General features: G+C 46.0%; 1 long non-coding RNA gene across 1 annotated transcript; it reads left to right on the forward strand.

The window, feature by feature from the left end:
- The first annotated feature begins 2491 nt into the window (after window positions 1-2491).
- On the forward strand, window positions 2492-46336 carry LOC134485183 (uncharacterized). The gene is made up of 5 exons (XR_015647574.1): window positions 2492-2671; window positions 3198-3388; window positions 3555-3641; window positions 28879-29096; window positions 46213-46336. It is a non-coding gene; the product is annotated as an uncharacterized LOC134485183 (long non-coding RNA).
- Window positions 46337-72089: the final 25753 nt, after the last annotated feature.

Below are 72089 nucleotides of genomic sequence, written 5' to 3' on the forward strand. Positions count from 1 at the left end.
TTCATAGCAGGAAGAATCCACCTTGTTTCTCTCTAAAGACTCTGCAAACATAGTCGTGAGAGACTCAGGAAATCTGCTTCCACAGGCCAACAAACCCTATGGGGAGCTCCTGTATTTGTGATAGTATTTCTTAGTCAAACTGAGGCAAGCACTCTCATTCTCATGGTAGACAGTGAAGCACGACATCTGAGCAGTCTTTTTTTTTTTTTTTTTTTTTTTTTTTTTGGTTCTTTTTTTTTCGGAGCTGGGGCCTTGCGTTTCCTAGGCAAGCGCTCTACCACTGAGCTAAATCTCCAGCCCCCATCTGAGCAGTCTTAACCTCGCATTTTCAAATGACCACTTGGCTCTGTCTAGACACAAGGAAAGAATTATGACCTTTGGCCAACTTTGCTGTGAAGACAATAAGGCACAGTTGAGGTATCCAGTAGCTTTCAGTTTTGGGAGATGAGATCATCATTGGAGAGTGGTTTAGCTATGTCATTGGCATGGCTAGAGTTCAGCAGTCATTAGAGCAGGGATTCTCAACCTGTGTGTCATGACTCCTAGGGTGGGGGGAGGTGTCAAACAATGCTTTCACACGGGTCACATGTTAGATGTCCTGCATATCAGATATTTACATTACAATTCATTGTAGTAGCAAAATTGCAGTTATGAAGTAGCAACAATATATTTTTATGGTCGGGGAATCACAACATGAGAAACTGCAGTGAAGGGCCGCAGCATTAGGAAGGTTGAGAATCACTGCTGTAAAGGCTGCTAAGTCCAGGGCACCAGGCTGGGAGCCTTTGGTAGGTGTGGGTGGAGATAGGCCTGCATCTGTCCCGTATTTAAGGACTAATGAGGAAGGAATGTCACATGTGTTTATAAGAGTCACTTAACCTTTCTGAGCCTCAAACGCCTCCCTTGTAAAACATGGAGGATTTGTTTCTTCAGACCATAACTGTATAGGGCCGTTAGGAAAAACACTTCGGTACAGTTTGCAGATTCCAGAGTTCCATGCAAATCTTCACCATGCCCTATTAACTTATAGCAAACCCCACCCAAGAGGCCTAAGATGTGTAACGTAGGCCCTGTGTATGTTTTACGGTCATATGAAAAGATAAATCTTGATATTTGTTTTAAGGGTCAATAATATAGCATTTGTCAGCCACATAATCATTATTTACATACAATTGCAGATTACTTTATGAGGCTAATGACTCTTGGGTAATTGCTTTGTCATAGCAAGATAGCCACACACTTATAGCCAACCATGTGAATTATAGCTTTTTAATCTCACAATTATAGAGCCGTGTGTGGCTACCAAAGAGCCCGAGAGATAATTGCTAATTGCCAAACAGCACACTGGGACTTTTATTTATCTCTTACTGTGACAGTTTAACGGCAGGATGCAAAGCAGGGCGTGCTGTTTGGGCAAGGTCTGCGTGTGTCCAAGGTGCAGTGTCTCCCAAGATCTTTCAGCATTGTGTTTGTTGCTCAGGGTGCTGCTACAATTGGATGCTTCCCCCCTGGAGGTGCAAAGATGAAAACGGAAAGACTGCCTTCTACCCTCCAAGTGACAACCTGAGATGCTGGATAGAACAGGCCCTAGGTTTCCTCTTGAATGAGTGCCTGCTTCATCTAGGGTTGTCAGCAAGGGGTCAACATGGAGGTCACACCCTAATGAAGAGCTTTCGGATCAATAGAGAGAGAAAGAAGGATCATTGGTTAACCATCACACCAATAAGTATTGATTCAACTGCTTGTTAAGAGGAGGTCAGCACTGGGCCCTCTGAGTTTGGATCCTGGCTCTACCATTTGTGGGCGGGACCACCTGGACCTGGTTAACTCTCCTCTCTGACCTTTATTTCCTCACATGCAAAGTGGACGTAAGAACAATAAAACCCTTCTTGGGCCATGGTGAATGAGACAGTACAGATGACATACTGAGAGTAGTGCCTGGCACTGTGGCCTTGGCATCCATCGGGGTAACATGGGGCAGTGCCTTCCATGAGTCCTGATGTCTGTTTCAGGGAACACCCTGGCCTTCCGCGATGTGGGTCAGGGCTGGGATGTGACAGTGGGAACTCCTTCCCCCACACTGTTGAGCGCCCCAGCCCCGTTCTTCACCCCCACCCCGGTTGGAGAACTAGTCACTTCTTTCACTTGATAAGGCTGGACATCTCCACAGTCAGATGGTTTTCCCAGCACAGTTTTTGTTTCAAGGCTCCTAAGTGCTACTTAGCTCACAGCGTCTTTGTGTGAAGGTGTTCTCTTCTCCCCACCTGGCTCTCACAGGACGTCGTTCCACATTCAGACTCACAGCCTCCTTTCCACAGACAGCCTCTTACCTTTCCCTTAGGCTCTGCGATTTCCAGCCTGCCACAGTCATTTTGTTCCATTTCACAGTCGTGACCTGCCCATCCTCCACACCACCTGTCTCTTCCACCCGGTTGTTTACCAAGAACTGGGGCAGATTTACATGAATTACCCCTTGCTATGGTTGTGACTTGGGAAGGAAGCATTCCGTCAAAGGGCTTCCACACTGAGAACTCCAGCCGGTGGAGCTTTAGGATCACGAGGACGCTAACATCAACGGATTCCATTGACAGATTCATGATTTAACGGTGGCATTATTGAGAGGTGGTAGACGCTCAGAGGTGGGGTGTGGTTGGAGGAAGTAGTCACTGAGGTATGTCTTTGAAGGGGACATTCTCTCTCTGTATCTATCCTCTGAGGGCTGAGTGGCTCTGCTTCACTGTGAACGTCCTGCCATGATGTTCTACCTGGACAGGTGCTATGGGCCATGTGGCCGTGTGATCATGGATTGCACCTCTGAAAACATGAGCTGAAGTAAACTGTTTAAGCCTCATATCAGGCATTTTTGTCCCACTGGCAAAAGTGAAGAACACTTAGCTCAGTGCTCAGAACTCGCTCTTCACAGCTCCTTCTAGGGGCTTCAAAGTCCCAGCCTAGGCTGGAGGTTTCTTTGAAGAAGCCAAAATGTCTGCATTCATTCACCCACAGCCTTCTATCTTGATTTGCTCATGGCGGGAGAGCAGGTGTAGCTGGCTGAGACTTTAGGGATCTGGGACTGTGAATGGAATAGACTTAGGAGAAACATGTCAGTATACTTCACATGATTTTGTGAGGATTCACGAATTCCCTGCCCCCCCCCGCCCCACTTCAGAAATAGTTCTGGTGTTTTTGAAGTACAGAGGCACACAAAGAATGGAAGCACGGGAATCAGGAGTTCAAGGTCACCTTCAGCTACATAGGGAGTTGGGAGCTCAAGAGCAGCCTGTGCTACGTGAGAGCATCACTGAAGAAGAAAGAAAAAAAGATTGATTGATATTGATTTCTCCTAACGCTGGTCCTGAAGGATTTTGAGCAGCACAAAAGAGACATGGTGAGTCATAGGAGAGGAAGAATTCTCTTTTGGTGGGATGGTGAAGGAGATGATTCAAAGCAAGGGCATTTCCTAGGTGGCCGCCATTATGACCTGTGTAGAGTGTGCTCGGGCTGTTTCAATGGCCATCAATATAAACTCTCCCCTTAATTCTGTCCATTCACAGGTCTACAGCCCATAACTGGGAGCACGAAGCTTTGGGCAAATGGACCTCGTACATTCTACAGGTTTGTCGTTTTATCATGAATACAAGGTAAGTGGCTGCATTCCATTCGTCTTTCTAATGACATCAAAGCCAAGTGCTGGGAAAACACACCATCAAAGCAAATAAGGCCAGAGGGTGTCAGTTCACAACCTGAAAATGGGAGGAATGAGCGATCGTCCTTTCTTTTCTCTTCTAGTTAGGATCTTGAACTCTCTTTTACTAGAAAACCAGTCCTTTCTGAGCCTCTTAATCTCCGCTAATTCAGAAGTTCAGTGTGTTGGTCCTGACCCTGCTATGCTGGCCTCTTGGTCAGTGCATCTGATAAAAGGGAAAGGTATGGGGCCACAGACCTGCATCCCTGACTTCCTGGGTCTTCTTTCCTGGACTTGTACTTCACACAGCTTCAGAGCAGTTGCTAGAATTCATAGCCCTGGGCTCCACCTCTCTGAAGTGGTCTGGGTGACAGCTGCTTTGTAGGGAGATGGATTTGAGTGTCTGTATGAAGGGGAGAAGTGGGCAGGAAGGTCTTACTTTTCCTGAATGGTCCTCCTTTCTTTTCTGCCGTTCTTCCTTGCCTCCCTTCCTTCCCCCTCTCTTCCTTCCTGTTCCCCCTTCCTACCTTTCTTCTTTCCCTCCTCCCTCTTTGGGGAGGTAGACACATGGGAAGAAACTGGATTCCTTTCAAGTCAGGACTTACAGAAGAGTCAGAGGTTTTTCCAAATCTCATAGAACATTTTTTTTACTATGTGGGCTAAGGACCTCTAGCCAGAAGCATCTGCCAGGTTACGGCAGGTTGTAGGATACCCGCCTGGAAGCTCTCAGCTGTCCTTTGCCTCCAAACAGCAGATTGTGAATAAGCCCTGGAGATGAGCATTTTCACAAATGCCATGGTTGCCAGGCACTGTTAGGTGCCACCCAAACAGGCACAGTCCCTCCTTCTAATCCAGTCCTAAATTTGTTTCCCCTCTGGACAAAGCCCAGACACAAATTCTGATTGACCTCAAAGGATCCAGAAGCCTCAGAACATGAAAAGACAGGGCCAGGCCTAACCATGTGAAAGGCCATCTAGTGGGGCTAGGGCCTAGCCCCAGGTATGATTATTTAAAAGTATACAATTCTGAGAATTAAAAAAGAATATTCTAGAACATTTCTGTCAGCCCAAAAGAAACCTTTCTAATTTGCTGGATACTTTGTATCCTCTCTCTTTCCAGTTCATGGTAAACAGAAGTGAAACCCCTCCTGTCTCTATGGACTCGTTCATTTTCTATATTCCATGTAAATGAAATTCCATGATGTGTAGTCTTGGGTTTCTGGCTGCTTCCACAGAGAATATCGTTTCCATAGTTCATTCTCATTCTGGCTGGTTGGCACATTGTGCCTGTCTGTTGCCAAGTGACCATTCATTGTGGATTATTGATACCTTCTCCATTTTGATTATCTCCTCATCAGTTGATGAGCAGTCTGGGTTGTTCTTACTCTTTGACTGACTAGGAATAAGTGATCTAAGGAATGTCTGTGCAAATCCTTAGTGAGGATGTTCTGGTGTGTGTATGTGTGTGTGTGTGTGTGTGTGTGTGTGTGTATACACACACATCTGTCTCTGTCTGTCTGTCTCTCTCTCTGTGTGTGTTTCTGTGTACATATCTCTGTGTATCTCTCTCTCTCTCCCCCCCGTGTGTGTGTTTGTGTGTGTGTGTGTGTGTGTGTGTGTGTGTTTGTGTGTGTGTCCAGACTGTCTTTAGAGCATGCAGTTCCAAGGACATCCCTGGGTTGGCTGCTTCTGGGCTCTTGTTCTGTCTTCTAGTTCACAGATCAGCATTTTAAAGATGGGCCAGTAATAGCAGGGCCTCTCTACTGCTGAATGCCAACCAGTGCATAGGCTGATCTGCCTTTAATTTCATCCCTTAGACATGACTTCAGGTGAAAAATATGAGCCTGAGGAATGGCCTTGGGGACAGAACGTGGTGGCCTTCATTTCCAGGCTGCCCCTGAGTGGAATGTCATAATCATGTGCTATAATTAATACACGGTGCTCCCCAGCCTGGGCTGAGATTCACGTGTGGGTCTCAGGGGAAACATGCATCTCAGCAGAGCACCAGTTCATGGGCTGTAGCTCATGTTATCCACAGTGTTCTCAGAGTGCCTGTGCATGAGCCTGGAACCCTGAGGCTAGGGCTGAGAAGGGTCTGATTCAGCCACTTCTATGCCTGACAGGTCTATTCCTGGGGACACAGTGCACAGGGGAAGGATACCACAGATATAAGTTCCCAACTCTGAATTCATGTTTGGAATATGTACTTGGATGGTCTGGAGGTATTTGAGAACCCAGGGCCTAGAATCAGGAATAAATATAGAATTCGCCTCCATTGCTTTGTAAAGATTGACTCACCGATTCATAGTTCTTGCTGTAGCCCAGGCTTGTCTTGAGCCTATGATTCTCTGGCTTTTGGCTCTTGGATACAGGGGTAAGCCACACCACCATGCCCACTCCAAGACCTCCACAGTTTTACTATGTTACTGTGAGTGAATGCTTCCACCTCTTTTAGCCTTCTAGCCTTGTCTGTGAGATGCAGGACAAAGCAATTCTGCTTCATCTGGTTGCCCAGGAGGTTGACTAAATCAACATAAAGTGACTCTGCCAATTTTCAGCAAAGCCTAGGAGTTCTCGTTGTCTACTCTGTCACCCTCTTCTTCTAATGACACACACTGTCCTGCCCTTCCTGGACTTCACTGAAGCCCCACCTCTTCGATTTTGTCTTGAGCCACCCTGACCTCTGCCCACAGGAACTGAGGTGTATCTCCAAGTGATTCGCATCCCTTACCACATTGTGGCAGGCCTCTTCTCCCTTCTACACCTCACCCAACATCTATTGGTCCCCATCCACTGGCAGGAGCTCCTCCCCAGCCTCCTGTTGGAGAGGTCAGTGTCCATGGCCCATCAGACCTCATTATGACTCTTCTTATGTCACAGTTGTTGAAGGGACTCACAGGTGACCTTTAGAAGTAGACATGGCTCCTTCACTGCCTTTCTCTATGGGACTCATGATGGCTACTCTTTCTGCCTTTCCATTGCCTGTAGAAGTCTCTGCAGCTGTCTGAACACACTCATGCTCCACACATCTGTGCAGTGATCCCAGGACCCAGAAACCCTGCTTGACCTAAAGGTTATGCTGTTCCCCACCTTCCAGCCTAGCCCCCCTTGCTCGTTTAGTACCAGACTCTTTGGTCTCCCTGTTACCAAAGCTTTACTCTGACCTCCAAGGTAAGTTTCAGGATGTCTAAGGGGTCATGGCCTACATCCAGGCCCCCAGCTCAGCCTGTACATGCCAGTACCTATTTGTTGAGGTCCAATCTATGATTTCAGGACCAAGCCTGTGTCTCTTGGAGCTGTTCAGTTGAGAAGAATAAACTGCAGCTTAATTAAAAAAAAAATCGATACCATTTTCAAGCACTTTCTTACCTGGGAGGGAGGGGCGGGATGGGAAAGAGGAGGCAGGATAGCTTTGACTGATGGTGATGAGGTGGCTTGGCCACAAGGTAGGAAGATGATATAGGAACAAAAGGAACAGTAGTCACCCAAATTAGAATGATCAGTCTGACTTTGCATCAGGTCAACATTAGGTCAGTGGACTGAGTTAACGCTCAAGCCCAAACAGGCCAACACGCTGCCCTTGGGAATCAACTCAAGTCTGTAGTTCAAGGGGTAGGGCACCAACTCCAGGGCTGCTGGACCGTGGCCTATGCCCTGTTTTCTGATGATCCTTACACATCCGTTTGCGTGTCTGGGCCCAGAATGAAGCACCCAGGTGCGACGGCTTCCTTCAGATTCCATGGTGTTTTGTTTGAGGGGAGAATGAATCCAGGGCTTCTTATGGGCTCTCCTTGCTCTGTCAGCCACAAAATAAATTAGACGGGTCAAACGTTGTAGATTTAATCTCACTGTGAACTGAAAACATAGTAGCACTCCTTGCCATCCGAGAATCTGCGAGCGCCTGGTGACCCCCCGATGAACCGGAGGGGCCGGGGCAGCAGCAGGTGCAGCTGGAGCGTACTCAATGTGACATTCACCTCGATCCTTTGTGCCCTCCTGAGAACTGCTGCGGAGTGCTTGGAACTGAATACTCCAGGGCTTTCCCTCCGGCTCACAATTACCTGTATACGGTAGAAGAAAAAAGGAAAACTTGAGAGAAGTTGAAGGAGGGAAAGGGAAGAGGAAGAAAAGGAGGGCTTGGAGTCCTCAGTGGAACCGAGAAGGCTGCGACAGTTCCTGTTGGCACCGGAACCAATGGGAGAGAAGGGAATGAGACGCAACAGATGAAGAAAGTTGGGGATTTTCTGCTTCCTGTTGCTTTCCAGGCAACATGAAAAACTGGGTGCTTGGCCAGATGACTGGTTTGGAAGGCAGGGAGGAGAGAGAGGAGCTACAGATGTAAAGAGTTATGGAGTGGCCTTGGCTGTGTGTATCGAGGCCTAGTGATTCTGGTGGATTTGGACATCTGTCATTGAAAACTGTTCCAGACAGGCTTAGCTATGATGATTCGGTATTCCCAGCAGGGACCACTAGCACCCAGAGGCTCTTGTTATTGGTCAGACCAAGGCTTGGGACTGGAAAGCATCTTTCTCTCATGGCGGATAGCCAGTCTGTAAAATGTCCTTTGGAAGATGCCATAACTCAGGCTTCCTGGGCACAGTGTCAGATGGGGCTGGAAAAGTCACTGAACCGTTAAGAGCACAGGCCTGAGCTGGCCAATAACTGGCTTTAATCTGATCACAGGACATCCCAGAACTTCAGGGTCTGAGGCTCCTGAGAAAGAAGAATCTAAATACCTTGAGACGCAGACTTCATGGAAAGCCAGGGAATTCCAATGCTTCTGGAGCCATCATTTAGAAGTCAGTAGAGTTAATGGCTTACACCTAAGGTGATGTTCATGTCTGAAACATGGCCATCAGTGAGAGACCTGTTGGGCAGTGGGAGAGGAATCAGGATGCAGGGTTCTCCTGATCAGCACCTCCAAGCAGATGGTACCCTAGGAAGTCAGGATCCAGGCTCAACCTTAACTTGGGCAACACGTCATATTTTGACAGGATTTCCCTTTAAGGATAAAGAAAAGATCTTCTCATATTCGGCACAGACCAGGCTCCACAGTTACCTGTCCAGAGGGAAGAAGAGGATGGGGGGTAGTGTCTAGGACAAGAGGAGATGCTCTCCGTGGCAGTGGGGAGAAGGCCAAGGGTTCATTTACCAAGAGGGTCAGGCTTGGGAGACCCTAGGGCTGCTTGAACATGCTCTGTCCTCAGTAGGCTTCATAGGCAGTAATGGTGACAGCTATGGAAGATTTTGGCTAACCCATCAAACCAGCCACTCCTTCCAGTAAGGTAACCTTCCCAATCAAAGGCCAGCAAGAAAGTGATAGGATTGAGTGACTGGGGACTCTGAGTCACTGAGCATCATTTCAGTTCACATGCCACTAAACTAAGAGCCTCAGGGATGTCACCTCTGCAGAGGTGTGGTGGCCTGAGAGCACCAGTGTCGCCACTAATGATCTAAGACAATACTTTCCTATCACTTTTGGCAGTTTCATTCAGATAACTACTTAGAGTCCTTTCTGGACACCAGCCTAACACCTGGGCCATTTGGATGCTATGGCTACTGGGCTTCTTGGTAGCTGTCCCAAACCTCAGAGAAGCCATTTAAAGGGCTGGGCTATTCTGAGACCTGGGTCTGCCTCAAGTTTAGTCTCCTGCATGTGCTTTGTGTCCATGGCATCTGACTGCAAGGATCTCCCAGTGACCCCTGCGCCTTGCCACTTTCAGGTTCAACTTTCTCTGAAAATGCCAACCTGAGAAGAAAGATGGCCACCAAAGGTGTGTGTGTGTGTGTGTGTATGTGTGTGTGTGTGTGTGTGTGTGTGTGTGTGTGTTCTGTGATGTGGATTAGAAATGTCCTCCAAGGTAGGGGTAATATGGCTTGGATCTGAAATGTCCCTCAAGGCTCATAGGCTAAGTCTTGGTCTCTACCAGTGACAGTATTTTATGGGATGGTGACACCTTTAGGAAGTACAGCTTAGTAGAGGGAAGTGAGGTTAGGATATGCCCTTGAAGGAGCCATTGTGACTCTGATCATTGCTTCTTTCTACTTTCTGGTTTCTAAGAGGTAAACAGGCCTCTTCTGCCATGTATTCCTGACATGTCTTGCACAACTATAGGCTCCAAATAACAGAGCCAAGTGACTGTGGATGAAAAACCTCTGAAAACCGCCAAAATAAACCTTTTTTTCCCTTTAAGTTTATTGTCTCTGGCATTTTGTCACAGTAATGCAAAACTAAGTAGTAGAGGGGACTTAAGCTGGGCAAGCAATCAGACAAGTTGCCAAGTTATCTTTATGCCTCTCCTGTCCCCAGATGGTCTTTTGGCAGCTGCAGGGTCACATATCCTAGCCTAGAGGCTAGAAAAGAGCGTGAAGGTTCTGCTAATCCTGCTGACCCCCAGGATCACATTTTCCCCGGGTCTGTCAAGGGATCCTGAGTAACGGCTCCATTGCTTATGTCTTCCCCTCAGTGTCTGGCATATAAAAAGTACTCAGGAGATGTATTTTGGCTGAAAATGCCCTGAGAATCTGTGTCCTCTTTGCTTATAAGACACCCTGGACGCAGTTCTTTCTCCTGGACTAAGGTGACTGTTATTCACAAGGTGTAGGCTAAGTTTCACCATGGCTCATACTGTGAAGTCACTATCACCCTTGAAGACATACCTTCTTGGCTGTGGCCACTGAGTGTCTACTTTTTTGGGAGTAGTGTCCAAACCTCAGGGACAGAGTCACTTTTGAGGTGCCCACCAACATGGTCTATACACTGTTGGTTAAAAGTAATCCCAAGATCCTGTGTATAGAGTCTCCATAATTCCATGTCTTTACCCTTCCCACACTTACCCATACCCACCGGAGAATAGTGGAAGCCATGATTCTATGAAGTCTGTGGCTTCCCTGGCCACAGGTAACATTGGAGTGAAGTAGAGTTTGACCAGCCCTATCATGGAGGTTCAAAGCCTTGCTCTAGAGATCTGGGGGTGATGTGGAGAGGAGCCATCTCCATGGAGGAATTGGGAGAGACATAGATGGGCTGGAGAAGATCTTCACATGAGAGGAGGGGGGGGGGTTTGCACACAGGAAGGTAGGGTGCAGTGTGGCAGCAGGCCCAGGGAACCTCCACTGTTCCTTCTGAATGAGGACCATGTGTGTGGGAAGAGGTCCCGGTGGGGTCTTCATGCTGAGGTTCTGACCCAGTAACACAGAGTGCTGTGGGACATTGGGAGAGAGGGTCCAAGGCAGTCCAGTGCAGCTGTGGGTGGTGTCAGATTCAGGGGTAGAAGTCCCCTCTCTTCCTTTTGTTGACAGCAGGAGTGTTACCTGGGAATTAAGGCTCACTAGTATTCTGCTTCACTTATTTAAAAAAAAACATATTTTGAGGTTATGATATAACTATATCAATTTTTTCTTTCCTTTCTCCAAACCCTCCCATGTACCCAACCTCTCTCTCTAGTTCTCTTTCAAACCCATGGCCTCTTTATCTTTAATTTGTGCATGTGTGCGTGCGTTCATGTGTGTGTGTGTGTGTGTGTGTGTGTGTGTGTTTTCCTGAATATATAAATACAATCTGTAAAATGTTACTTACAACTTACACGTTTACATTTTCAGAGCTGACATATTGGTATTGAATAACCAGTGTGCTCTCGCCTGGGGAAGACTATTTCTCTTGCTCTCAGCTCCCGCAGCTGCCTATAGTTCTGTGTCTGGGGTTGAGTCCTGTGGCCTTTCCCCCTTCCATATTACCATTGGCGCTGTTTGTTCAGGTCATGTTTAGTCCCCCATGTTGATGAGATACGGCTGTAGGTTCCTGACATTTCTAGGAGACAAAAATTCACGGCGATCTTCTTGCTTCTCAGGCTCTCATAATCTCTCAGGGCCTTCTTCCAAAATGATCCCTGAACCTTAGGTGCAAGAGTGGTAGTGTAGGTGTATCCACTGGGCTGGGCTCTAAGGTTGTGTTTGTTTGTAATGGTCACCATTCGTTGCACAGAGAAGTTTCCTTGCTTATCAGTGGGTGTAAAGATACATCTTTAGAATGTAATGACAGACCGTGCTGGGTTAGCTAAGGGGCAGTTGTAGGTTTCCCCCAAGATCCTACAGCACTAGCCTCTTGGCTCCCACAAATGCTGTGCCATTTGTGAGGAGAGTGTGGATCTGGCACGGATGCCCAGGTTCAGAAGGCGGCCTGATGTTGGTTTCTGCTGTTGTCAAAGGTGATGCAAAGCTAGAATGTGCAGATCATTTTTGCCCCAAACTAATACTCATGGACGCTGGACATTTTTTATTTACTTATTGTTTTTTGTTTTTGTTTTTGTTTTTTTTTTTAACAAGGGTTTCTCTGTGTGGCCCTGGCTGTCCTGGAACTCATGCTATAGATCAGACTGGCCCCGATCTCACAGAGATCTGTTGCCTTTGCTTCCTGAGAGCGTGTGCCACCACCGCTTGACAGAGCTGGACATTTTAATTTAATTAAACATTTTTTTTACAATTGAATGCAGAGCATCTCGTGCTAGACAAGAGCTCCATTACTGTGCCCCATCCCAAGTCCTCAGATAAAGGCTTTGGGAGCCATTTAAGAGGGCCTGGAGCCTCCCTGTCCATGCCCAGCAACCACTGGTCATTTAACAAAGAGCCACTTGTCAGAAATTCCTGCAGTGGCCACTGTTGACATTGCAGTCTCTCTGTGCTAAGTCCCTGTCCCTGATATGAGGGACAGTTTAAGACATGCTTAGGACATCTGCTGTCACTCTTCCTTTGGAGAGCAGCCCACCAGGACCCGATTGAGCAGGGCTGGTCGGCAGGCCATTTCTTTCTGGGTGACACTCAGTAAGTGGCAGGTGATCCTTTCGCTAATCCCCTTGCTGCCCTGAGAGGCTCATGGTAACAGATATCCCTGTGAATGCCAAAGAACCTGATTGAGTTACCTGAGGAGGCTGGGCCTTCTTCCTGCTCCTTCCCAAATGGAATGTATTCAGATAAAGGCACCTTGACACAAGCTACCATCTCCCAAGAGGCTGCTCTGCAAAGGAAATGGGATTTCCCCTAAGCTGTGGCGATATTACTTTTTGATTTTCTGTGAAGCATTTCACCAAATGCTGCCACACACCTGCTACGATTGTGCACTGGGGGTGGGGCGGGGAGAGTCCTGGGGCTTACCTGCTTCCTACCGTGACTGTGGCCTTTGATTCTAGGGCCAGAGTAGCCTGAATCCTGGGGAATTCTTTTTCCCACCAGGATTAAAGATGGTGTATTGCCTGCAGGACCACCATGTTTCATTTTACCTATGGCAAATAGGAAACCAAGTGGTTTAATTGGGAACTTCTCTAGACCTCTTCCATTGGGTTCACAGAAGGTGGCCCTGTAGAGCAGAAAGAGTCTTGGGCTGGGTCCTGGAGCCTTGGCTGTTGGCCGCTCAATGTCTCTCCTGCTCTGTGGGTGTCCTTCCCATGGCCCTTTTGTAGGCTCTTCTGTAAAACAGTTAACGGTAAAAAAGCTCACTCGGGTTTAAAGTGGAACTTTATGGTTTTCAAATAAAAATACAAGATACCTAGTTAGATCTGACACTCAGTTAACACAAAGAAAAAAATTATCAGTATAAGAATGTCTACTCCATCATTTGTAATACAATTTGTACTAAAGAAATAATCTGTTTCTTATTTGAAAGCCAAGTAGTATCTATCTATATTTAGATTTTGATGGTACTACTTTTAAATTTTATCATTTGATTTTTTATTATTTTAATTAGCTTACAAGGTAGCAGGACTTCTTCTGGCCATTTTAGTATACACATGTAGCTTTGATTAACTTCCCCTATTCCTCCTTTTCCTCTCTTCCGTCCCTCCATTCCTGTTAAATCTTTCCACTTTTTATTCTTTTGAAATGGGGTCCCAATGGGTAGCCCAAGCTGGCCCCAAACTCAATATCCTCCTGCCTCAGTCTCCCAAGTGCTAGAAGTACAGACATACTTTGTGCCATGCCTGGCTGGAATCTGGACTTTAAGATATGTAGTTTGGGCATTGATTGGCAGCCATGAGATCAGAATCGAGTATCTAGACAATGCTAGAAAGTTATCCTACTTGACTTAAGTTTATGCCCAAACCCATGAACTGGAAACTTTGGTTCACAGCAATGTCTGTTCCTAGTGTCCATTGGAATCCCCTGAACTACGTCAATGTTTGGTGAAGGTTAGATGAATGATGAATGATGAATGAGTGAATGAATGAATGATTAAATGATCTCCGGCTCAGTGTCCTCCTTTACATCACGCATTTGAACTTTTTGTACCACAGGCTCCAGCGTAGCAGCACTACTAGGTCTTCCCAACACAAACCTATCAACTTCAGATCACTCTGCCTTAGTTCAGTATCCCTGCCTCTCCTCAGATGCCCACATTCCTTAGACAGACGTAGCACTTGCATAATGGCTAGACTCTTGAGCATTGGAGATAGATGGCCTCAGGGTTGGTTTGGACCTTTAGCTCTGTCACCTGGCAGTGACAGTGAAATGTAGTAAGGAAGCCCCCATGTAGAGTAAGACTACATATGATGCCCACCTGGCTATCACAAAGGGACACACTTGGGGTGGAAGAATGTGTCCATCAGGAGTCCTAACAAACTCACCTCTATCCTTCCATAGCCACAGACCTCCAGAACTCTCCATTACCTTATATGGTAAAAGGATGTTGGGATACTTCCTGTCAGGACTGATGGATCACATCAGTCTCAGGAGATAGATTTACACTCGCCATTGTCCTATGATCGGCAGGGCCATTGATGCCTATTCACTGAGTTTAACTAGTATTGTCTTGGAGACCACTACATCTGAGCATTGACGAGAAGCTCGGTATATAGCCAAGTGTCTCAGTCCATTGTCCAAGGAGCGTACGGGAAGCCCCATCCAACCCCCTGCGAAAAGCACAAGGTCCACTCAGGTGGAACAATGGAGGGAGGGGGTTCTGTTTCCACAGAATTATCACTTCCCAGGTCCCTGTAGGTACTCTGTGACAAGGCCTGGAGTGGGGACAGTGTCAGGTTCCCCTTCCTGCTCTTCTCCCATGGCTCGATCTGATATATGGTGAGTGAAATCTCTGTCCCACCAGCTTCTCACCCCAAAGAATAAAGGTCATCCTGAGCTTCAGCAGTTTGAGCTAGTAAAGATTTTTATAAAAACTCACTGTCTTGATTTGTGTTCAAGTACTTTAAAGTTCACATATTTCTTGTTTGAACTTTGCTGGCTGGAGTCATTTCATCCGCAATCAGCCTGGATTGGTTCTGCTTATTCAGAGCTCATCAATTACAGAGAACCGGACTGCGGCACTCGCCATCCGTTCAGAGGCTTCGCCCCAGGCAAGCCGATTTATCTGACATTTAATAAGGAGTTTTAGATTTTGCAGCTTATCAGAAGAGCAGCACATGAGCCAGTGAATCCCAGATCAGCAGCTGCTTGAGATGTTCTTTCTCTTGTGCTCCTGACTCTGAGAGTGATGAGGTTCTTCCTCCTCCATTCTTGGCCTGCTTACGCCGTCTTGGTTTTCCTACGATTATTTTAGGGATGGTGTCCTGAAGTCATTTCCAAAGAATGACTCTGAGAGAACCCGAGAGCAAGTGTTCTCTCGTGTGTGTGTGTGTGTGTGTGTGTGTGTGTGTGTGTGTGTGTGTGTATGAGTGGGGGAGTCTGAACTCAGGTCTTCCTGGTTGTGCAGCAAGCCCTTTACTAACCGAGCCATCTCCCCAGTCTCAAGATCAAGCTTTGGCTTAAACAATGGTGCTCAAGAACTACAAAAGGGCATAGGACTCAGTGTAGAGAGGAAAGTATCCACCAATAGGCAGCGACTATGGTTCTGTCCGTAGGAACCATGCTGTGCACCAGAAGAACAGACTGAGCGGCTACTTAAAGCCAGATGTACTGTTCTGGGCTGAGTGCTCTAATGGAGGCATTTCCATGCTCTGAATGTGAGCTGTGTTTGAATTCTTGGTCCCTGGATGGTAACACTTACTGCTTGAGAAGACTAGAATAAAAAGAAATGGGTCTAGTTAGAGGAAGTGGGTAACCAGGGGGTGGGCCTTAAAGTTTTATAGCTTGCCTCACTTCCTGTCCCTTGTGGTTTTGCTCGGTGGAGATGTGAGGAAGCAGCCTTCCAGTCCTGCAGCCAAATCTGTGAGCTGCTCCTGCCAGGATTCCCTCCCCAGACCCCACCCCCGTGGATGTTAGCCTCCTACCATCAGCCAAAATAAATTCTTCTTCCTCTCCTTGCCTGCTCTTGTCAGATATTATTTGGTTGCTGTAACGTCCCTAATAGAGGCACTGAGGGCACATAATGAAGATGTGCAGGCAGTGACTGTCCTGGCCTGAATCTTTTGGCTACAGCTCCGTCAATGAGCAGACATCCCCATATCTGACTGCAAGGGACCATAGTCTTTTATGCAAGTGTCCTGTGGTTGCTTTTAATATTAAACTAACACACGGACTGAATTTATTTCTCCCTTACAGAATCAATTTTGTTTTCACAGATGAATTTTGTACATTTAACTTGCCTGCCCAAAGTTTCCACCATAGATGCTTCCTGTGGGGAATATTTCACTAGATATAAGAATGCCAAATTATTGCTTTGGTCATTCAGGATATTTGGGCTAAGATAAAAAAGAATGAATTCTTTGTGATTTCTAAGTCTCCGTGTACTGAGATCTAGAAGAGCCTCCAATGTCACTGTCGTTATCTTCTCCAGACGTGTTCCTTTGACCCATCCAAGTGGTTAGGGGTTGACCCTCTCACATGTTCCTGAAGCACTCCTTAGCAGAATTGCGGTAAGCCTGAGAATTTTGAGCTTACAGCTCTTTGCATGTTAAATTTTGGGCACCAAGTTCTGCATCACATCCACAACAGCTTCACCCTTCCGGCTCTGAGCTCCCTGTCCTGATTTGTCATGAGCAGCTCTGTTTATATCAAAGTTTGATCTTGGGGCCAGGGAGATAGCTTGGTTAGTAAGGCACAAACTAAACAAGCTTACTGAGGTCAAATCTCATGTACCCATGTAAAATGAGGCCAAGTGAAATGATATGGCTTTATCCAAGACCACGACTGGTGTGGGGACCTCCCCATGGAGCATCAAATCTGTATACAAATCTGCTACCTGCACAGGCCTCATGGATGACTCCAGACACAGCATACCAACAGTCCACGTGTGAGAGCTTGCCTTTCTACTGTGTCTCCTTCCCCCGGTTCCTCTGTCTGAGTGAGCAGCGAGCACGTGTGACAGGTGCCTTCTCTCTCCTCTTTCATATCGAATCAACTATTGAATCCTGAGATTTCATCTCAAAAGTACCCAAACTCAAACCAATGGATGGAACTGTTCAGCTCTGTCCTCAGCACCATTGACTATATCTCTCCTCACCTCAGCTGGTTTCCCTGCCCCACTTCTTACTGGACTTCATTGCTTGTCTATACTAGCAACATGGATTCTATGTCTAGATGGTCAGTCTGGTTGTACCCTTTGTCAGGTTGAGAGCGCTGAGTGGCTGCTGGTTTGCTTGGGACATAGCAGCTCCTCTCCATCACATCTGGGGTCTTGCTCCCTCTCCATCTGCTGTTTCTCTACTCTCCTCCCACATCCGGCTTCGTCCATACTTGCTATTTCCTCCTTGCCAAATCTGAGCACCTTAGACACTTCCTAATACATTGGAATACCAAGTGTGCCTACACTTCTCTGCTGTGCACTCCCCTTAGCAGCCCAAGTGTCTCAGTCCCCACACTCCACCCCGCCCGTTTCCCTACCTCACACACATCTCAGCACTTCTACTTCATGCCTGCAAGCAATTTCTTCTGTCTTTGATATAGCACCTGTCCCCTGTGTGAGAATAGCCTGATCACCTGACTGTTCTTCTCTGGGTGTCCCTATAAAGGCAATCAGGTGCTTGTTTCTGTCCCCAGTACCTGCCACTGGCCCTGGCGTGTGAGTCAAATCTTTGAAAACAGACCAAGCATTTTTACCCGACAATGACCATTTCAATGGCTCAAATTCAAGGTCAAATGAGAGTTAACACAGTCTTTCTTGGTTTCAATTAGAGCGTCACTGATGACCAGTAAACGCAAAGTCTAACACAGACCTTTGAACGTCAAGGCTAAGCAGGTGGACCAGGCTCCCCAGAATGGGCATCAAAGACCAACTGGAATATATTAAGATCAGGACACAACACCCCAAGGAAAATGCTCCCATTCTCTTGCTGTGAGTTCCACATCTGAGCAGCATTGGAAGACACCCCTGACGAGGGACGCAGTTGGGGGTGAGCTTGTTGGAGGAGAATCTCAAAGATAATTCAGTTGCTTACATGGATTAAACATTTAGGCAACATTTTTTTTCTCGTTACCTTGAATACTTGTGGGATAGTGTTCCATTGGTGGAACATGATTTGTAAATAAATACTTCAGAAAAATACTTTTGGTTTTCAAGACCAAACATTCTGAGTAGCCGGCTGTGTGGGTCTCTGGGAGACTTACATGACTTCTGAAGGTGAGTTTGGAATTGTCTGCCTTCTGCTACTTTTCTTGCCTGTTCCTTTTTGTGAGAGGTATAGATGTGGATTTCCTTAGCTGGAAGATAGCAGGAGACTGCCATCTATAGACCCTTGACCTGACTACACAGTGCTTGACAGAGCAACTGTAGGGGTCTGGGTTTCTCAGAAGTCAACACTCACCTCCAGGGTCTGCTGTTAGGTTTTACAATAGCCTCTACTCCTTTGGTCAGTGTCCTCTGGCTTGTTCTGCAGAGGGTCACTGAAAGGGTTTATCATAAGAAAGACCAGAAGATCTTCTCTAAAGATTTTTCCTAGACCTTGCAGGAAGGCAGGAGGTGTCCAGCTTTCCCTTTTGCAAAGAAGAAACTGGGCCCTCTTATGTCAGAGGCCTTACTGCTGCACCATGTCACTAAGGACCTCAGGGCAGAGTGAGGCACTATGTGGGGTTGAATGGCCATGTGGCCACTAGGTATGTTGGCCTTGTGTGTGTGTGTGTGTGTGTGTGTTATCTATATGTTCCAGATCTTCTACATTCAATGCACACATCTCCCATTGAACTGCACTCCAGCCCCATGCATCACCGGATACAGGAAAACTAGGCTCTCAGCAGAAGGTTGCAAAGGGGTGCAGAGATCTTCAAAAGCAAGAAACTGAATCTGGCTCAAGGTTGATGCTCAGAGCGCAGAGCCCCACCACTTCCCCTTAAAATGTCCTTTTACACGACAGAGACCCAAACTAGTCCTTTAGGCGTAGAGGGATGATAACTGGCTGGTTACATAAGCAGGACTGTAGAAGGAGAAGGGCTTGGAGTTCAGGTTGTTTTCATGAAATATGTCTATACTGTTATTAACACCAAATACTTTTATTATATAATATTGTATTATATATAATATCACATGTTTTCTAATATTATGTAATATATAACATTATTAACAACATATAACTAACAACCATGAAAACAGCAATAAAATTCTACACTTCTGACTTAGGAAATGTGTGTGTGTGTGTGTGTGTGTGTGTGTGTGTGTGTGTGTGTGTGTGCAATTTTACCAAGGTACGCACTGTAGAGGCAAAGGGGGTGGATGCCCTCAAGTTCAAGCCTGCTGCGTCCAGCCATAGTTGAGATAACTGTGCCCTCCTGCACCCAGGTGCCAGCCCCGTTGACAAAGGTCTGCTTGTTTGGTGGACTTTGTACCCCGATGATTTTTCATAGAGAGATTTCCAGGGCATCCATCACCTGCAGCTCACCTAAGAATGACGAGGCAGGTGCTGGTGCCCTGTCATCTATATATTTTATCTCCCAACTATTTCTTTCCTCACCTGAAAGGTGATCCAAGATGAAACCCACTAATGTGAGAAGGACATTGGCATGCACAGCTAGAGGTCCCCGTGTGTAACACAGGCTGGCCCTTATTCCTCACAGATAGCCCATCATGGCCACTTCTGTACACAGAACCTCAAGGGTCAAAGTCCATCATTTCTCAGGAGTCTTCCCTGCCTCCTCCTTGGTGGGATTGGCTGCCTCTTTCTAGGATACCAAACTCCCAACCCCCATGCCTCCATGTGGTTTGACACATTCTATCCTCCAATTTCATGGCTGCATAGTCCTTTTTTTTGTACCACGCCGTCTCTTATGGAAAGGGATTGTGTGCTTAGCTTTTGTTCTCAAGGTAGAACTGGGAGTCTGCTATGCAGTTAGGGGCCAGCGAACATCCAATGACTAAAGATGTAGGCATGTGGTGGCACACATTCTGCCCCTGAGGATCTTTCTGAGTTGAGATCTTTGTTTCAGTATTTTACCTTTGACAGCTAAAGGCAGGTCATGAACTCCTGTTAGAGACAGGAAGCATGTATTCTAGGCAGTGGGGCCATAAAGTCTCTTGTTCCTGCTTTTGAAATCCACCAATGAAGTACAAAAGCAGCCAGAGCTAATATGCAAACAAATACTTGTTCTAATAAAACTTTATTTACATCCCAGCCCAGACAGAAACTGTATTTAGCCTACTGGTCATCATTCTCTGGCTAAGGTTTGCCATGCAGCTACCTGTTGTTATCGTGGGTAGGGCTTCCTTGCTGGAAGTCAAGAACAGAGCAGATGGTTGCCTGACCCTTGACTTTCTCCCCCCTACCCCCGCCTCTCAGAAATGGTTCCTGAACTTGTAATCAAACTTTCTAGTATTTTTTGTGGTATCTCCCTCAGATAACACCCCAAGGTACTTTAAAAAAAATATATATATATATACACACACTCAGTCTTCTGTTGCAATGACAAAGATGGCTGCCTTCTTTGCAGGAGGAACTGTCCTGATATTCCCAGAAACCTCATGGAAGCTCCTTTCCCAGAGCTTCCATTGTGCTTCCTCTGCCTCTAGAGCTAATTTTAACTTTTCTTTAAAAAATTAAAAGTGAGGGAAAATCCAAGCAAACCATAAGTGAAGGTGTAAAGATGAGCATGGTGTGGCGGGGCTCAGTCATTGAGCTTTTAATTTTTTCTTTCCATTTGTGTCCCACACCCATGCCCCTCCCCCTGTGGTGTGATGGAACGCAGGATCTCATGCATCCTGAGCAAAAAGCTCTGCCATTGAGCTGCAAGCCAATAACCCTCCCCACCCCCATCCCAGATACTTATAAGAAGGATGCATTCACTAGAGCAACCTGTACTAGGACGAAACTCTCTTGTGCTCTGTGGGACAAAGGCAGGGGTGGCTGGAAGGAAAGTTGGGGACTAGAATCCTCTAGAAGCTCACTGCCTGCTGCTGGGGAGACTCCATGGTGGGAGGTAGATTAGCCCTGGTTCATCAGGCATCTCCTCTGTGTGTGCTTCGCCCTTACCTCACCTCTAGTTTGTGGTGGCTTCTGGTTGTCGATTTCTTCATTTCAGCTCAGGGGTACTAAAGTGGGACAGGTCTTAGAAGAGCCAGGACAGAAAGCCATCTTTTACCAGTTCACCTTAGAAGTCATACAGGATTCCTTCTGGCACATGCAATGCATGGAGACAGTCTCAAAGTCCTGCCCAGGCTCAAGGGAGGCAGACAGGTTCCATGGCATGAAGGAAGGGTGGTATTCCAGAACAGCATGCAGTACCAGGTCTAGAACCTGCCACATTCCCCTTCCTGGTCCCTGCCATGTGCTTTCCATTGTTCCAATGACTGGCATAATATTTCCTATAATCTTTTCTGAGAAGTCAATGCCAATGTTTCCATATCACAGATGAGAAAATTCATGTTTGGCGAGGACAAACAGGTTATGTATGTCCCCAGAATCCAGTGAGTCCTTGTCTTATCTAGCTTGCAGTCTTTCCCAAGTCTTCTCAGCTTTAATCTCTGCATAAAGGCATGCTAAGGGCACTGCTTTGTGTCTACTGTTCCCGAGTCCTGTTCTTTGACAGGAAGACAGTATTGCTGAAGGTCTCAAGCAGCAACGGTGATGCTAGGAATTGACAAGTCCATTATAGCTCATAGCTGTGATGAGCTGGGACCAACATCTGCTGTCTCCCACATCCTCAGATCTCCTTTGTCATTTCTGGTGCTGGGTCTGAGTCTTGGGAAGGAAGAGGCCATCTACACAGGAATCCAGGGAGTAGCATCAGCCACTCCTTGGCTTCCTCAGGAACAAGTACAGCAGGGCTTTTATGCTGGGATCACCCTGTCCATCCTGCAAGCAACACACCACTGCTCACACACTTAGGGTAGACAAGGTCAGTGACATCTCCCTCTTGCTCATAAACTATCTGTCGCTTGACCCTGAATTGGGTGTCTCAAGTCTTCATCTTCTTGTGCATGTTGCTACTCTTGGCTCCCACTCACTGGTCATCTTGAAGGGCAGAGAGTGGAGATAGGAAGCCTGAAGGATCTGACCACCTATCTGATGACTCAGATGACTTAATCATTTCTCTTTGAAAATGCTGGGCAATCATTTGACTTCTAAAGAAAGCCCCTGACCACTGGCCTGAGGTGTCTCTGGCTGTGCAGATTTCAGTCCCCTGCCCGTTCCTTCTCACTTATAAATGCTCGTGTGGGCAAGGACCACCATGCCCTCTGAGATGGTCTACTAGCCTCTTCTCTCTTCACCCTATACAGCAGTCTTTGCCACTGCCTCAGATTTCTTTTCACTTCTTCCTTTTCTTTCTCCCTCCTGGGTTGGTTTTCCAGAGCCCCAGCACACTGGTGCTTATAACACAAATCCTTCAACACAATAGCCTCCAGCCATTCCCTCCCTCTCTTCTTGCCCCGGACCCTTACCCCCATCACCGCCCACTCCCAGCTCTTTTCTGCTCACCGGGATGATTTTCATCAGCAGAAATTGCCCAGTCTCCCTGCCGACTGCCAGGGCTTAGAGAAGCAGGTCCAATTCTTTATGTCCCGTGTTGAATTTAATGCCAAAGTGTCATAGATTGCTCAGTGCATTAACTTTACAGCACCATCCTCTCTAAACCGAGCCAAACGTGCAGGTCTCGTCTCCATTTTATGGAAACCCAGTCACTGTACAAGAAAAACTGGCTGTTTAAAAGCTACTTGAACCTTGCATAGATTATCCTCCGCTTTCACTACAGGGCCTTCTAAGAACACGCCACTCGATGTCCCTGGCTGACCCCTCCCATGTTCACTGGCTCGCACCGATGACTGGGTTGGACTAGGTAGGTCTTGAATCACCTCAGCTTCAACACACTATGCTAACTTCAGGAGGGCATGAGTAGCCCCAGTCCCTGCAAGGCTGAAACAGGAAGGATTGCAACAATGAATTTGAGGCCAAAGCTACACTACTAAACTCTAGAGAGTTCTAGACCAGTCTGAGCTGTAGAGTAAGACCCTTCCTCAAAATAGAAAAGCAAACCAAACCATAACAACAGTAAGATACATTCCCCTCCTAACCTCCGAGTTACATGTTCAATAAATGACTCCAAGGACAGGAACATTGCAGCATGTGTGCATTGATGACATGCCTTCTACAGTTTTGCAACCTCAAATTTGGTTAGATACCCTTTTTAGAGTTCTTCTAACATCTATACTGACAGCACACAACACATACACCACACCACATACACACACCGAATCATACCAAACATACCACATCACTCACACACACACACACACACACACACACACACACACACACACACACACAAACTCATACACACACACACAGGCATGCACACAGATAAAATTACCAATTTTTTTAAAAAACAATTAACTTCTGAAAGAACATGTTAATGTGATTGTTTAATTCACATGTTCAGCACCCACATCCCTGTCCTCCATCCAGACTTGGGGTTGTAACAGAATGTCCTACACCCTACTGCTGCTGCCTTACTATCAGTAGGAGTACCAGGATCACAATGGCAGAGAAGGTCACTGAAGTTGGGTAGACCCACAAGCCAAGCCCACCAAGCCAATGCCTTTTCCTAGGTCGGGGAAAGAAAGAACCACTCCTCCAACAGACTTTGAGGGCTACTCCATGACCAGCTAGTTGGGCACTCTTCTGCTATGGTTTCCTCCAGGCTTGCTTTTTCTCTTGAGGAGTGTAGGGGTTCTCAGACCAAAAGGAAATTTACCTGGCCAAGGAATCTTCTGTCCCTGAGCTGAGTTCCCCATGTAAGTGACCTGAGATCTGATGGCACCTGGCTACAGCTTCCAAAGAAGACACTGGCGGGGATGCAACCAATGGGCATAACTCGGAGTCACCCATCCTGGGATGCACGCTTGAGATGAGACACAATAGAAGGCAAGCCTGTGGCAGCAGTGCTGCCAGGCTGGGGACAAGGGGACAGTTGCTGAGGAGATGAGGCCTGGAAGCAAGAAGCTGCTACAACAGTTGCAGAGCCCCCTTCCTTCCCTCCTTCCTTCCTTCCTCCCCTCCTTCCTTCCCTCCTTCCTCCCTTCCTCCCCTCCTTCCTTCCCTCCTTCCTTCTTTCCTTCCTTCCCTCCTTCCTTCCTTTCTTCCTTCTCTTTCTTCCTCCCTTCTCTTTCTTTCTTTCATTCATTTGTTCCTTTCTTTCTTTCTTCCTTTCTTCCTCCCTTCTCTTTCTTTTTCATTTCATTTCTTTCTTTCTTTCTCCCTTCCTCCCCTTCTCTCTCTCTTTCTCTCTCTCTTTCTTTCTTTCTTTCTTTCTTTCTTTCTTTCCTTCTTTCTTTTCTGTTCCTTAATGAAAATTGTTCCTCCCTCCACTAATGACAAATAAGGAAGGAAGGGGAGGCCTGGGGCCAGAGAGGAAAGCAGGGCCCAAAGCAACAGAAAGTGAAGAGGGGTGTTGGGAGCAAGAGAAGTGTTCAGAAAAAGCACACACATTGCCTGTGTTGTGGGAAAGGGGCCTTGGCACATGCTGTCTCCCATTCTCAGTTCTCATCCTCACTCTCTTGAACACGTAGAAAGAACTAGAATGAAATCAGACCTGAAAGGCTTCAGACCACATATTCCAATCCTCTGGGCCTCAGTGAACACCCCTCTGTAAACATTGTCAGAGGGTGGCAGGGGCTTGGGCCTGTGTCTTAAGAGTCCCCTCTCTCCAGTGCCCACTTGGTTCCCAGGGACAAGATGAGCAACAGGAAGTATGGTTTTGGGTCTACATCCCTCCATATGTCACCTTCCAGATGTCAACTTGCTCCTGAAGTGCTGACTCTTCTAGGAGCCACCAGCATTGCCAGGATGCTCTTTCTCAGGGGTCTCCACACTGTCCCCCATGATGGCTCCACTCCCGGTTTCAGTCCCACAGGAATGAACACTGCTCTGGGATTCCCACTGCAGCCAGCCAACGGTCAGGCTTCCCACAGCCCCCAACCCCATGCCACTTGGGCCATCTGTCTTGCCTCACCTGGTCAGGTGTGTTTCTGTAAGGGCTGGTAGAGTCTCATAGCTAGCTTTGCCCTGTGGCTTGTTCAGGCCCAGATGCACAGAACAGCATAATTAATACCCAGCATACAGCCAAGATGGTGGCAGGGCATTTGGGGTTCACCAGATGGCTCTCAGAAGCCTATGGAATGTTCTCCCAGAAGCATCTCATGGTCTGGATCTTTGTCTCCAGAAGGGGGGCGGATGACTGTTCCACCCAGAGATCAAACAGTCAAGGGAGCTGATCAAAAGCACTGTATTTCACATCACAATCCTTGGAGTGTGGATTTCTCTTCCTTACAAAATGCCCTCAAGAATCTCTCTCTTGTGAAGTCCCTAAATCGAAACCTCAACCGGCAGATTCCAGCAGTGGCTCAGAGGAACCGGCCTGCCACCGAGCCTCTGATGAAGGAATCAGTCAGGAATTCATAAAGTATTTATCTAGCTGCCAAAAGCAGACCCACCCTCCCTTTCTTGTATGTTAGAATTGATGCAAAGTTTCCGAGACAAGCCTGCGATTGCGGCTGTCACCAAACAATGCCATATTTCTTTTCTTCTCTTAAATTCTAGGGATCATTCCCCGTAAGAGGGCAATTTGTCTGTCAGGCAGGCAAAACAGAGGCCGCTCTACCCTCATTAAACTGACAGCAAGGGTTATTAGCAGAAAACGAAGCCAGCCCTCCATGAAGCTAGCCACTGTTTCTTTGTGGCGAGCGCCGAAGAGATATTTTCAGTAATTAATTTGATAAATATATTAATTATGAATTGAGTTGACAGTACAATCAGATTGTCAGCCTTCCAGACAGCCTCTTGTGATACGTAGCTCTGTGATGAAGTGCTTGGATTTCAGGTCTGTCATCCTAAGGCAGTCCCTTATCACCCGTCTGCCCATTCACTCTGTAATTTCCTGCGCATTGTAATTAAATGGTGGCTTTCTGATTGGGAGTGACTCCTCAAACTTAATCTCTCTTTCTCGTTGGCATGTGGGGGAGGGGCACAAAAAGCCCTTTGTTTCGGGGCGTTTTCTATGTTAAGGAGCAGGCTTGTCTTTCCTACTTCTTTAAATGAACTCCTGTGGGCCTGAAGGGCACAGAGCAGAAGGAGGCTGAACTTGCTGCTTCAGCCCCTGCAGGTGCTGGGAGGCTGGGATGAGAGACTCAGCTTCCAGCAGACTCAGTGTGGTCACTTTCAGTCTCTGCCACCTTGGGCAGGTCAGCATTCCTCCCAGGTCCTGTGTTCTTCATTATAGGAAGAAAGAGTTGGTTTAAACCATCACAGAACTTCCCAGAAGACCTGCAATTCTGGGATCCCAAGGACTGATGTGTTCTGCCAGCACATCAGACCCCTGGAAATGGGATGGACGGTGAGGGGAAGAGGAGAGCCAAGTGCCAGCTGTATTTCTCCAGGACAGGTCATTCAGGGAGTCCCTTGCTAGCACTTTTTCCTCCCTTTTGATGAAATTAATTATGAACACTGCCCGGGGTCATTTGACTCCGGAGATACATGTCAAGATAAAATATTTCAGAAACACTTCTATTTAATAATTTAAGATGGCGGTTCGCATTTGGGTGCAACAAAGGGAATTATTGGTAATTGCACATTTTAAAGAGATGTGGTGAAGCCCAGCAAAGTAGGGGGATGACGGGGAGTGTAAGGGAGGTCACCAGAGAGTTCTGTTTAGTAAGACACCAAAGAGAGAGGCTCAAACACCCTGGACTGGACCCAGAAAGACAAACTGCAGAGAAGGAGTCATTGGTCTCTGCATTAAGGAAAGACCGGGATTTGTGATTCTGTCCCATAGTCCCATAGCTGAGACACAAGTCCCTGGATAAGCTGGACCTTTCACAACAGTACCAAGGTCTCAGAACACTGTGGGAAGAACAGCAGGTTTTTGTACCACATAGACTCAAGTTCCAAATTCAACGGCTCCTTTCCAGACAGGCCCTCAATTTGTCTGTAAAATGGGTCATTAAGGTACCTACTACCCCAGGCATGAGGTGAAGGTCAAACTTAATAATTCAGCTGAGGTTCCTTCCAGAGCAGCCAGTCAGCACTCGGAACACTGTTATTAGTACCTATTGCTACTACTTATGTGGGTGTCTCTCAGAAGACAGGTGACAAGATGCCCCCTAGTTTATGGATGAAGAGCTGAGGTACAGAGAAGTGCTGTAGCTTGCCCAAGGCTATGGTGGCAGAGTTGTGGTTTGACAATGAACAAATGGACTACAGGAGCTGGGTTTCCCCCATGGGAAGAGGTGAGGCCAGTGCTTGCCTGGGAAACTGGAACAAGCCTGTGCTCCATTTCCTTTGTGGGAAGATAGGGCACACTCCCCTGCTGTGTCTGGGTTCTAGGTGGGAAATACTTTCACTTTCTTTACTATGTGCAGATGAGGGAGGTCCTTGCACTGACTAATCAGAGCACTCTGGGGAGCTGTAGAATTAAAAGGGCAGCTTAGCCTGGTGTCATGTACTGAATGACCTTGATCAGGTATTTCTTTTTTGAGGCTTAGAGAAACACTTGCTTTGTATTGATGAGGACCCAAGTTAGAGCACCAAAAACCATGTAAGACAGGTCAGTGTGTGCTATACTCTTACAACCCTAGAGCTTGGGAAGTGGAGATAGGAGGACCCCTGGTACACATTGACCAGCCAGCCTAGCCTATCCAGTGAACCACCAAGTCAACAAGAGACTCTATTTCAGAAAAATAAAGTGAGTGACACCTAGGGCTGACAACCGAGGTTGTCCTCTGACCTGCATATGCATATGTAGTTCTTACACACAAACATGTATCCACACATATATTCACCCTCTGTGTGTGTGTGTGTGTGTGTGTGTGTGTGTGTGTGTCTCACACACACAAGGGGGAGGGGATCTGGTGAGGTTTACAAAATATACCCGTGCTATTCTCCCTATATTTCCAAGCATCCCTTGCAGCTAGAGTGGAGAAAGTGACACATGATACTTCCAGGCTGAAGCAGTTCAGAGCTGTTGTGTTCTCACAGCTGCCTCCCTCCCCGGAAACCCTGGAGGCCACTGCATGCTTCAGGTGAAAGAGGGATGTTTGATTCACCTGAGTGACCCAAGACTAAGGGGTAAAATATCTCTAGCTGTGCCACTATGGTTAGGGGACTTCTCTAGCATCATGTTTCAGCTTTTGTGGCTATTATACCTTCTTTGCAGGGAGATTCACCATCGCCTCGGGCCCTTTGCCCTTGCCATTTCCCAGAAGCCTTTTTTTCATCCCACTGCTGAACTTCAGACCCGTCAACCTCAGCCAAACTACCCTACCCATGCCCCTCAGCCTTCCCTGAAGACCTGTGAAGAATTTCTCAGATTCTTCTCTGGGTTACCCCAGGGAAATATGCTCACCTCTAGCTCCTGCCTAGCCCTCAGTATCTCTCTTTGCTATGTGCTAGTCTTCTCTGGTTGGTCACCTGTGAGGTTGAGCACATCCTGTCCTGCTTCACACAAGTGCCTAGTTAGCATTCACCACATGCCATGCATGCATGGGTGACAACTTAACACTGTTGTGTGACCTCTGAATGCTTTCTTAGCTCAACTCATTCAAGGCTAAACATCTGCTGGATGTCTTTGAGGAACAGAGCCCAATGAACTAACTCTCATCAAAGATACAAACAAAGACACTTTAGTCCTATTCTGCAGCTATCTTAAGCTGTCTTTGAGGAAAGCCTTCTTCTAGGGCCTAGCACACAAGTGCCTTGTCTCAGAGAGATGGTGATAAAGTGCCTACCCAAGGTGAGTGCTCTCTAGTTGTTGGCTATGAAACAAGGCTGGGTACAGAGTCAGCTGAGTTAAAACAAACTGGTCATTCTCTGTCCCCACCTCTGCTTCCACCCTGTAAAGGGAAAAGGCTGCACTTGGACTTGGCCATCAACACCGTCCCTAGAAGAGACACTGTGGCTGTGCTCTTGACCAGGGGGTATTTAAGGTCAACTCTCGTGAAGAACTTGGGTACCTTGTGTAAAACTCTTCATTGTGTCCATCACCTGGAAGACTTGGTCACCATCATGAGCAGAGAATGGGCCATAGCACTGAAGCACAGTGCTTGGATGCTGGAGTTGGTGAGTTCCTTGGGAGGGTTCCATCCGCTGGATTTCATCCACTGGAGTTCCCCAAAACTGGTAAAACAAAAGCAAAATCAACCCTCCCTCCATAGCACTCAGGGTTTTTGCTTTTGTTTTTGTTTTTGCCTTTCAGTGGAGGCAAAGCTGACGCATGTAACTAATCGGACACAGGTAACCAAGATGACATGTGAAAGGGGAGAAAGAATGGGCTCACTCAGGACAGCACGGGTCTCTGGTTCAGATCTTTTCCCGCGAACAAATACACGCCTTTCCCCCTAAAGTTCTGCCTTGCTGTCTTCTTTTCAGAGAGAGCTTAAGGATGCTAAGCATGGCCAGGGTTGAATATTTCCCTTTGTTGTATGGTTCTTGAGTCTCCACACTTTAACGTGTTCCTGTTACATTTCAAAGCATAAACATGATCGCTCTTCAGGGGGTGCTGAATAAGACCAAAGACAAGCATGTTGTCTATTATCCCACCCTCCGCTTCAGAAATGTTCTCATCAGTGCTCCCTGGGTGTCACTTACTAAATCCTGCATGGCCAACCATAAACGCCTTTATTTTATAACAGAAGTGACTGCTAAGTGGACGCAAATTGATTCTGGAGAGGACGCTAAGTGATAATCCCCCCCAGTTTCCCAGGAAAGAAAATATACCTATTCGAGAGAATTTTCAACTTGGGTTTGAACTTGCTGATGCCTTTTTAGAGTCCAAGTGGAGACTATGGCGCTTTTGTGTGGCTGTCAGATGTCTTTGCTTAATGCGAAGGGAGGAATGATAAATATGTAGAATGCTTTGATGTTAAGACCCCACGGGCCTCCAATGGGGCTGAGTAGAAGGCAGTTGACACTGTGGTTTTCATCCCTCCACAGGGATTGAGCAGATGCTTGAAAATAAATGGCACCTGTGGAGAAAGTGCCTTATCCCTGATTATGTCACTGGAGCCTGTGTTCCCCATGCAGACTCAAGGGCATTTGGGCTCAGAGCTCCTCCTGGCAGGGAACCTAAGGCAGGCAGGGGATGAAAGGCAGGGACTGGCTTTGTTGTGTGCTGTCTGCCAGGGAATCCGCAGGTGAGCCCAGGCAGCAGTGACCAGAGGATTCATGGTACATAGGGCTAATCTGCAGGCAGGGATATAAAAGGAAAAAGTACTCTGGGGATGAGGGATAAATGGATAAATCCACGTGGCTGGGCTGCTTTCCCTATGGGGCCTCTGCATTGCCAATTATAATGAGGAGTTGGAATGGAAGAGGTCTGAGGTGCTATTGCTCGGAAATGGTTATGAGGTTGCCATAATGTCCCTTCTGCTGGAGGTGGAACCTTTGGAGGACCTGTCTCTGCTGGTGTCCTTAAGGTCAACCTCTCCTCTTGGTGTGATTGGTTAGGTAAAGGTAGTAGGAGTTGCAGAGATTTCAGAAATGTCTGAAAAACTTACATCACCAATCTGCTTAAGTAGGACCTTTGAAGGACCCAGGCACTTTTGCCTTCAGAGACCTCTCTCTCTCTCTCTCTCTCTCTCTCTCTCCCCCCTCTCTCTCTGTGTGTACATATCATATATATATATATATATATATGTATTTGTGTATACACACACATATCCATAATACTGGCTGGATTTCTTAGACATTCTTGGTTCATTGATTCGTATATTAATTTTTCTTCCTAATTTTAAGAGGCATATAAATGAAAAAGAAAATATTGTCACAGACCATTAAGATGAGTTTAGGTGCTAGTGAGAAGGCCCTGTTAATGAAGTGATTGCCACATCAGCATAAAGACTCAAGTTCAGATGCTCAGTGCCCACGTTAAAGGCCAGCCATAGAACCCTGGTGCTTGCTGGACAGTCAACAGCGTTGTGGAATTGCTATGCCTCAGGTCAGTGGGGGGCCCTGTTTCAAGAAATAATGTGGAAAGAAATAAAAGAAGATATTAATGTCAGCTTCTGGTCCCCACATTTGCATCTGCATGTGTATGTGAGCACACATGTATTCATCATGCAGCATGCTAACAAATATATGCATACATACAACACACATACACATGCATATGTCTGGAGCCTTGTGTCTCACGAATATGTGTGTTTTATTCACTGGTTTCATAGGAAGCTACCAGACATCAGAGGCTGCCAGTCAACCTTTGGGATGGCAACCTAATGACCAAAGAGGTCAGAGGGACCAAAGAGAATTGGATCTTGGTTAAGTTTTGTCACATGGACATGTCTGGGAAGGTATATGAAGGCTGTCCTAACCTCAGGGTCCTGTTCAGTCTGCTACAACAGGACAGTGTGAGCTCTGTGGTCAAAAACTTCTAGGCTCTAATTTTGTAAACCCCCTTCCTAATTGAATGGCTTTGTTGGCTTGGCCACCACTTGTCAATCTGTAAAAATGAGTCTATGTCTTTTGAGGCACTTGATAAATGGGAGCTATGTTGGAATGTCACACATAAGATGACAACAGGATTCCTATTTTTTCAGGAAGTGTCAATATTCATCACTTCCACGAGCTCCATAAATGCATTCGAGTGTGGCGGACCATACGGCCCAATTGCAACTCCAGGAATTATGGATCTGATAATTGCCCCTCTGGTCCTGATATCAAAGATAAGACAAAGGGTATTTTTGCTTTCCTGTCTCCACAAGATTTCTCAGGCAAATCAAGTGGAAATGACTGTGGAGGAGTAGAAGCTCTAGAGTCCTTGACCAAATTCTTTCTGCGAGTTCTCTGGCAGCCAACTTTCTGTGCCATGGCCAATCTCAGCCTTAAGACTCACTGTGCTGCTCAGCCCTGAATCAAACTAACGAGAGCTTCTGAAAGCTCCTGTAATTTCGTGTGGAAACAATGCCTTAAATTAATATTTTCTTTAGTTCAAAAGGCTGCCTTGCCCTTGGCTGAGTGCTCTTGCTACAGGGGACCAGGGAGTGACCCCTGGCCAGGGGTTTTGCAATGTGGGGACAAAAGCCCACCCCCCTACATCAATAACAAAAAAATATCTCACCCAGAGGCATTAGTCCATCAAAAATGTTCTACAACAGTTGAGTACAAAAATCAATTCTGAAGGGCAGTATATCACAGACCATAAATTATATGTGTCCAGTTGAGAGAGTGAGAGGGAACGAGCAGAGGGGAGATGGGAGTTCCTGCTGTAAGACCCAGTGGAGCGCCTACCCTAGGGGTGGGGGTGGGGCTTGGTCCACAGTCCTCTGCATGCCCTGTGAGAAGTAAAGGCACAAGATAGGGAATGGACATGTCAAGTTAGGGCTCTTGACTGCATGATGATTTTCCCTACCACTGAAAGAACTCCTTCCCTTACAGAAGTGTAAATAATGACTATTCTTTTCTTATAAGATCCTGACAAAATAAGGAATGATTCCACCAAAGCTTAACATAAAGAACCATTAAGATTTTAGGGCTTACTTACAGAGCACCGGTGCCTATAGAAGTGTGGTTGGCCCCAAGGTAGTTACAATGGAAACTCTTCCTCCAGTATGGATGATGGGTTCCCTACAGTCACATAGATAGAATCCCCTTTTAAATAACTATCTCCCAAACCTATACATTCTGGGGTATATCCCAAGACCCTGATGTCATATGCAATTAGGGAAAAATTTAATACTAATGGCTAGGAAGAACAGCAGCTAGAATCTTAGGTAAGGGCCCAACGACCTTCCCCACTCTTTTTTTTTTCTTTTCTTTTCTTTTTTTTTTTTTAATAAGGGAGTGTCATCAGCCAACAAGCCAGATTATGATTAGACTTTTGCAAATATGGGCAACTAATCTAGTGAAAATGGAGTTTGCTTTGCTCACAGGTTAGTGCTGTATCACACCCACCCAGAAAGCCCTGCACCCATATTGGTCTTCAGATCCTTCTCATCCTGGCCAGCATTTGGCTTTTTCCTTGCTTCTAGATGGACACCAAGGAAGACCACTGACTAACTACTACTCACAGCCCTATATGCTCCTCATCGGGACCCAGATTTTAATTACCATACATTACAGAATCATAGATGATGAATGACCACAGTGGCTTCCCATGGAGAACTACCACAGTATCCTTAGCACATGTCCCAAACTCAATCTGATTTTCCAGAGACTCATGGGGACCCTCTTTCACACCATAATGCTTTTTAAGCATTGAGAACACCTTACTTTGCTGGCCCATCCCATCAGAGGTACTCTGCTCAAGTTTCTGAATCCTACCTAACAGGATACCACAAATAACAACTCAGCCCTTAAAAGATGCCATGCTTTTGAAATCTGGTCCTGCCAGCCTCCTACCATTACATGTCATGCCTTTGGGCTAGCTTCCTCTGCTGCAGCCCCACTTGATGGTGCTGAGTCTGGTGGAGGAGATGTCAACTCTAAGAGGCAGAGCATGATACTCCCTGCATCAAATTCTCACCCAGCCCCTTGAGGGGGTCACAGGTTGATGCCCAGGCATGATTAGAACACTGCCGTGGTAGCCTGAGTTTCTCTGTTGTTTCCCCTTTCTCAGGGAAGGGAATTTGGGGGACAGCATTAGCCTATTTCCAACTAAGGGTTAGGGAATCCCATCTACAGCTGCCAGCATCTAACCCTTTGTGTAAAGATTTCCTGCTTCCCCTAAGTGACCACTCCTCTCTTGCTCAAGGCTGCTGATATGTTTACCAGAACCCAGTGATCAGTTGAATGCAATGGAACCTGCTTGCTAGAATGTGGGCTCTCTTTCATTTTTAACCTACACGGCTAGGCGGGACTCCTTGCTTTATGTAGGATGGAGGGAGGAAATCACAGGTATGGACGAAGGCCCATCATGTACCCTGCTTATAGAGAAGTTGTCACAGGTCTTTTGACCTTGTCCAACTCATTCTAACTATGTGGTCCAAGACCAACACACTTGTGTGTCTCCTCTCATGGCCTCATAGCCAATCCAAGAGTTTGGCTTCCTTCTTATCGTCTCTGATAATGTCACTCTTTGCTGTGCGTGTTCCCTAGAGCCTACCCTAGTTTATGTAACTGTAGCTAGACAGTGTAAAGAGAGTCATCAGGGCCCAGGTTGGTGCTAGACACTGATACCCTTGCAGAGGACAAGACCCACACTTGTCCCTAGGAGGTTGAGTTTAGCAGAGGGGCCACATGCTCTGTTCAGCTTTCTTGTATGACAAGCTTGTCTCTCATTTTAGTTCTCCATTTACTTATTGGGTCAGTATTTATTAAGTACCATTACATGCTGGGCTAGTTTTCAAGGATGAAGCAGTAAGTGAGCTCCAGGTTAATTCAACTGCTTTCCAGGGAGCCTATGTCCCTTCTCCCCTCCTCAAAGACCATGTGCTCACACTCCATCAGATGAGCATCTTCTAAACCTACTAAGCCAGCATCCCTCCAGGCCACATATAAGCAGTGATAGTTAATCCTGACTGCCAATTTGACAAATCTAGAATCACCTAAAAGACAAACTTCTGTGAGTATCTTTAAGTGATTGATTAACTGGACTGATTTACCTGAGTTAGTAAGACCTATCTTATCTGTGAATAGTATCTTTCCATAGCCTCGAGTCCTGGACCAAATAAAGGAGAGAAGGTAAGTGACTGTGCTCTCAAACTATGAGCCAAATTAACCCCCTCCTTCCTTTAGTTATTTCTGCCAGCTATTTTAGCATAGCAATCAGAAAAGCAACTAATATATAGGCTGACCTTTTTTCACTTCTTTGGACCCCCCAAACTTCCTTGCTTGGCAAACTTCAAATCATTCTTCCCTCAAAACCACCTTCCTGTATACCGTCAGAGATACCCCGAGGGAAACATGCTTAAGCACTGCCATGTTGTTTAGTTATAAGCCCTTCTCCCTGCAGTGCCTAGGCCAAGTTTTGAGCTATTTTTCTCTTCCAATAGTCAGCTCAGTGCTCTGTACACAGGACTCCTATCCACACTTTACTGTTGGATTAAATGATCTCCTGTGCACCCAGACTTCTGTCTTCCTTCCTCCTCTGCTCTGACATAAATGTGCAAATTTAGTATGTAAATGAAGCAGTGAGCTATTTTAGGAGAGAGAATGAGTGAAAGAAAGAAAGAAAGAATGAATGAATCTGTGTATTCAAGGGAGGTGTGTAAAGAAGGGACGTTGGAAGATAAAGAGAAAAAAATTCTGAGTCCACTCTGGGACCAGGGATGGAGGTGGTTGGGATCATTTTCTTCCAGGCTGGACTGGTTAGCTTTTCTTAAGTTGACACATATTGGAGTCACCTGGGAGTAGAGAACCCAAATGAAGAATTGCCTTCATCAGACTGTCCTGAGGACATCAGTTTGGGGAACTGATGTGTGCATGGAGCCATTCCTGGGCAGGATATTTGGGGAAAGCAGGCTGAACAAGCCATGGAGAACAACTCAGTAAGCAGCATTCCTCTGTGGCCTCTGCAACAGCTCCTGCCTCCCAGTTCCTGCCTTAGCTTCCCTCACTGAGAGACTGATCAGCACATGTAAGGCAAATAAAATAAATCTCCTCCCAAGTTGCTTTTGGTCATGATAGTTATTACATCAAAACAAAGAAAGCCAAGGACATAGGCATTGGGTATCCAAAGACCTCAGCCTGCAGACACAGAGGATTTCAGATTCTGTGGACTTCTTATCTGCTGAAGAACCAAAGCCACCCAGAGAGTATTGGTCTACCTGCCCTCACCTCTCTCTTCTGTCAGAAATTAGAGCTTCTTTGAACTTCTTCTAGAATCCTTCCCAAAGCTCTGAGTGTCTAGGCCTAGGAGACCTTGAAAAGTCTTAATTGATTAAATGAACAAGTGAGTGATTAAGGAATAAAATTAAGCTGAAACAGTTGACAAAGTAAAATTATGGCTATGTCAGGTAATCATAGAGGAAGATTAATGTTCTCACATCTATGGAGCCCCCAGTACTTCAGAAATGACTCAAGCCACAGAAAGCCACCAAAGCTCTTGTTTGAATGGCCATGAGATCTAAAGTTGTAAGCATCCCCGAGATGCACAAAGTCAAGTCCATTCATCCATTTATTGAACTTCTATTTAATGAGGAGCTCCTGGGTTCAGGAATTCTTTGTCTATGTGGGACCAGAGATGGAAACACACAGATCCCTTCCAGGGCTCCCATTCCAGCTGGAGCAAGCAGACAAAAGCAATAGATACAACACATCTGCAACGCTCATAGCAAGGAGAAGGTGATAAGTAGAAGTGAGAAAGCACAGCAAAGTTGGAGGCTGGAGGTCTACATGCTGCAATGTAGGCGTTGTGAAAAGAGCAGACCACATCGGAAAGAGATGACTTAAAAACTAACACATTTTATTCTTTGGAAGTGTCACACATTTATATAGGTCATAACCAGTTACCACTATCTCCCTCCAGCTCCCCTTAGTGACCCCACCCCATCTTCCTTTCAACTTCCTTTGAATCATTATTAACCACCCCCTGAGTTCAGTTAGTATTGCCCATAAGCATATGGACGTGGGCCTTTCCCGGGGGTGTGAGCATCCTGACATGGCCATATTTGTCTACACAGTGACTCTTTCCTTCTGAGCAGCTATCAACTGCCAATAGCTCTGTCCTGCCCCACCCATGCTGGACTCTCACTTGGCTTTACCTTGCGCAGGTCTTGTGCAGTTAAACACAGATGAACGGTTTCTGAAGGGAGCACGGATAGCTAGAGACCCCACCGGTGCATCATGGATGCCAAGTCAGTGCATGGGATCTGCATTTCCAATATTTCACATCACTGTGCCTGCTACCATCACCACCTTCAGTCTCACTGTCACTGTCTTGATGCATCACCATCACTTGAAACATGTCACCCTGTCACTACTTTCCTGATTACATCATCACCACCCTTACCACATTTCTTATGTTTCTATATCTCAGGACTTTTCTTACCATGTGTTTCTTCTGGGTAACTAGTTGTAGAGGGAAAGCTGGGAGAGTTCATGACTGTCATTGTCACAGGCAAAACCATCCTGTGTATTGTTTTTTGGGACTTCCAGTCCAAAAGACAAATGCTGCTTCTGAACTGAATGCTACTCAATTCCTGGGAGAAGACAGGAGACTCTGGGGGAAAAAAGGTAGTCTATTACTTAGAGCAAAACAGTGACCAGGGTACCCATGTTGGCACAGGATCTCCCAGACACAATTCCCCCAGGGTAGTAGAATGCGGGCTGAATTGCCCTGGGTAGATGATGTGAGAAAGAAGAGTGGGTACCTCAGGCACCTCTAGCTTTTATCGTGGGCTACAGTCTCACCTGACCTTTGCCCTGAAGTGGCACGGTTCTCCAATTGTACCTCTATACCAGTCAGTTGACAAACTTACTTGTGGGGCCTGAAGAGCTCTGGCCTTCCTAAGGTTATTTGCAGCACAAAAAAAGAAGAGTCTGAAACAAAGACAGTTGGGGACCCCTACTTATAAGATACAGAAACATGAGGACACTAAAGATCCCACAGGAGATGGAAGAGAATTAAGAATCCAGGATGACAGCTGATATTCGTTATTTGTTTGCTCTTGTTTTGTCTTTTCCAAATTCTGGGATGGCTGAGAACCCAGGCCGTTACTTAGGGACTGCCAGGCTCCTGATTCATCTGGGAAGATGTTCAGATGCAGGCCTGACCGTGGTGTCGGTTTTCCACTCCCAGTGTAATCACTTGGGGCAATTTGCATAGGCTATTTCCTTACTCCTGAAACAGGGATAGTGATGCCATCTATTTTAGGATGTTCTTGAGAGAATCAAATTATGTCTCAGCAATGCTTAGCGTAATGGCTGCACACACAAAGGCTCTGTCCACGGTGCAGATGGTGGCACTGGCTCCTCTTATTGTCCACACTGGAGTCTGTTGTAATGTACTCAATAAACCTGTGTTCTTCTCCCTAGCAAAATAGCAATATAATAATGGCTTTATACAAAGGAAAGCATAAGTCATAAGAAACCAGCAGGAGGCTGACGACTCAGGTAAATTGTGACCTGACAGTTTGATGACATAGGTAGGAGATAGGCTTTTTATGTGGACAGTTAATGATTCCTTTGAGTCTTTCTCTGGTTCTGCATTTAATGTCCCTAGATTTGTTTACATGGTTTTTTTTTAAAAAAAAACAAAAAACAAAAAACAGTCACTGTCAAAAAAACAAATCTTGTTTCTAGAAAACTTTTAAACCTCAGAATTGAGTTCTGGGCATTTGCTGATCTTTATGTATTGCATTGACAATATAGCCGCTGAAGATTAAATATGTCCCACACATCCCAGAGAAACATATATTTTCGTAAACTGTGTAATCCAGAAGGCCTAAGAAGATGGAGATCCCATGTGTGTGAAGAGTTTAACCACTCAATAATCTAAGTATCTCCTATGTATCTGTTTTGTGCCAGGTGGGGCAGATAGCTATAGGTTCTCCATTCCTGAAAGAGAGGTGGGAGGGAGTGGGAGTGGGAGTGGGATAGGGAGTGAGAGGGAGAGGGGGAGGGGGTCATAAGTAGATAGTCTTGATGTGTTTTCAGTTGCTATACCAAATACCTGAGACGGGGTAACCTGTGTTTATTTGTCTCATAGTTATAGGCAATGGGTCTACAAGAGCAGAGCACTAGTCTCTGCTTAGCATCTGAAGAGTTTCCTTGTTACATCATAGCATGGTGGAGGGAATCATGGTGATCCTATAGGGCCACGACGGGAGCCTGGCTTGCACAGTCTTATCTAATCTCAGTTGCCATCCAAGGGCCCCAGTTCTACATACAATTAGGATATGAACTTAGGAATCAAGTCTCTAATTTTTTCCACCCATTGCAGAGAACCTGGGTGGAATCCTGAGGAGGGTAGAGGCGTGGCATAGCCTTGGAGAGTGGAGTAGACTAGGAGGAATATAAAGGACTCAGGTTTGACAGTCACTCTGGATTTCAGGTCTGAGTGTATGTTCCTTGGTGACTTTGGACAGGTTTCTGAAATCTTAACTTCTCTAGGGATTTTTCTTTTGCTGAAAAAGATGTTAGATTTTAAAATATGTAAAATTTAAAATATGATCTGCCCTTCCGGCCCATATGAGGACCGATGGCTAAGATGTTCCACATGTTTAGTGAGCTAGAAAAGCTAGGAATGGCCTCCAAGTAAACCATGCTCTAGCACCTTAGCCGAGGTCTCCAGGAAGCAGACTCCTGGAAGGAATTTGCCATGGGTGCTGGGGGAGAGGTGCTGGGGACACCAGAAGAGTTCTCAGGTATTACAGAAGGTAGGACTGGGCTGAGGGAGAAGCTGGGCCAGGGTGTTCTCTAAAGGTAGATGGCCTTCATCGTTGTTCTCAATGGAAGTACATGGTCTGGATCTTGTGTCACCTCATCAACCAGTCACATGGCTTGGAGAGTTGTATATCAGCAAGTCCCCTTGGCAGAGGTTAGGCCCAGAAGAGGGAATTTCCAGAGCAGGGAGAATACGGATTGGATCGGTTACCTTTCTTTACCTGTAATAAAACACCAGGACCAAGGTAACTTATCAAGGAAAAGTTTATTTTGGACTTGCCATTCCAGAGGAATAAGAGTCTATGACATCAGAGCTGGGGAAGTGAGATGGGGGCAGTGAGTCACCAGGCATTAGGCATCTCAGTGGTCTGAGCTGCAGCAGGTAAGAGCCCGCATCTCCAACCACAAACAGAAAACGGACAGAGCAAACACAAAAGGGCATGAGGAGGTTAAAACCTCCCAGTGACATACTTCCCCCAGGAAGGCCACGCCTCTGAAGCCTCCCAAACAGCCATCCCTTCAGGAACTAAGTGTTCAAAGCCCTGATTCTAGAGGATGTCTTACATATCACAAGCACCTCGACCCTGAGGGGATCTGGGTGGCTCACTCCGGGACATAGAGCCAGTGGGACGAGTGCTGCTATCTTTTGAGGCCGGGGCCAGACTTCTAGAGCCTGTGAGGTTGGTTTCCCTCTATTCTGCCTCATCTGAGAGTCCATTAGGAGCTGGAACTCCTGGAAACACTGCCACCTTCCTCCAGCTAGTTTTACTTTTACCTGTATCTGTTCTTATTTTGTGATCAAAGTGGTGGTGTGTTAAATGGGCAAGTGTTTCTCACAGAGAGCTATGGAACCTATAAAACCTATGAAAATGTGGCAGTAGCTCAAGCAAGAGGCCCTGTTTGCAGGGATGGGGGCTGTTGGCCTCACCTAGTGGTTAAATCAGAGGCCTGCAGTTTAACAGTGTTTGGGGCCTGAGCTGAGCTGAATTCCACAAGACCCTGTATTAGAACTTCTGCGCAGTTCACTGGTTCCCTTTGAGCACACATCCTTTTTCTTGTTTTTCTCTCTCCAGTTGACATTTAGAAATTTAAACTCCTTCCTCCTCTTGGCTCAGAAGGCTTCCAGGCTTCAATATAGCCTGCTCAGATAGGTCATCTTCAAGGACACCAAGGAAAGCTCGGGCGCCATCATAATTAAACAGTCTTCAGTCTTCCTGAGGTTGTGCTGCTGTGTTTGGTCCCATTGATCAAAGGAGCAAGGGGAAATTTCTAGGAAAAAATGAGGCTATTGTTTAGCCATAATTTAATGGGTGGCAGAATTGGAAGGGTTCTAGGCTTCCACTTAGCCTGAACTAGGATGCGTGTGTGATTTCTCTTTCTCAGAGGCACTCAATAGTTGACAGAGGTGGACTTGACAATCAAAGGCTGTTCTAACTGAACTAATGCTAGAATTTGCTCATAAGGGACTGAACTCAAGAGCTCTTTGCTGAAATACTCTTGAGGGTTAATGATACCTCTAAAATAAAGACATCTTCCTACTGGAACCTCACTGATGCTCTGACCCGGACCTGTGACTATGACACTAAATGAGGGGACAGACACTGTCTCCTTTCACTGACTCATATTCATAACAATTGGCAGCTGAACTTCTGGGCTCCTGGAGAGGAACTCGAGTACATGCATGTGTGCACACACAGTATGCATATAGACACATATGTTTATATACGTACACATGTATATGTACACGTGCATGCGTATATATGTGTATGTGTATGTGTATGTGTATGTGTATGTGTATGTGTATGTGTATATGTATATGTATATGTATATGTATATGTATATGTATGTATGCACAGCCTGGCACTGAGCTTCCTATGTAGCTGAAATCCTTATTCTCCTGCTTTCATTTCCTATCAGTGCTAAGATTACAGGCATGCTACCATGTCCAATTTATGCAGTGCTGAATGAAGGTCAATCCCAGCACCCTTTGCATGCGAGGCAAGCAGTCTATCAATGAGATCACAACCCCAGCCCAGCAGTGTACTTATTTACTTAGCTACAAGGATGCTCCTTGTAGGACATCAAGTTTGGGAATAAATTAGATACCTTACAACAGGAAGTGTGTCAAGTGAATTGCGACCAATAAAGTCATGACAGTATGCAGTCACGAAAACGGTATTGCAGAAGTATATTCCACAGAGGCAAAATGTGTGTCTGCATTACACCAAGCTACAAACGTTGTGCAGTAGAGTCCGATTTCATGAATATACATGTGTCTGGGTAAGTGTGTACCTGGTCTGGAGGGATTTCTCATATCCCCTTGAGATTGATAGTGAGGACCACTCTTTGTTCCTTGGCTTCTTCCTTATTTTATGTAATATCTACATATAGATATGTATCTTACACAATAGAGAAAGGGGTCCTTCAAAAACATGCAGAGATGGAGGGAGTCTCCTGCCTGTCGAAGATAGCTCTTGACCCAGGATCAGCCAGTTTTCAGAACCCAGGCTCTCCTCAGCACCACCCTGGCTCCTGGGACCCACATTCATCTTTGTAGGTGAGAGAAGCAGTGTGGTACAACGACGCAGATGGGTCTGTGCCATCTAGCATGAATGAATGCCAGACTGCATTCCTGGACTTCTCTGAAACTCTCCTCGGTGGTCCCCACACTTGGGTCCCATAGGAGCACTGGTGACTTGCAGGAGGGTGTCAGAGTGGCTTTGTGACCTCAAACATTGCTCCTCAGTTAAGTTGCTGCCCCCTGGGGTCTGAGTTAAGACCCATGTTCTCTGCTAGGTTCTCAGCAGCTCCTACACTCACAAGATTCTAGGCACTGGGTGCCGTGGACAGCTGGGTGTCCTTCTGAAGGCACACGTGTGCCTTTGCTCTAGGGTATGGAGCAGGGCAGATGCCAGCAAGGCTGGGGAAGGTGATGACAGTGTTGGCTATCTGCAGATCTTGCTGTGGCTAAGGTTGCCTGGTTTGCAATTAGATGAGAAGCCTGGAGGCTGCGAGGTCATTTCCCTCAGCAAGTTATCATTTGGGCAGAATCGCAGGCTTGTCAGGCTCCGAGCTCTGCCTCTCTGTGTACCCGCCCACGCCTCTGTGTGTGTGTGTGTATCCACCCAGACCTATCTCTGTGTGTGTGTTGTATGTGTGTATGTGTGTGTGTGTATGTGTGTATGTGTATGTGTGTATGTGTGTGTGTATCCACCCACACCTGTCTCTCTGTCTCTGTGTATGTGTGTGTATGTGTGTGTGTGTGTGTACCCACCCATGTTTGTGTGTGTACCCACCCACTCCTGTCTCTCTGTCTCTGTGTGTGTGTAAATACCAACCCATGTCTCTCTGTCTCTCTCTGTCTTTCTGTCTCTGTGTGTATGTGTGTACCCACTCATGCCTGTCTCTGTCTCTCTGTCTCTCTGGGTCTCTCTGTGTGGATATATGTGTACCCACCCATGCCTGTCTCTGTGTTTCTGTGTCTCTGTCTCTGTGTGTGTGAATACCAACCCACGCCCCCCTCTCTCTCTGTCTCTGTCTCTGTCTCTCTGTGTGTATGTATATGTGTGTGTACCTGCCTGCTTCCCCCTCTCTGTGTACCCACCTGTTCCCCTCTCCATGCCTGCCCCCTCCTCCCTCTGTGCCCTCTGCTCTTTCCTCACAGCTCTGAACTTGTGCACAGACACACTACCTGCCTGCCTCCTTGGTAGACCCCTATCAAAGTCACCCCATGGTCACTGAGCAAGCTCTTGCTGTTGTGCACTGGTCTTTCCCTAAAGTCATTTTACCTGTGCCATAGATCCAGGGCCTTTCACCCACTTCCCCACTGCGGGTCACAGTTTGTAGTTATTCATTTCTATTTATGATTATGGCCACCCTTTTTTCCATCCAGGTATAAAAGCAGGCTTTTAAAAGTGAAATTGCAATTTACATTTTAATCTATGTCTCTGTGTGGGCAGGTCTGTGCATGCCACGGGCACATGTAGAGGTCAGAGGTCAAATTGCAGAAGCTGGTTCTCTGCTTTTATCACGTGTGTCTCAGAAATCCTCAGGCTTGGCATTGAGCACCTTTCCCACTGAGCATCTCACCAACTCAAGAGCAAGCTCCGTCCTTCTTGTCTGTCCAACACCTAATATGGCATGGGGAGGCTCTTGGTAGCAAGATGAGTGACTGGATATTTGTATGATTGACATGTGGCCGCCATTAGTAACTTTTAACCTGAAGCCTGTCGCTGACTCTCATCCTGGGCTGTGTGACCCTCTGCAAAGATGCACAGATATTCTAAGATACCTTTCCCATCTCGCCAAGGTAGATGCCACCAGCGCATTTAACCTGGGACTGCAGTGAATTGAATGAGATGGAGGCATGTACCAGGAACAGAGTTGTTATTGTTCCCTCCTTCCAGGCTCTGCCAGCTGCAGCTGGAGGTCACTTTCATTATGAAATCCCTCTATGCCCTTGTGGATCTCAGCCTCTCCTGTAAGTGTCTCTGGGCCTGGCAGGTAGAAGGGAAGGATGCTGGAAGCCCTTGCTGCTAGGGTAGCTCTTCAGCTGTGGAGGGAGGGAATACCTAGTTTAGAAGTTAACTTGATGCTTTAGAGAAAGGTGCCTTGAAAAACAAAATCAGTGCCAGCCAGTAGTCCCACAGAGAGGAGCCATGGGAGCAACGTGCCTCACAGCAGCCAGAGTGGCCGGCCTCTCCTATCTTGGGGACTAGGCTCCTGTGAGATGACCTTTGCATCATGAGATGTTCAAGGTTTCAATGTGGCATTAGCATCGGGAAGCCAATCCTTAAATACATGAGACTATGGAGATGGGATATGGGGACATGGGGACATGGGGATGGGTTTCTTGGCCCCATTAACTACTTGGTTGCGTATAAGTTTATGCCTGGTTCAGGACCTGTCTTGTGGTCACATAGCTAAGTGACTTGCAGGGGCTTCTGACACCAATGATTTTGTGAGCCATGCTACCTTGATGAATAGTCCTTACAGGTTCATGTATTTGGTCACTTGGTTCCTAGCTAGTGGCATGTTTGAGGAAAGTTACGAAAACCTTAGGAGTTAGAATGTTATTGGAGGAAGCATGTCAACTGGGGCGGGTCTTGAAATTTTATAGCCTTGTCCCACTTCCTGTGCTCTCCCTCTCCTCCTCCTCCTCCTCTTCTTCCTCTTCCTCCTCTTCCTCCTCCTCCTCCTCCTCCTCCTCCTCCTTCCCCCTCTGTTTCCTATGTAATGGTGAAATATGATGATCCAGCTTTCTTCTCCCATTGTCATGTCTTCCTCATGGACTCTATCCCTTTGGAACTGTAAGCCAAAATAAGCCCTTTCTCCCTTAAGTTGCTTTTGTCTGGGTATTCTATCATACTAACAGAAAATAAGTTACAACACAATCTCTTCAGGCTTCTCTAAGCACTGGTTTTATATCACTTCCAAGTGTATGGCAGGACAGACACATACACCCAGTATTAAATCACCTAGTCACAAACACCTGGGTTTGGAATTCAAAGATGAGTCAGATTGCCTCCAAACCAGCAAGATGTTCTCTTATGTTTAAGCAACATGCTATATGACCTCAAAATCTCTACAATTCATCATGGCACATCTTTAGCTCACTGGTTATTTATTGAGCACCTGCTATGCATCATTCAACGTGATAAACATGAGAAAAAGATAGGAAGATGTGATGCCTGTCCACATGGAACTTAGGCATATCAAGCGCAAGCGTGCACACACACACAGACACACAGACACACAGACACACACACACACACACACACACACACATACACACACACACCCCACACACACTGCCAGAAGAAGCTTCATTGTGGGGCAGTCTGTCTTAGCATATCATTGCTGTGAAGAGACGCCATGACCAAGACAACTCTTATAAAAGCTTACAGGTTCAAAGATCCAGTCCATTATCATCAAGGCAAAACACATGACAACATGCAGGCAGACATGGTGCTGGAGGAACTGAGAGTTCTACATCTTGATCCAAAGGCAGTTAGGAGGAGACTGTCTTCCATAGGTAGTAGGTATCCAGGAGAAGGACCTCTTCCACAGTGATCAGATCTTGATCATAGGAACCCTCAAAGCCCACCTATACAATGACACACTTTCTCTAACAAGGCTACACCTTCTCCAGTAAGGCCACACCTCCTAATAGTGGCAATTTCCATGGGCTAAGCACATTCAACCCACCACACAGACCTTGGGCTGAAGCTCAGGCTGAGTAGGATGAAACTGGACAAGGAGAGAAGAGCCCTCTGGGAATGAGAGTAGATGACTAGAAAAAAAAAAAGATTGCCTTCCTGTGTTTGGTCTACTATAGCAAAAGACCATAACTTGAGTACCTTATACAGAACAGAAATTATTCCTCACAGTTCTGGAGACTCAGAAGTCCAAGATCAAAAGACTGCAGGATTCTAGGTTCCAGTGAGAGTCTTGATTCATTAACAATAACTTTCGTTGCATTGTTATATGGTAGGAGGAACAAGGTTGGCATCTGGGGTTTCTCTTATAAAGACATTGATTCCATCAATAACTCTATTGACTTCTGCTATGGTTTCACTATGCTTTTTCCAGCAAAAAATGTATATTGAGCCTCAGTTCCTGAGCTGGTTAGCTTTTGTCAAATTGATGCAATCTAAAATCAATGAGGAAGAAGGAGCCACAATTAAGTAATTGCCTAGGTCAGATTGTTCTGTGGTCATGTATGTGAGATATTGTTTTGAGAGATGATTGATATGGGCATTTCAACCCACTGTGGGTAAACCATCCCTAGGCAGTGAATTTGGGCTATGTACTATGAAAGCTAAGCAGGACCAAAAGAGTGAGCCAGTAAGAAGCATGCTAAATGATTTTAAAAGCCTATGTCATTATGTTTGCTCTCTCTGCCTTGTGCTTACAGATCAGGTGTAAGCTGTCTACTATTGCCCCAGTACCATACCTGCCTTCCTGTTGCTATGCTTCCAACCAGGATGGTTATAGACTCACCCTCTGAATCTGTAAGTTCCAATAAACTTGTTCTTTTATAAATTGCCTTGGTTATGGTATCTTCATGGCAATAGAAAAGTATCCAGGACAGTGGCTATTTCTTCTTGTTCTGTCTCTGTCACATAGTTTCATTTTCCATGCTTCCTTTTTTCTTTTACAAGGCAAAACAGCATCAGGTCCCTAGCAGACAGCCTCCAGACTTTGCACTTTTAGGATCCATAAGTAAGAACCAAAAATAAGTTTTTCTTTGTAAATTGCCTCTTTATGGTCCATCAACCCCAAAGCTAAGAATGTCACTACCAGATAGCATTTGAGACTCAAAGCAATTACTTCTCATTTTTGTATAATCTACTTACCTGGGGTTTCTACAAATGTATTTTAAAGTGTGTTAATCTATAACTTTCTTTGTTTCCCTAATTGGAAGGACTTCCTAACATTTCTATCTCACAGGATGTGCAGTTTGGAGGATTTCATCTTCCCTTTGAGATAAGAGCACATCTTCATTGTTAAAAAAAATTCCGTAGACAGGGAAAACACAACTGTTCAATTTGATCGAGACCAAGGGCATAGACTGATGTTTTGCTCGTTAGGATGCTTGCCTCCTTCATCTGCTACCTTTTCTTCTTTGGGCCATGCTGCTTTTGGTTATTTTTTTTACTTAGATGTAATATTCTTATTATGTGTTGCATGTAAATGCTGTTGCAGACACAGAGGTGACAGAGAGAAACAGAGAAGGAGGAGGAGGAGGAAGAGGAAGAGGAGGAGAGGAAAACCCCACATGCATGAAATGTAATATTTGGCAATAAGGTGTGTGTGTGTGTGTGTGTGTGTGTGTGTGTGTGTGTGTGTGTGTGTGTGTGTTTATTAGATTGGCTTACATGATAGAGCCTTGATAGTCCAACAACATACCAGAGAGGCCAAGACTCTGGTAGTTCAGTTCACAGGGTGCTACTTTCTTAGTGGTTCCAAGCTAGGGCTTGCTATAGTAGGACAATTAATCCTGCTCAAAATTGCCTTGGCTGCTGGAGCTGCTCATGTTCCTTGTCACTGCCCCAATGTCAGGGTTCTCAAATAAAACACACACACACACACACACACACACACACACACACACGCACAGCCTTCTATTTTAATATACCTTAAACAGCTCAATGGCTGGGCCACTCCCAAACTTCCACGTGGCTAACGCCGCCCCTCCAGTATTATTACTAAAATCTATATTTTAGTAAGTTGTTGCCCTAGACCCAATCAGTGGCCCTTGGGACCACTCTATCTTGACTCTATCTTGACATGTTGGCTATCTCTCTGTCCTGCATTTCTTAGGCCTGGTTTTCCCCCCAGCCCCATAGTGGTTCTACATCATTCTTCCTCCCTTGCTCCCCTTGCCCAAGAATCCTAAAGTCCTCCCTCTGTCTCCCTGCCCAGCCATTGGCTACTGGCAACTTTATTTACCAATCAAAGCCAACTGGGGGCAGGAACCCTCAGTTTCTTCCATGCGGATTCTTGTGCAATTTTGGGAACCCAATTAACATTATACAAGCATTAAATCAAATCCACAACAAGGGCTGAATGCTTTGAGAATTCTAGGAGAACCAATGGTCTTCAGTCTACAGGTAAATCCCAGAGAAACTGGTTATACTATTGTCAAAGGACCTCTGCAGCAACAGATGAGCTTCCTAGCAAGAGTGAAGGCAAGCAGGCGAAAAATGAAGTGTTCCTATTCCGTGTCCTTTTATCTGGGCTGCCACCAGAGGGTGCTGCCCACAGTTAGGGTGGGTCTTTCGACTTAAATTAACCCAATCATGAAAATCCCTCACAGTTTGTGCCCTAGTCAATTCTAGATCCAGTCAAGTTGACAACCAAGATTAGCCACCACAAATATTTTCTACAGTTTGAATCTAATGGAGATTTTGTCTTGATTTTTGAATGTTTTCAAAATTCCACTTTGTCTGAAGTTTTGGAAAACAGATTTGTTGGGTAGATGGTTTGCATATGCTTGGCCAGGGAGTGGTGCGATTAGAAGGTGTGGCCTTGTTGGAGTAGGTGTGTCGATGGGGTAGGGGGGTGGGCTTGGAGACCCTCCTCCTAGCTGCCTGAGGATGCTCAGTCTGTTTCTGGCTTCCTTCAGGAAGGCTCCTTCTGCACCATGCCTGCCTGGATGCTGCCATACTCCTGCTTAGATGATAATGGACTGAACCTCTCTGAACCTGTAAGCCAGCCCCAGAGAAGTGTTGTCCTTTATGAAACTTGCATTGATCATGGTGTCTGTTCACAGCACTAAAACCCTAACTAAAACAGTAGATGATTCTAGGATATCAGTTTCCCAGTCACTTGAGATGTGCTCCATTGCTCTTAGCATTCAGTTTCCAATGAAAAATATGCTGTCACCCAGGTCTGTTTTTCTACTGTCCTGTGTTCCTTTCTTTCTGGTTGTGTTTCAAGATTTTCTCTTTATTGATGACTTTAAGTAGTTTGATTTGAATACCACTGGGTCTAGATTTCTTTTTGTTTCTTGTGCTTGTGGCTTATTGATATGTTCCTATGTCTGGGTTTATGGATTTTTTTTTTTATCAAACTTGAAAATATTTGGATGCTTAAGTGTTCGTCATACCTTCGCTGTCTCCTACCTTCAGAGATTCCGGGTCCATGTGCATTTGGCCCCTTGGCATTGTTGCACAGGTCACTGGTACTCAGAATTGTTAAGTGTTTGTCTTAGTTAATTTTCCGTTGCTGTGACAAAGCATTGTGACCAAGACAACATGGTTTCATAAAGGGAGTATTTAATTAGGCTTTCACGATTCAGAGGTTTAGTGTCCACGGTGGCAAAACAAAGCATGGCGTCAGGAACAGCGGAGACTGACATATTGATCCACAAGAAGTAGGCAGAGAGAGAGGCATACCAAGATGATGTTACCTCAAAGCCCATCTTTGTGATCTACCCCCCTAACAAGGCCACACTTCTTAATCCTTCCCGAGCAGTTCTACCAACTGGGGATCAAGTATTCAAATATAGGAGTCTACGGAGGCCATTCTCATTTCTTCAAACCAGTGTGTGTGAACATGTGTGTGTGTGCCTGTGTGCATGTGCATGTGTATGCGTGTGCGTGCGTGCATGTGTGCGCGCGCGCGCGCGTGTGTGTGTGTGTGTGTGTGTGTGTGTGTGTGTGTGTGTGTGTGTGTTTGCAGATAAATAACGACTTGCAAAAATCAGTTCTCTTCTTCCATCCTGTGGGTTCCAGGGATTGAATATATCACCAGACTTAGAGGCAAATGCCTTTATTCAGCAAGCCATCTTGCTGGCCCTGTCCCTCTTAAAATTTCTTTCATGTCCATGTCTCTACTCTGTTATTGAAATAAGACAGGCCTGAATTTTGTTTCCTATTTACCTTATTGATTTTAACCCAGCTCTGTTCCTAATTGGATATGTAATCTTGGACAAATTACCATCTTTCTCCAGGTCTCCTTTTGTGATAGGAGAATTTAGTGTTACAAAAGCCACCATTATGAAAATACCAGACTAGATGGGCTCATGCTCCTGTGTCTTCTTATATATCTTTTAGGTTGCAAAGTCCAGGACCAATGTGTGGCTGGATTGGTTTCTCCTGTGACTGGTCTCCTTGGCTTGCAGCAGCGTCTTCTCTCTGGGTCCTTACCTGGTCTTTTCTCTGTGTATATATCCTCTGCCTCTTCCTTCTAAGGATACAGTCCTGGAGGTTACTAACCTGAATTCCCTTGTTTAACTCCCTCTTTAAAGGTCCTATCTCTATATGTCTCTACTAAAAATGGGGTTTAGGGGTTTATCTGAATGTGTAGGGAATTCAAACCCAGGATAGGAAGGTATGTGCCCTAAGTTAGTTGTTCTCAACCACCCAAGTCAGCTGGGGTTGGGGAAGGCTGTCACTGGACCTTCCCTCAGAGTTTCAAAAATTTCAGCTCTCGTTTGGGCCTTGGTCTTTTGTGTTTCTGATGAATTATAGGTTGGTGTTTCTACCATATTGTATAAGTTACATGCATAGATCTTTAAGGTAACTATGAGCTGAACAAAGACAAATAAGAAAAGAAAAGAAAAGAAAAGAAGAGAAGAGAAAAGAAAAGGAAAAAAGTTCTAGTAATGATGGACATGGGGCCTGAACTGGTTTCTTCTGTAACCAGGCAAGGCCTCAAGCAAGGGATACCAAACCAGCCACAAAACCTTCCAGCTACAGATTATCCTGCCTGCAAAGTGTGCTAGTACTGGAGCCTAGCAGAATCGTCATCAGAGAGACCAGAGAGACTCCATCCAGCAACTGATGGGAGCAGATGCAATGTCCCACAGACAAGCATTTGGCTGAGCTCAGGGAGTTCAGTCAGTGAAGGAGGGGAGGAAGAATCAGAGAAACCAGGGGGGTCAGGGACGAATCAGAATTTGGTTCATAGAATGAATTCACTGGGACTCCTGGGAAGTTGCAGAGATCAGAGGGCCTGGAGGGGTCTGACCTAGGTCCTCTGCATATATTTTATGTCTGAGGAGCTTGATGTTCTCATGAAAATTCTATTGGTGAGAGCAGGGACTGTTCCTGACTCTTTTGCCTACTTGTAGGATGCTTTTCCTCCTGGTGGGTTGCCTTGTCCAGCCTTGATGTGATGTATGTGCCTGGTCTTATTGTAGCATGCTACGCCATGTTTGGTTGATGTCCCTGGGAGGCCTGCTCTTTTCTAAGGCGTGGGGAGAGAAGCTGAGGAGAGGGAAGGGAAACTGAGATTGGGATGTAATAAGTGAGAGAAGAGTAAAAATAAAATAAAATGAACACCTAACTGTGAGTTTTGAGGGGACAGGATGCGACTATAACTTTTTAAGATGATTTTACATAAAGACTCTCATTAAAAAAAAAGAAGGTAGAGAGCCAGAGAGAAAGCTCAGCAGGTAGAAGTGCCTGTCACATTAGTCTGATGACATGAGTTTGATTCCCAAGACCCAAGGTAGAAAGAAAGCACCAACTCAAAAGCTGTTCTCTAACTTCCACACATATCTGTGGCACAGATGTGTGCAAATACAAACATGCATATTACCCATAATAACAGATACACTAAAGGCTGAAGGAAGAGGGACAGAGGAAACAACGGAAGGAAGAAAGGAAGGAAGGAGGAAAGGAAGGAATTGATGAATGGGAGAGGGGGAAGGAGGGAGGGAAGAAGGAGAGGGAGGAAATAAGGGAAGAAGGGAGGAAGGGAGGAGGAAAGAAAGAAAGCAAGGAAGGAAGGAGGGAGGGAAGGAGGCAGGGAAGGAAGGAAGGAGGGAGGGAAGGCAGGAAAGAGCAAAGAAAGAGTGGGTAAGCAAGTTGAAGTGGTGGGACATGTCCATGGCCCTTGGGCAAAGGTGACAGGTCTGAAGCAGGAGGATGTGTTGAGTTCAAGGTCAGCCTCCAAACTACAAGAAGACCCTGTCTGGAAAGCAAACACACCACAGGAGAAAGCAGCAAGTCTTAAATGTGGAGTCTTAGGACCCACACCACTGGGTAAATGCCCGTGGGCGTGCCTCCCCCAGCCAGGATCTCAGCACTCACACTCGTGTGATAGAAAGCTCCATCCGAACCATGTGGCAGCCAGTCTGCCCAGAGCGGAGGTAGGGCTGCTCTCCTGACTCCTTGCAGAGATTTACAAACATTCACAGGGCAGAAAATCCTTGATTCTGACTTTGGATAATTCCTCACCATTTATGCTGTCTGACCTGAAACTTAACTTTTCAAAATCTGTTTTCACCAACACTATGTTCTTTTAACACTCACACACACACACACACACACACACACACACACACACAAAGACACACACATTTGTGGTTAAAAACACACACACATTTGTGGTTAAAAATACACACACACACACACACACACACACTTTAACCTGTGTGACACAGTGTGCTACATAAAGGAACCATTTCTTTCAGACCTTTAATCCCCCCCGAGAGCGAAAGTAGAATTTGCTGAAATAAAAGTACACCTTGGCCGAAACATGATGCTAATCCTCTTAGTTTTAATGGTTTGGAAATGGTTGGAATAAGAAGGTAAACATTGTAGCTGGTTGATAGGGAAGGAAGTCAATTGTCCATGGAGCCAGCGCTGTGTGCCACACTGTACAAGGGAGCTTTATTTTGGTAAACCTCTAAACACAGTCTTTCTCCATCTCAGTCTCCACACCTGAAAAGTGATCTGCTTGCACTGTGAAGTTGCCAAGTGTTTGATTCCATTACCCCCAAAGCAAGCAGTGCCCATTTCAAATTGACGTCAAACAAATCCTGCCGATAACTGGTGTCATATCAGAGCCTTATCGGACTCTTTTTTTATTGAAAATAGTCAGATATAATGAGGTGCTTCACATTTAAAAGTCTTAAATCTTTGAAAGCTCTGGGGAGAGATGGTTTTGATATTGACTTATTAAACTTGCACTGGGAGAATGAGGGAGTGGGAGTGAGTGGAATGAGGTAAAGGCAAGGGGCAGGGTGGGGCTTGTCTGGCTGCCTGCTGCAAGCCCATACTGGCCTGTTATCATGGAGACCGGGTGTTTGCTGATAGCTATTTTTGCAGACATCTCTCAGGAGGACTCTGAAAGGGAGAGTCTTACCTCTTGGGGATTGTCTTACCATGTTCATACGACCTTAGTCTTAGAAGAAACATGACAATACTGGTGACTAGAAGCTTCCAGTAACTCTACATGCACTGAAGTTGAGCAAAGGTGGAAGAGGACCTCTGAACTCTGAACTCTGACCCATAGGTACATGAGGAAAACCCTTCAGATACAGAAACAGGGGCTTCGTAGGGGAAAGTACTGGGTCCAAGAAAACAGCCTCAACTCAGGTCATTTCTGTCATTCTATCATGTATCTCCTGGGTCAGGAATGGTCACAGTTCTGCAAATGAGGCTACAGGGGCTGAAACAAATGGCTAGACTTAGAACAGATGAGTGACTTTCCCAATGTCATTTCTAGCCAGTCTTGTCACTGTCACTGAGGACACCACGGGACACATAGAGATCTGTGTTGATGGGATCATGGATTCTGATGTAACTCAAGTCTGCAAAGGTCTTCTGTCGAGGTCCCAGTGTGGAGTTCTTCAAGGGGGCCCCCATACATCAGAAGCATCCTCTTCTTTCTTTCCTTTTTTTATTTTAGCAGAAATAAGGCTCCCTATTTATTGTTTTTATTCATCCCTTGAGAACTCCATACTTGTATACGATGTAGTTTGATCATGTCTACCTCCTACTATCCTTCCAACTCCTCCTAGACAACCACCCATGCCCCTCCCAATTTCATGTCATCTCTTCATTGTCTACTGAATCCAGTTAGTGCTGTCTATATGGGCATGAGTATAGGGCCAAATGCTGAGCATGGGCGATCTATGAAGACCACTTTCCTGAAGAACACGATGCTGACGAACTTCAGTCTTTCCAATACCCTTGGGAGATCAGTAACGGCATTAACACTAAGCTAAAGAGACACTGAGGCTAGAAAGAGTGACTTGTTCAGGTCTCATGCAGAGAGAGAGAGAGAGAGAGAGAGAGAGAGAGAGAGAGAGAGAGAGAGAGAGAGAGAGAGATCCCTGTATGCTGTCCTTGCCACACATGACAAGAATGGCCATTTGATTGCCACCCAGGGATGTTTTTGGTATCTATCTATCTATCTATCTATCTATCTATCTATCTATCTATCTATCTATCTATCTATCTATCCGTCTATCTATCTATCAATACAATCTTGGGATGTAGCCTCAGATTGTCAATGGTAATCCTCCTGACTCAGCCTCCTGAGTGCTAGGCTCATAGGTTTGTGCTGTCACCTCTGCTTACCAAAGTACATTTCTAGGGAGCCTCCAGATACCCTGGTGCTCAATGGTCTCCCCAGATTTTCTTCACTTAAAATAAAAGCCCTCTCTAGCATGCAGGTTCAGGGAGACATGGGGCCTATATCCACAATTCCACAGGGGATTCTCCTTCTAGGCAGTAAGAGGGTCAAGGAGACCATTTCCCTACCTGATCAATAACCCTGTTATTGACTTGGAGCTCCCGAAGGACAGCTTTATAACTTTATCGAGCACTGTATGTGGGGGCAATTATAGGGATAATGGGAACCATCGACAAATGGAGGCTCTGCATGCAAATTAACATCTGCTCCAAGCTAGAGAAGAGCCATCCTCTAGTGTCAGGATTTGTGAAGCAGGAAATGGCCCAAAGATGAAGCCTATGACTGATGTCAGGTACCAACCTGGGCTTCAGCTCCAGCCTTACAAGCTGGCCTTGCCATTAGCACACAAATAACATGGCTCCCTGTGACCTGGACTGCCCACTTTTCATGCTTCTCTGTGTGGATTGCCTACTGTCTGTGGCAATTGCTCTCATTGTGAGTCTTCCTGGGTTGAGAGTGGGCCACCACAGGCATAGCCCTGCTCCATGTCCTGGAGGACAGTGTGCATCCCAAAGTCACCTGGCACTCCTCCATGGGCAAGCAAGCAGTGGGAAGGGCACTGAAACCAAGTAGGACTCCGGGCTCTGACTGGGTTCCACTAAGCTTTGTGACTCCAGGGAAGTTTCTTCAGCTCCTCCAGCACTGCTGTCCTCCCAGAAAATGGGGCTATAATTCTCTTTGCATCGAGGTCTAATACTTAGACTCTAATAATTAGAGAGTTTTTGTGTAGATGAGGCAGCATCTTTGGGTTTTCGAAAGGTTCACAGGGGACAAGAGAGATGGTTCAGTCAATAAGAGCTTACCATGCAAGCATGAGGACTCAAGTTCAATTCTCTAGAGCCTGTGTAAAAACAGACACCAGCATTGAAAGACAAACCAAGCCAGGCAACTCTAATTCAGTGCTGGGGAGACAGAGGCAGTAGGATCCCTGGGGCCTGCTGCCCAGCCAATCCAGCTGAATCCTTTAGCTTCAGTAAAAGACCCTGTCTCAAAAAATATGGCAGAGAGTGATTGAGGAAGTTACCTGATGTCAACCTATGGTCTTCAATATACATGTGCACACATGTAAATTTACACACATGTATACATGCATGAAATCATGTGCACAAGCATACATATATCATGGTATAGTTGTTTGGCAACTCTCTAGCTCCTGTGTGCTAAGTATCATCAGAGAACAAGATGAGTACCCCATCATCATTAATCACCAGTTATAAATGTACTGTATCTTTTCTGTGAGGGACAAACACTGTGTGAAACAAATATGAACCAAGCTTAGGTGAGACTTCACTGAAAAGTGATTTTTAAATGGAGACTGTACAAGGTAAAGAAGCCAGATGCACTAAAGGAGAAGGCACCACACACAAGGTATAGCCAGGGCGAAGGCCCTATGGTGGACATGAACCCAAGGAAGTCTAGAGTCTGTGTAGTCATTCCTAAAAGAGCTAAGGTATTTGATGCGAGCATGGGAGTCCCTCCCTTCAGCTATTGAGACGATGGAGTCCAAAGAATTGGAATTCCCTAGGAATCTCATGTGGGGACAGCCAAGACAATGACTGGGTGGGGACACAGCTTGACTGCAAAAGCCCAGCTATGAATGCCTCTTGTTCTGTATTGTAACCTAAACCTCAAAGATAGGTTTGAAGTGTGTGTGTGTGTGTGTGTGTGTGTGTGTGTGTGTGTGTGTGTGCAAGCGTGCCTCTTCATTTGTTGCCAATGTGGTTGCATCGAATAGATCTCCTTTCTTGGCCTTTTGCTATTATTCTCTGCTTCTGTTTAGTTAGCCCAGGAGGTTGGGTAGTTGAGCCTAGCTTGCTATGGCTGCAGGGGCCCAGGCTTTGACTCTCACATCTCAAAACCATCTGAGTGTCAGAGGAAGAGGAATGTCTACATATCCACATGTCCCTTCACAGTTATGACTATATTTTTCTCAGTTATTCCCCACATTCACCACCATATTTGTCCCCGGGGGCACTCGAGAACATGGAGGTGATCATGAACCACACATCCTAGTTTGGAATGTGAATGGAAAAAATCCAGGATGGTCACAGGAGCTCAAGTTGATTATGGGCGTCTTTATGACTCCTGGAGAAGATACCTCTTATAGGAAGAAGCAGCTGAGCCAGGTGGACCAGGTCTAGTGAGCGCTGGTGACCAAGGCCTCTGGGCAATAGGCTATCTTGAAAGACCCTGGGTAAGGGATTGGGAGAGCCTCTGTCAGTGTGAGACAGAGATGAGGGTTGATAAAGAGATTGACTCCGGGGCTGTATGAGGTGATGAGGGTCAGGCAGCTTAAGTCATGCCTCTGAGGAGGAGTTTCTAAGCATATTATCTTCCTGCCCTGTATAATCAGCGGAATGGAAGGCATTTATACAAAGCTCTAAAGTCAGGGAGATTGAGTCTCTGGCTATTCACACATTCTATACCAGAAGCTCCTGATGTGCAAACTAGGGTCCTCATGAGCCTGCACAACCCTGCAAGATCCCCACTGAAGGTATTGTCTAGGTCTACAAAGGTGACTCCTGAAGATTAGCTCTCACAGGCTTTCCTTTTGATTTCACTGGGCCTGCAAACTCTTTGAGATCTGACTGTATCAGTGGTCCCTAATGTCATCCCTTCCCTTCAGCACCATGCTTGCAGTATGTCTCCAGTCTGGCTGGTCTTATGACCATCTGTGTCACACAGCCCAAGTCAAGCATGATGGGACTCAGCCTGAGCTGAAGAGGACTTTCCCAGTTCTGTCTGCTTCTTGTCCATGGCTGGTGGCACAGCAGCCCAAGAGAAACCAGTCTGGGCCCATCAACAGTCAGCAACTAACTCCCACCATGACCAAAGTCTGCTGAGCCAGGAAGATCTGACAAACTTTAGCCTGGACACACAAGCTACAAATAGGAAGTGATTGACATGTCAAACTTCTGAGTTTTATAGATATTTGTTACACAGCAAGAGCTAACTTATATACATTTCAGTCTACTCAGTCCCCTACCTAACACTTTAATATGGAATGGGAAATTGTGGGGTTTGATATGGGCAATATTTAAGAATCATTTCCATAGCAAAGCCTTCTTCAATATCTTCTATTGTGTTACAGTTCGAATGTTAGTACAGGCTTGTGTGTTTGAACACTTGGTCTCTAACTGGTAGCATGGTTTTGTGGAATATTTGAGACATAGAGCCTAGCTCTCTGATATAGGTGACTAGAAACAAGCCTTGGAAAATGTAGCCTGGCTTCTGTCTTGAGAACTCTGCTTCCTGATAAATGCCATATAAGATACTACAAGCTCTTAACCACCATGGACTGACCAATTCCAGCCACTGTGCCTTCCCTGCCATGATAGATGATGCCTTCTAAGTTGATAGCCAAAATAAACCTTTTCTTCATTAAGTCACTTTCATCAGATGTTGTCACAATGGTGGGGAATGCCATTGAGCCAGTGCTACACAGTGAACACCGGCTTTGCCTATCCTTATGGTGGGGTTTCCACATGCTCATACATTCTGATCCTCACAGCCATACCTGACCAAGGCTGGTATCAGTTGTCCATGTTTGACAGATGAGTGAAACTAGAATACAGAGAAGTTAATTAATTTGCCTGAGGTAACACAGACAAAAAAAGAAAAATGTCAGTATCAGGATCCAGCTCTATTCCTGTCCGAGCAGAAGGGATATCACCATGAAAGATGTAGATGATATAATGGTATACTTAAGTGACCCCCAAAATTCTACCATAGAACTCCTAAGTCTGATAAACAACCTCAGCAAAGTGACTGGATATAAAACTATCTCAAACAAATCAGTAGCCTTACTCAACTCAAAGGATAAACAGGCTAAGAACGAAATTAGGGAAACGACATCCTTCACAGTAGCCACAAATAATATAAAATACCTTGGTGTGACTCTAACCAAGCAAGTGACAGATCTGTATGACAAGAACTTCAAGCCTCTGAAGAAAGAAATTGAAGATCTCAGAAGATGGAATGATCTCCCATGCTCATGGATTGGCAGGATTAATATACTAAAAATGACCATTTTGCCAAAAGCAATCTTCAGATTTAATGCAATCCCCAGCAAAATTCCAACTCAATTCTTCATAGAGTTAGAAAGAGCAATTTGCAAATTCATTTGGAATAACAAAAAAAAATCCAGGAGAGTGAAAACTATTTTCAACAATAAAAGAAATTCTGGGGGAATCACCATCCCTGACCTCAAGCTTTTACAAGTATTACAGAGTGATCGTGATAAAAATTGCATGGTATTGGTACAAAGACAGGCTGGTAGATCATTGGATTAGAATTGAAGACCCAGAAACGAACCCACACACCTATGGTCACTTGATCTTTAGCAAAGAATCTAAAACCATTCAATGGAAAAAATACAGCAGTTTCAACAAATGGTGCTTGTTCAACTGGAGGTCAGCATGTAGAAGAATGAAAATTGATCCTATCTTAGCTCCTGGTACAAAGCTCAAATCCAAGTGGATCAAGGACCTTCACATAAAATCAGATACACTGAAACTAAAAGAAGAGAAAGTGGGGAAGAGCCTTGAACACATAGGCACTGGAGAAAAATTTCCTGAACAGAAGACCAATGGCTTATGCTCATAAAATTGCAAAGCTTCTGTAAGGCAAAGGACACTGACATTAGGACAAGATGGCAACCAATAGATTGGGAAAAGATCTTTACCAATCCTACATCCGATAGAGGGCTATTATCTAATATATTCAAAGAACTCAAGAAGTTAGACTCCACAGAACCAAATGATCCTATTAAATAAATGAAGTACAGAGCTAAACAAAGAATTCTCAACTGAGGAATATCGAATAGTCAAAAAGCACCTAAAGAAATGTTGAGCATCCTTAATCATCAGGGAATGTTAGTCAAAACAACCTTGAGATTCCACCTCACACCAGTCAGAATGGCTAAGATCAAAAACTCAGGTGACAGCAGATGCTGGCGAGGATGTGGAGAAAGAGGAACATTCCTCCATTGTTGGTGGGATTACAAGCTGGTACAACAACTCTGGAAATCAGTCTGGAGGTTCCTCAGAAAATTGAACATAGTGCTACCTGAGGACCCAGCTACTACTCTTGGGTATGTACCCCAAATGTGCTCCAACATATAACAAGGACACATGCTCGAGCATGTTCATAGAAGCCTTATTTGTAATAGCCAAAAGCTGGAAGAACCCAGATGCCCTTCAACAGAGGAATGGATACAGAAAACGTGGTACATTTACACAATAGAGTATTACCCAGCTATTAAGAACAACGACTTCATGAAATTCTTAGGCAAATGGATGGAACTATAAAATATCATCCTGAGTGAGGTAACTCAATCATGAAAAAGCACACATGGTATGTACTCACTGCTAAGTGGATTTTAGCCCCAAAATTCAGAATATCCAAGATACAATTCACAGAAGTTCAAGGAGAAGGAAGACCAAAATGTGGATGCTTCAGTCCTTCTTAGAAGGGGGAACAAAATAACCACAGGAGGAAATACAGGGACAAAGAGTGCAGCAGAGACTGAAGGAAAGGCCATCCAGAGACTGCCCCACCTGGGGATCCATCCCACATGCAGCCACCAAACCCAGACACTATTGCTGATGCCAAGAAGTGCTTGCTGACAGAAGCCTGATACGGATGCCTTCTGAGAGGCTGTGCCAGAGCCTTACTGATACAGATGAGGATGCTTGCAGCCAACCATCAGATTGAACTCAGGAACCCCAGTGGAGGAGTTAGAGAAAGGACTGAAGGAGCTGAAGGGGTTTGTAACTCCATAGGAAGAATAACAATATCAACCAACTGATCCCCCCACCCCTGAGCTCCCAGGGACTAAACCACCAACCAATGAGTACACATGGAGAGACCCATGGCTCTAGCCACATAGGTAGCAGAGGATGGTAATGTTTGGCATCAATAGGAGGAGAAGCCCTTGGTCCTATGAAGGCTCATTTCCCCAGTGTAGGGGAATGTCAGGGCATTGAGGTGAGAGTGGATGGGTGGGAGGGGATAATCCTCATAGAAGCAGGGCAAGAGGGATGGGAGAGAGGGAAACCAGGAAAGGGGATAACATTTGAAATGTAAATACATAAAATATCCATTAAAAATAGAAAAATAAAAGATAGGTAGAAAGGAAGGAAGGAAGGAAGGAAGGAAGAAAGAAAGGAAGGAAGGAAGGAAGGAAGGAAGGAAGAAAGAAAGAAAAAAGAAGAAAGATGCAGAGAGCACGGGAATTGTAGCACTATCCGTCAGCCTCCAGTGGTCTTCCTCCTGGCTTTGGGACTTAGGAAACAGGCAGAGAGGGACAAGGTGTGAGATGGCCTCAGTACCATTCAAGTCAGCATCTATTTAAAGTAAAGTATGACAAAATGATTCAAACTGAGTATGGTGGTGTGTTCCCATAATCCTAGAGCTTAGGATCGGACAGGAGGATCCTGGATTCAGGGCTAGCCTGGGCTTCGTAGTTTGTGCGTGTGTGTGTGTGTGTGTGTGTGTGTGTGTGTGTGTGTGTGTGTGTGTGTGCGTGCGTGTCTCTCTCTCTCTCTCTTCACCTCTCTCTCTCTCTCACACACACACACACATTCTCTCTCTCTCTCTCTCTCTCTCTCTCTCTCTCTCTCTCTCTCTCTCTCTCTCTCTCTCTCTCTCTCTCCCTCCCTCCCTCCCTCCCTTAAAGGCCAAGCCCTCCTGCCTCCCAGCCTCTGCTCATGACAAGCTGATGCTGCTCTTTAGGCTGGCTGTGGCTCCTCTGCCCTGCCAGAGAGCCTGATTCACAGTCTTGGCATGAACGAGAGAGGTTCCCCTTCAGTGACTCTGAGCTACAGCGAGGCTGCGCGTACGTCTGGTTAACCTAATGTACACAATAAAAATTTTTATTAAAACGGGAAGAAGCAGCAGAGGCGATGGCAGTTGTCCATGGAAGGGCATTATTTTTTATTGGAATTAGAATCCCTTTATTTAAAAAATACATAAACCCTCAATTTTCTTTCCATCGCTTGGCTTAGCAGCCGGTGGGAGCCTTCCGAGGGTAGTTGAATCCTGGCGAGGGAGCAGCTCTAGACTCGCTGGCTTTTCCTGAATGGATGGGCAGAATTTACAACACAGCCACACCAGACTGTGAGCGCTTGGGGCCTCAGGTCTGCACCCCAATTTGCTAACAATTTGCTCAGACACCCCTGTCTGCCTTTTTATCCTTGGACGGATAAAATAACGAGACCTCCCAATTTTTCCTTTTGTTTTTTGAGGTAAGTTTGTCTATAACTCAGCGTCATCCTCCTGCCTCTCAATTCCCGAGCACTGGGATATGGATCTTGTCAAGAGTGGGCTCATTTATATTGAGATGTGGATGGCTGTGCTCTGTAGAGAAGCCATAGCCCTGGGCCTCCGTGTGTCCCTGGAGGAACGGAAGAAGCCTTTGGGAAGCTTCTCGTGGTCTGTGCACCAGATGCTTGCTCGTGTCATTTCATTCGCTCCTCCACAGCCCTCTGTGGCAAGTTCAATTCTAGCTTTGATTTTGTAGGACAGCATATGAGATTCAGCGATGTAAAGTAACTTCAAGTCAGCCAGCCAACACTGGTTGAATAGCTCCCGGGTCAGACAGCACTCTGGGTATAGGAGTGCCACAGGGATGAAACAAGGCCAACTTGTTTACAACCACTGAGCTGGGAGTGGTAGAGTCAGAACTAGGGTCTGCAGGACCTCAGAGTATGAACTGGACCTGCTTCACTGAACCTCTGCCAAGACCAAGGCAGGGATTTCAAATAAAATCACCACTGCATGCAGGAATTTTCAGCATGCATCAACCTTTTGCCCTGGTTTGGCTGGTTTGATCAGGTTTCTCAAGGGAGCCTGTAGATGCTAATGTTTGTTGACCGCCAGTTCCCAGCCAAGTGGAGGCTGATTTCCTCTCCTGGTCGGGGTTTCCACAGCCCAGTTCCCTGAGACATATGCCACTTTGCAGTCCTCAGAGAGGCTATGATGCCATTTCTGGGGGTGCTCAGTGATCAGGGAAGTGTGGAACTGCCATTTGGATAAGAAGCAGAGTGGATTAGCGAGCTGCCTCTCCTGGGCTTTGCTCTGTTCTTGATCCCCGGAGTCTTAAATGAACGATTTGAGCTGTTCTGAAAAAACAAACAAAAAGCAAAAATCCCAACTTTTTTCTTTCTACCACATGTGGTCCAAGCACTGATCATGAAGCCACCATCTCCACCTGCTTGTGGCTTAGCTGCCTTGGTGGATTGTACTGGCCTAGTGTCTACTGATACTCTTCGATCACCCACCAAATGTCTGGTGCTGCCCATGCCCAGGGCTGGGGTTGGAGACAGCTTTGCAGAAAAGCACCAGGGAGTTGCCAGTGCCCTGAGGTGTGGAGGAGGATGAGAGAAAGGGAAGAATGATGGAACTGGAGCTTGGAAGGAGGCGGGAGGAGACCTGCAGCGTGCACTGACTTCAGGTGTAAACTGTATGTCTTGGGCCTTTGGAGTCCTGAAACATGGGAGAGAAGTAATCAAGGTCCGTAAAGACACGAATGACAAGCCTTCCCCTTCAAGAGGCTTCATTGCTGAAAAGCTTTGAAGGCTTGTAGCAGCCAGCGATGACCAGCTTATCCGGGAAAGTGTAAATGGCTCAGAAGATTCTAATCTTCCCATGGTCCTTTGAGACACTATCCCTGGTGCGCCTGAACATGAGAGCCCCCGGCAGCTGCCTGGTACCCAGTCCTGGGGAACGTCCTCCTCCTCCTCCTCAGAGGAGTTGTGAGCACAGTCCTGCTTCCCATTCACTTGGGGACAAGCAGGAGTTAAGTTTCCCTGGGTTCATTCAGAACGCCATTATCCAGAGCTAGTGGGCGTAGCGCAGGGCCTGGAAACACCTGTGCAGGGGTTTGCTCTGCACTTGACTCTCCCCAACTGCGGTGGTGTCTCAGGTGTCCGAGAGGCCCAGGCCTGTCCAGCGGCGGAGCCCTGGAATGCCTCCTGGGGGACCTAGTGCTCAGGCTTGGCAGGGACACCCATGGGGAACATGCTCGCTGTCCCCCTACATTCCCACCCCAACTACCATTGTACCACCGTCTTCCTCTGGGAAGCTCTGCAGTGCGGCACCCTCTGCACGTGCTCCTGAGCGGGAGCTTGCAGGGTTGGGAGGAACGTGAGGGTAGAGCCATCCCTGGCAGACCTCTGGTTGTGTTTCTATTTGGAGATCTCTGGCATGGGTGGAGTTGTGTCACAGACTACCTATCATTCCACGGGACAGGACTGTGACCTAAAACTCCACCACCCTCAGCACAACACAGCAATCTCTCATCACCTGCCTCAGTTTCTATGAATAACACCTGTTTCCCATTCAAGCTGGGCAAATGAGAAAACAGAAAAGCAAACAACAAAAGTCAGTTTTAACCTCCAGTGGTGTGTGTGTGTGTGTGTGTGTGTGTGTGTGTGTACACGTGAATGTGTGTGTGAGTATGTGTGTGTATGTGTGTGTGAATGAGTGTGTGTGTGAATGTGTGTGTGTGAGTGTGTGTGTGTGAATGTGTGTACGTGAATGTATGTGTGTGTATGTGAGTGTGTGTGAATGTGTGTGTATGTATGTGTGTGTATGTGTATGTGTGAGTGTGTGTGAGTGTGTGTGAGTGTGTGTATGTGAGTGTGTGTATGTGAGTGAGCGTGTGAATGTGTGTGTGAGTGTGTGAATGTGTGAGTGTGTGTGAATGTGTATGTGTGAGTGTGTGTGAGTGTGCAAGTGCGTGTGTGTGTGTGTGTGTGTGTGTGTGTGCACGAGTGACATATAAGGGAGATTGGAGAAAAGCAAATGGCCCCTTACCCTAGGCCCTCATGGGCCCTGGAGCAGCCCTGGGCCTACCCACTAGGGAGTTAACTGTTACACAACATGCTAGCTGTGAGAAAATGGCCAGGCTCTAGGTTAGGGGCTTCTGTATGCTGTTGTCCTCAAATTCCATTTAGAAAACTAGTTAATGTCCTTTGAAGATGCTGCCTGCATTTTTAAACATCAGAGCCATCAATTTTTTGCCTCACAGTGAGCAGTTGGCTTAGGTTTGATGATGTTACTACTATAGGGACATATGGCTTTCCTCGTCTTGTTCTATAGTTCTCCTCTGACACAGGGACAGGCTAGCACAAAGCCAGGTGACACTTAATGGCTAAAGCTTCCCTTCTGAAAAAATCACAGGTTTTACAAGGAAGTGTAGCTGTACTACTCAGACTGGACATGACTCTCACTGATCAGAGGAGCAGTCTTGTTTGGTCTCCACTGACCAGCCGAAGAAGCAGAAATCAACCTTGGCTAAGAGGCTGGGTACCCCCATCACCACCTTACTCCCCGTTGGGAGCTGTTCTGCTGAACCGTCTCCCAAGGTCTGCTCTCCAGGCTTCAGTGGCTGAACTAGGCCCTGAACTCATGTTTGAACTCCAGCCCCTGGGGGTGGGATGACCCCACACCCTCTTTGCTAATGGAGGGTTCAGATTTTGCCACCGGGCTTCACTTGTGGATGTGTTTGAATCCAAGGGTAAAGGCCCTAAGAGATGCCTGGGGAAAGAAGGAGGATGTTAAGGTTTGTCATTTGCGTGTGTGAAAGGGAATGAACGCTTCTGAAGCCTCTGGTGTTGGGAAACAGGGGCTCCTGACTTGGGTCTATGCTTCTTAACCAGAGTAAAAGGGTCACTTTGGTGATGACCCAGAGTTCTTACCAAGAAATGTCCCCACTCTGTGTTACAGTGAATACTAGAAGGGGATGTGGCAGTTTCAAGAGTTCCAAGTCGAACCCTAGCCTGCTGGTCTCATCCGCAAGGCCCAATTGAATAGGATTAAGAGAATGAGCCAGGGACACTGAGCTGGCCTTTAGGAGCCAGAACCTCAGACAGAGCCTAAAGCCAGCTGGGAAGTGTCACCTGCCAAAGCTTCTCAGCGGGAGGGGATCCTTCTCAGTCTCCCACTCACTGACTCTCCAGTCTGCAGGGGTCACCAGTGATCTGTTCAGCTTCCCAATCTGTTTTGTTCACTTCAGTTTTGTACAATGTTTGCTTTCCAGGGCTGGGCACCACCAACAACGCATAAACCAAACAGGGGCCCAACATGCCCTGCCTGGCAAAAGTGCGGAGGGGGTGAGAGAGTGTATGTCTTCAGTGGGGAGAGGCTGTCCCCTGGTGGTTTGTGGCGGTACTGCATATGACGCAGCCCAGAGGTTTATTTATTTATTTACTTTTACTGAGACACGGCAAGGAATAGCTTTGTATCAGCTTACCCTGTTTTCTTTCAGAGCTCACCAGACACATAGTTTAGCACCATACATTTTGGCAATATTTACACCAGATGAACCAGTAAACACAACCAGGACTTTGCTCTGGAGTATCAGATCTTAAATACCCACCGGCTCACCACCCAGGGACCAGCCCAAGCCTGAGAGCAGAGAGTTCTTGGTACGCATATTCTCTCATTGTGCCCCAATCCCCATGTCTGTGAAAAAAGGAATTTGTCATCTCAAGAGAAACTCAGTGCCACATCTAGGGTGTTGGAAACAAGACAACATGGCCAAGATAAAGGCCCCACCTTTTGAGGGTTTTGTAGACTGGTGGAGAGACAAAATAAATGAGGAAATTCATGTGTCTAATACACACAAAGATTGCAACCTGGGTGAAAGGTGAGCAGGGTGTTCAAATATGAAGTGGGGCATAAGGAGATGGGGGAACTGAGGGCCGTGCTAGGTGAGTCATGGAGGGGATTTGTTCTAAAGACCAAATTGCTCCAGCAAGAAGGGAGAGTAAGTATACTCTAGAGATGGCAGGTGCCAGAGACTCCTCACCTACAAGTCAGCTGTCCCAAGTGCTGTCATTGGGTAAGCAGAGGGGGAAGAAGTCATAGAGGAGACAGAAGAGACTTAAAGAACCCAACATTCCAGTCTCAAGAGTGAGGAGCACCAGCAAGGTTTGAAGAGAAAATGACATCACCTGATACACCAAGTTGAAAAATCACCGTGCCCAACCACCAAGCACCATGCATTTACATCTGTGTTGTTTTCCCTATTCCTAGTAAGAGCCCAGGGCACAGAGAGACTAGGTGTCTCCTTAAAGACACAACAATTTAGGGGTCCTGAATCGCCCACCGTTCCAGTGACTTTGCACATCATGCACAGCCAAACTGGGGCCTCCTTCCTTCCATGTTCATTGTGTGGTCCTTACTCGGGGTACTAGAACTTCTTCCTGTTCTTTATCCTCTTCCTCTTTCTTCCCTGGACCCTTTCCACCTTCTCAGTTCTCAACAAGGATAAAGAAATAATTTTGTCATCTGGATTCAGTCTAGAATTATCTGAGAAAGGAGTCTCAATGTGACATTGTCTACATAGGTTATTTTGTGAACATGTCTGTGGGAGATTTTCTTAATTAAATCAATTGATTTGGGAAGACCCAGTACACTTTGGGTAGAGCCATTGCTTAGGCAGGGGTTTTTGAACTATATAGAAGCATAGAAATTGAGCTGCACATAAGCAGGTAAGCAACTGAGCACATATGCATTTGCTTCTCTTTGCTCTTAGCTGTGGATGTGATGCGACTAGCTGCTTCAGGCTCCTGCCATTGTGACTTCTGTATTATGATGGATCATAACCTGAAACTTTAAGCTAAAATAAATCCATTCTTTTGTAAGTTGCTTTTTATCAGGGTATTTTATTACAGAAACAGGAGTGAAACTAGAAGATAAATTGGTACCAGGAGTAGGGTTGTTTTGATAAACCTGATCACGTGACATTGAAATAACTCCCTCCCCACAAGAAGCTTTTCTTCCTGAGTATTTTTTCACAGCAACAGAAATTAAATTAGAATAGCATATACTTCTTGACTTTATGTTTGGTTGCACTAGGCTATACATGGACCACCAACTCTTCTAGAGCCAGTTCTATATCTGGTCCTTCTGGCTTTGAAGTCCCAGCCTGAATAGGAACAGCTTGATGTTCTGCTCATGATGAAATTGTGGTATGACCAAGTACTGTGCATTAGGCATGGAGCAGGATGGTTTCTGTCCCATCTCCTTTCATATTCTCAAGCACTTAGCCAAGAAATCGAGAACGTCATCTCCACTTAGGTCCACCCCCCAAAAAAACATAATGAGGGGCATTTATTAATATTATTAATATATTATCTTAAATTTTATTAAGGATTTCCAAAGCAGAGTATGGAGCAAAGCATGGGTGTTAAAAACATTTACACAGCTACTAAGGATGTGCCCATTCAGTGAAGAAGAAACTTAAGACTCAGAGAAATGAAGACATCCCTGGGGCACTAGGAGCATGGTGGAGTTGGGAGTCGTGCTCTTTCCTGTATCTCTTGTGATAGCTGCTTTTGTATGTTTGTTTGGTCAAATACTATTGTGTATATGTCTGTGGCAAAGTTTTTCAATGAAATTGACATTTTAATGTATGTATTTTGTAAAGCAGATAGTCCTCTTCTATATAGGTAGGAATTACCAAATTATTTAAAGTTCTGCATTAAGTAGAAAGTTCTGTTTACATGGGTGAGAGATGATGTCTCCTTCTAATGGGGACATTGGTCTAAAAAGAAAACATCGGCTCCCTCTCAGTCTTCTTGTCTTCTGCCATCAGATTAGATTTATCCACTAGCCTTCCTGCCTCCTAGGCCTTTGAGCTTAAATGGGAACTACACTCTTGTTTCTTCTGGGTTTCCATTTTATTGATTGTCACCACTGATATTATGACTTGTCATTCTTATTAATTGTATGAGGCAAAGCCTTAAGATAAATATTATGTATTATCTGTTAATCTAATCTATTAATTTAATCTATTTATTAATCTATCTATCTATGTATCTATCTATTACTATAATCTATTTACCTATCTACTTTATGCCTAACCATCTAACAGGCACAAAGGGTTCCACGCCCTTCCTAGACTTGAGCTTTCTCTATTTCTTGGGAGTTTGTCTAGAGTACTCAGGGACTGGAAGAAACCCTGCCTACCTTACTGAGGCCTTTGTAGAGGCCTGGGGACATGGGGCCTCCACACACTCCCCTCTCATCTCTCTTAAAGCTTCTTGGCCTGCAGCAGTGGGTGAACAAAAGCTGCCAGGTGAGAGTGCAGACACCTTCAGGTGTGGCCAAGGGTCTTTCCTCAGCCTTTTCACTTCTAGCAAACAGTTATCTACTCTGCTTAGCATGGTTTCTATACAAAGTACCACCCATGCTCCAAAAGCCAATACATAATACAAAAGAAAACCAGCTTATTCCTCAGGGAGAAGCTAAGACACAAACCAAGCAGCAAAGGGCTGAGAAGCAGAAGGCAAAGGGCCACATTAGAGGGGTCAGCAGAAGCAAATGTGTGGAGAAGGTGACATCTGGGTAAAGATATAAAAGGTGGGAAAGCATTCTGACATGTAGGGAACAGCAGTCCATGACGATGGCACAGCAAACACTGGGACCTAGAGACAGTACTACTACTACTTAGTCTGCCTAAGGAGCATGAAGGGGCTTGCCCAGATGGCTGGCGCCATGTGTGCTAGCATGAGAGTGATGGGGAGAAGAGGCCTGGGGGCAATGATCTAGGTCTCCATGGAGCTTCTGGACCTCAGGGCCCTTCAGTTCTTCCTACATTCCGACTGGACTCGTGCAGAGAGTAGAACAGAAGATCACTGTTAGGTAGGAACACACAAGGGATTGGATTGATTCATTTGTTTTTCTAATCTGATTCAATTAAACCCATCCATCCCTTGAGATCTGAGCTGGGACATCTCCCACCTGAGGTTTGAAAACTATAGCTTGAAATACTGCAGCATTGTCTCAGGTTGTCAGGCACCCTGGTTTCAGGTGCTTAGAGACACTGAATTATTCCATGCATTGTAGAGTCTGGCCTTCTCCAGACCCATAGCACACACCAATGCCTAGAAGTCATTTATTACACACTGTGAACGAAATGAGAGCTTCCTCCAGAGTTGGGGAGATGGCTCAGTGGTTAAGAACATTTCTGGTCTTGCGGAAGACCTAGGCTCAGTTCCTTGGTAATTATCATTGTAACTGTTTCAGAATTCCTGAGGCAAAGCTCCTAATTTCTGTTTATATGAACTTGTTACAGTCTTTTTGAATGTTTTATTGTGGCCTCTGAGCTTTCACTGTCATGTTCTGCTGGTCCTAAGTAAACACCATGATTCTCTGGGGACTCTCATTCTGACTCTTGGTTATCTACGTTGGGTGGCTTTGATTAATGCATCAGACACTGGGAAGCATGAACCTGTCATAACACATGACTTTGGCAGGAACCTGGCATTGGGTGCTCTGTTTGGCTTTTATCGGGCCAGTTTTCATCATTAACCAATGGCAGCTTCAGCCACATTCTCTAGAAATGCTCTCCTGAGACAGGATGCTTGCCCAAGAGCATAGAAGGAGAGCTGGGGCTGAACAGAGCCAACAGATTCCCTTTGAGTAACAAGTTTGCCTGACATCAGGAGGAGGACAACAGCCTACTCTAAGGTCCTGTCCTTCAGGACAACCAACACTGCCTCTTGGCCTCAGCCCTGAGTTTGAAAACCCACCATCCTGCTTCGAGCCTTGTACTCAGTCAGCCTAGAAATGCAAAGCAAGGTCCTCTGTGGTTAGGTTTTAGGGTTTCATTGTGACATCAAACTGTATGTGTTCTTCCACACAACATGGTGGACTGTTCCTTCAATATCTTTTTTAGACTTATCTGAATCTATACATGTAATTTTAATCTGATGCATTTTGCTGTCGTATGTTTCACGATGTGCAATCTCCACAATTTGTCTTTTCTCTTGGATTGAAGCTTTGTCCATTTGATATTTAAAAAAAACCCAAGAGAACTTTTCAACTTTCCACAGGGCATCTTTTCCTACTGGTCAAAATCCAGTGGGTGCTGGATTTGGGGAGTCTCTTCCCATTCAGAGCCTTGGTAGTTTCTGTGGGGCTAGGGATCTCAGCGTGTGTGTGTGTGTGTGTGTGTGTGTGTGTGTGTGTGTGTGTGTCTTGTGTCTGTGTGTGTGTCTTGTGTGTGTGTCTGTGTGTGTGTCTTGTGTCTGTGTGTGTGTCTTGTGTGTGTGTATTGTGTGTGTGTGTGTCTTGTGTGTGTGTGTCTTGTGTCTCTGTGTGTGTCTTGTGTGTGTGTGTTTGTGTGTGTGTGTCTTGTGTGTGTGTGTCTTGTGTCTGTATGTGTGTCTTGTGTCTGTGTGTGTGTCTTGTGTGTGTGTCTTGTGTGTGTGTCTTGTGTGTGTGTCTTGTGTGTGTGTGTGTGTGTGTGTGTCCCATTCAGACATGGGACAAAGGACTAAGGCAAAGAGCCTACCCTCAGCACCTGTGGGAGGTAGAGGGCAGGACGCTGCTATGGATCATAGCAATGTCTTTCTAAAAGGCACACAAAGTCTGCCCTTCCCCCTAAAAACAAAAACAAAAACAAATAAACAAAAATAACCCAAAACAAAAACAAAACACACACACACACACACACACACACACACACACACACACACAAACAACACAAAATAATGGGTTCCTTAGGACCGTGGCCAATATGACTCCTCTCATTTTGCTGCCATACCAGGGTGAGGATGGAATGAGAAGCCCGAGGTCACGGCCCACAGAGATGGAAACCTGAAGAGCCATGTGTAATGAACATGGCCAGGTTCATTCCCATTGGGAACAAGAGGGTATCCTCTGTCCCAGTGTCCTCAGCCCAGGACAGCACCCCATAAACAGGGAAACTTGGACACACACAGTTTGACAACAAATGCTGCCAACTAGCAGCAAACAAAAGCCTGTCCCCATGGAGTGACAAAGAGAAGTCAAGCTTCTGGCAGGGCCAGCAGATCCAGGTGAGTTGCAGAGATGAGTCAGCAATGACTTCTCCCTCTTCTCTCAGCCATCTAGGTAGATAGTCCTGGGAGGATAGCCTCAGAAAGCCCTGGGAAGCTACAGCTGTAACAGCAGCCTATGGCTGTCTGGAGGAGACTGTTAGCCAATGGTTGTCAGCTTTCAAACTCCGCATTCAGTGAAAAAGACCTAACATCAGACCCAAAAGTCTCTCAATGTTCTTCTCTTATTTCCTTGCTGACCAGGCCGTGGGAGGAAACAATGTATGCAGGGCCTCTCTATTGGCTCAGCTCACTGCTTGCCATCCGGCCGACCTTAGAGCTCGTGCTTTAACACACTCAGAGCTGTCCTTCAGCAGGCAGTGCGAGGCAAAGAATCAGTCACACAAATGACCCACCACATACAGAAAAGCCACCGATCTGTCAGCAGGCCTTTAAACCAAGTAGCACTTAAAATAACTGGTGGCTCAGCAGCTGAGGACACAAGAGGCGGCGCGGCCCAGGACCCAGAGGAGGCGAGGCTGGGCTCCACTGCTGATTTACACCCAAACGTCATCCTCTATTCAAGGTTTGAAACATTCTGAACAGCAGATGCTAGGAAATGCGAAAGATTGCCGTAACAAGCTGAGCAGCAGGGCACGGGCTCTCTGGAGGATATTTATGTCCTGAAATATCACTGTCACGACACCCCATCCGTGTGTTCTCAGGGGCATAGACAGCAGGGGATGGATATGGAAATGGCTGCTCCACTATCTTTACCTCCTATACACCTGTCCTTTTCTAATCAGAGGATTTGTCATGAGCCTGGCCCATGTTGTAGAAGGAGGGATTCTCCATTTGCTGTGGCAGACACTGAGCTCAACAGTGCTTAGCCTCTAAAGACCTTGGTTGGAGTCTTAAACATGTCTTTTGATTGTGTGGCATTAAACAAGCCACTTGCCTCCTGAGCCTCAGTTTCCACATCTGTAAGGAGGAGTCAATGATTCTCACCTCATGGTGATATGGGGCCTGTTCTGAAAATTAA

Source organism: Rattus norvegicus, chromosome 1 (assembly GCF_021556685.1).
Source record: "Rattus norvegicus strain SHRSP/BbbUtx chromosome 1, alternate assembly SHRSP_T2T, whole genome shotgun sequence".
Lineage (NCBI taxonomy): Eukaryota > Metazoa > Chordata > Mammalia > Rodentia > Muridae > Rattus > Rattus norvegicus.